Source organism: Triticum aestivum, chromosome 1A (assembly GCF_018294505.1).
Source record: "Triticum aestivum cultivar Chinese Spring chromosome 1A, IWGSC CS RefSeq v2.1, whole genome shotgun sequence".
Lineage (NCBI taxonomy): Eukaryota > Viridiplantae > Streptophyta > Magnoliopsida > Poales > Poaceae > Triticum > Triticum aestivum.
Window position 1 is genome coordinate 352,260,018 of NC_057794.1, and position 72,089 is coordinate 352,332,106.

At 45.7% G+C, this 72,089-nt stretch overlaps 2 protein-coding genes across 7 annotated transcripts; one reads left to right on the forward strand and one right to left on the reverse strand.

The window, feature by feature from the left end:
- The first annotated feature begins 26,505 nt into the window (after window positions 1-26,505).
- Window positions 26,506-29,368, forward strand: LOC123050348 (probable plastid-lipid-associated protein 3, chloroplastic). The gene is made up of 3 exons (XM_044473159.1): window positions 26,506-27,132; window positions 27,981-28,176; window positions 28,762-29,368. The coding sequence occupies exons 1-3, from the start codon at window positions 26,561-26,563 to the stop codon at window positions 29,074-29,076; spliced, it is 1,083 nt and encodes a 360-aa protein (XP_044329094.1). The 5' UTR covers window positions 26,506-26,560; the 3' UTR covers window positions 29,077-29,368.
- Window positions 29,369-29,633: 265 nt separating this feature from the next.
- LOC123050302 (uncharacterized) lies at window positions 29,634-40,134 on the reverse strand. 6 transcript variants are annotated; one of them, XM_044473127.1, is made up of 18 exons: window positions 39,816-40,134; window positions 39,516-39,690; window positions 38,957-39,265; window positions 38,671-38,753; window positions 37,712-38,111; window positions 37,520-37,627; window positions 37,132-37,262; window positions 36,924-37,056; window positions 36,476-36,845; window positions 35,839-36,338; window positions 35,561-35,740; window positions 35,322-35,480; window positions 34,926-35,000; window positions 33,919-34,063; window positions 33,630-33,823; window positions 32,859-33,071; window positions 30,838-31,638; window positions 29,634-30,153 (listed from the first exon to the last, which is right to left on the reverse strand). In XM_044473127.1, exons 1-17 carry the CDS (start codon window positions 40,007-40,009, stop codon window positions 31,000-31,002), a joined length of 4,008 nt encoding a protein of 1,335 aa, XP_044329062.1. In that variant the 5' UTR covers window positions 40,010-40,134; the 3' UTR covers window positions 29,634-30,153; window positions 30,838-30,999. The 6 variants fall into 6 exon arrangements, with proteins under 6 accessions (XP_044329062.1, XP_044329055.1, XP_044329069.1 ...); XM_044473120.1 differs by having other exon boundaries at window positions 37,712-38,158; window positions 38,671-38,760; window positions 39,816-40,133; XM_044473134.1 differs by having other exon boundaries at window positions 37,712-38,158; window positions 38,671-38,760; window positions 39,516-39,652; window positions 39,816-40,101.
- Window positions 40,135-72,089: the final 31,955 nt, after the last annotated feature.

Genomic DNA, 72,089 nt, shown 5'->3' on the forward strand with positions numbered 1-72,089 from the left:
CCTGTCGGTATTGGTGAGGATGTGCCTGTTGTAGTTGCAAACGTTATTATTTTAACGGACTTTGTTATTCTTGATATTCCTGAGGACGATAGTATGTCTATTATTCTTGGAAGACCCTTTTTGAATACTGCAGGGGCTGTTATTGATTGCAACAAAGGCAATGTCACTTTTCATGTTAATGGTAATGAGCATACGGTACACTTTCCGAGGAAACAACCTCAAGTCCACAATATCAATTCTATTGGAAAAATTCCATCGATTATTTTAGGAGGTTTTGAATTTCCTCTTCCTACTATCAAGAAGAAATGTGATATTCTTATTGTTGGGGATGTGCATATCCCCGTTGAGGTAACCTAGTGTTATTCAAAAATTCTCCAGTTCCATGTTATTCGGAATGAGTTTGTTAACAAGACCTGATCAACCTTGTTAGTGGATTCCTTTTGATGATCATGAGATGGATGAATTTAGAAAACACAACTCTTTGTACCCTCTTTTTACTTTCTGTTATTTATATTAAATAAAATAAAAATAAGTATTTTCCGTCTGTTATCTGATTTATCCGTGCAATATAAAAATAAATAAAAGTTCTCCAAATGCCCTGAAATTTAAATATGATTTTTCTCTAGAATATTTGAGAATATTTGGCACTTAGAACACAGCGGGGGGGCATCCACCTGGCCACGAGGGTGGAGGGCGTGCCCCCCTGCCTTGTGGGCCCACGGTGGCCCTCCTCCACTTATTCCTGCACCCACACACTCCTTCTTCCTCCCACAAACACGATTATCCAGTTCAAACCCGAGTCCAAGCTCATTTTGCTGCCATTTTCGATCTCCTTGCTCAAAGCACCTCTCACAGAACTGCTTGGGGGGATTGTTCATTGGTATGTGACTCCTCCATTGGTCCAATTAGTTTTTGTTCTAGTGCTTTATTCATTGCATATTTTTGCTTCTTAGGTGACCTTGTTCTTGAGCTTGCATGTCAAATTTATATGGTCAAAAGTAGTTTTGATGCATGATATAGGCTCTAGGTACTTGTAGGAGTAGTTGCTATCAATTTTGTTGAGTTTGGTTCACTTTTATTTGAAGTTACTAAAAATTTCAGTAATTTTTCAGAGGAAGAAATATGTTTAGGAAAATGTACCAAGGTGGCTCTTCAAGGAAAGAAGAGCCCAGGCTTGCAATGCGTGATGCTGATGATGAGCCACCAAGGGACACTCCAGTGCGGCCCTGTGAATGGCCTTCAGAGGACTTTACGGATCGAGCGGAAATCAAGGAAGAATTTAACGCATATTTGCGTAACACTGATCTTGTGAGCTTAGAGGAGGAAAAGTGCCGCCAGTACCACTATGTCACTAATTCCTTTGTGAGGAGGTTTGAATTTTCATCTTCACGCAATTCTCCAACTGTCCTGTTTGATCTTTATGAAAAATCTTATATGGTGGACTTAGAGGATTTTACCACTGCTTGCAAACTTCCACAATGGGGTAGTGTCAGGGAACCTTGCAAATCTGAATTTATAGATTTTTCTTGCTAGTATAACTGTGGGGGAATCTAGAGATATAACACAAGCTACCATAGGGAGCATTCACTTTCCTGCTATATATTATTTTGCTCTCTTCATAGGTAGATGCATTAATGGTAAAGATGAGGCATGTCACGTGTGTGTCCCTGACCTCAGTATTCTTAGGAGTGCTGTGTTAGGAGATAAATCTTATAATTTGGGAGCCATTGTTGCACGTAGGTTGCATCTTAATAGATTTAATGGAGATTTCTTTGGTGGAATTTATGCAACCCGCATAGCTAATTTTCTTGATATTGAGTTGCCTCCTGCTTATTTGGATTATGAGGCTATGGTTTGTCATTAGTTTGTTGAGAGGAACGATCAGTCCCTCCAGTACCGACTAATCTTTGACAGACGACGCACCTATCACGTCGCTCTCCCTGCTTCTACTTTCTTTGACCTTCAGGCAAAAAGGAGATATTTTATAACCAGAGAGGAAGCGGAAGAGTATAAGAGGAGAGTTGAGGTAGCTCGCCTCCAAGCTGCAGCCCATGATGCAATGACTGTTGCATCGCAGTACAACCCCAACTATTACTATGGATATCCGCCAGGCAAACCATGGCCATAGACCAACTTAGGCCAAAAGCCTAAGCTTGGGGGAGTACGTATTTCTCACCGACATTATATTCATGTCCACACACTCATTACTAGATGTCGGTGCTCATACTTTTTCATTGTATCATCCATGCTAGTTTATTTATTTTTTATGCTTTCTTCTTGTGTGCTTAATAAACCTTAAGAAAAACAAAAAAATAGTTGTAGCTTTTAGCTAGTTTTAATTTCCATGCTCCTAGTAGTAATTAAAAAGAAAACCCAAAAAGATTTCATGTTCTTCTTTTGCTTGTTCGGAGCTTTCCCGTGTAAATAGTTTTATTTCTTTTCTTTTCTTTGGGGGTCGATAGAAGAAGACCATGATTAAATTGTTGAAGTGGCTCTTATATGCATTATTGTTGATCTGACAAAAGAGCCCACATTGCCTTGTCTTCTCCTATCTATTGAATGCTTGCAGATTCTAACTTAGTCCGATGCATGTGCACTCTTAATATTATTCACATCGTTCGGTCGTGCAAGTGAAAGGCAATTATGACGATATATGATGGACTGACTGAGATGAGAAAAGCTGGTATGAACTCGACCTCTCTTGTTTTTGTAAATATGATTAGTTCATCATTCCTGATTCAGCCTATTATGAATAAACATGTTTGCAATGACAACTAGAGATCATAGTTTCTTGTGCCATGCTTAATGAGCTAGGAGCTTATAATGGTTTACCTTGTGTGCCAACATGCTATTAAAATGGTTGTGATGTGGTATGATAGGGTGGTATCCTCCTCTGAATGATTTAAGTGACTTGACTTGGCACATGTTCACGCATGTAGTTGAAACAAAATCAACATAGCCTTCACGATATTTATGTTCATGATGGATTATATCCTACTCATGCTTGCATTCGGTGTTGATTAATTTTAATGCGTGTTCATGACTGTTGTCGCTCTCTAGCTGGTCGCTTCCCAGTCTTTTGCTAGCCTTCACTTGTACTAAGCAGGAATACTGCTTGTGCATCCAATCCCATAAACTCCAAAGTTGTTCCATATGAGTCCACCATACCTACCTATATACGGTATCTACCTACCGTTCCAAGTAAATTTGTATGTGCCAAACTCTAAACCTTCAAATAAATATCCTGTTTTGTATGCTCGAATAGCTCATGTATCAACTAGGGCTGTCTGTATCTTCCATGTTAGGCGGGTTATTCTCAAGAGGAGTGGACTCCGCTCCTCACTCACGAGAAAATGGCTGGTCACCGGGATGCCCAGTCCCATGCTTTATGCAAACTAAATCAAAATAATTGCAAACAAAACTCCCCCTGGGACTCTTGTTAGTTGGAGGCACTCGTTGTTTCGAGCAAGCCATGGATTGATGTTTGTTGGTGGAGTGGGAGTATAAACTTTACCATTCTGTTTGGGAACCGCCTATAATATGCCCAGTCCCATGCCTATAATGTTGACAATGAAAGTATACCGCTCAAAATATTATTCACCTCTATTTCAAAACCGAGCACTGGCACCTCTACAAATCCCTGCTTCCCTCTGCGAAGGGCCTATCTATTTACTTTTATGTTGAGTCATCATCCTCTTAGTAAAAAGCACCAGTTGGAGAGCACCACTGTCATTTGCATTCATTACTATTAGTTTACATTGAGTATGACTTGACTGGATCTCTTTTACCATGAATTAGAATGTCTAGTCAGTCCTTGATCTTTAAAGGTGCTCTGCATTTATGTTTTGCGGTCTCGGAAAGGGCTAGCGAGATACCATCCTGTTATATCATATTATGATTGTTTTGAGAAAGTGTTGTCATCCGAGATTTATTATTATTGCTCGCTAGTTGATTATGCCATTGATATGAGTAAACACGAGACCTATGCGTTATTGTGAATATGGTTAGTTCATAATCTTTGCTAAAAACTTGAATGCTGGCTTTACATATTTACAACAACAAGAGCAAACAGAGTTTGTAAAAGTTTTCTTTATCACTTTCAGTTTATCAATTGAATTGCTTGAGGAAAAGCAAAGGTTTAAGCTTGGGGAGTTGATACATCTCCGTCGTATCTACTTTTCCAAACACTTTTTCCCTTGTTTTGGACTCTAACTTGCATGATCTGAATGAAACTAACCTGGACTGACGCTGTTTTCAGCAGAATTGCCATGGTGTTATTTATGTGCAGAAAGAAAAGTTCTCGGAATGACATGAAACTTCACGGAACATATTTTTGGAAATAATAAAAAATCCTTGCAAAAGATGAAGACCAGGGGGCCCACACCCTAGCCACGAGGGTGGGGGCACGCCTACCCCCCTGGGCGTGCCCCCCTACCTCGTGGGCCCCCTGGAGCTCCTCCGACCTCAACCCCAACTCTATATATTTGCTTTCGGGGATAAAAAAATCAAGGAGAAGGATTCATCGCGTTTTACGATATGGAGCCGCCGCCAAGCCCTAAAACCTCTCGGGAGGGCTGATCTGGAGTCTGTTCGGGGCTTCGGAGAGGGGAATCCATCGCCATCGTCATCATCAACCATCCTCCATCACCAATTTCATGATGCTCACCGCCGTGCGTGAGTAATTCCATCGTAGGCTTGCTGGACGGTGATGGGTTGGATGAGATTTATCATGTAATCGAATTAGTTTTGTTAGGGTTTGACCCCTAGTATCCACTATGTTCTGAGATTGATGTTGCTATGACTTTGCTATGCTTAATGCTTGTCACTAGGGCCCGAGTGCCATGATTTCAGATCTGAACCTATTATGTTTTCATCAATATATGAGAGTTCTTGACCCTATCTTGCAAGTCTATAGTCACCTATTATGTGTTATGATTCGTTAACCCCGAAGTGACAATAATCGGGATACTTACCGGTGATGACCGTAGTTTGAGGAGTTCATGTATTCACTATGTGTTAATGCTTTGGTCCGGTACTCTATTAAAAGGAGGCCTTAATATCCCTTAGTTTCCGCTAGGACCCCGCTGCCACGGGAGGGTAGGGCAAAAGATGTCATGCAAGTTCTTTTCCATAAGCACGTATGACTATATTCGGAATACATGCCTACATTACATTGATGAATTGGAGCTAGTTCTGTGTCACCCTAGGTTATGACTGTTACATGATGAACCGCATCCGACATAATTCTCTATCACCGATCCATTGCCTATGAGCTTTCCATATATTGTTCTTTGCTTATTTACTTTTCCGTTGCTATTGCTATCATCACCACCAAATACCAAAAACATTACTTTTGTTACTGTTACCTTTTGCTATCGTTACCATTACTATAATATTACTTTGCAACTAAATACTTTGATGTAGATATTAAGTTTCCAGGTGTGGTTGAATTGACAACTCAGCTGCTAATACTTGAGAATATTCTTTGGCTCCCCTTGTGTCGAATCAATAAATTTGGGTTGAATACTCTACCCTTGAAAACTGTTGTGATCCCCTATGCTTGTGGGTTATCAACCTCTATGAGGACTGGTTGGACCGCATCGCCGAGCTCGTCAGCGCCGCGGGAGGCTCTCCTGCACCATCCCTCTCACTGCCTCGCCCGCCCCTAGCTGCGGGCGATGTGGCTCACGGAGCGCCTCCGCCTCCTCCGCAACAAGATGGCACCCTTGCGCCAAGGCATGCGGCTCAGGGAGCACCTTAGCCTCCCTCACGTAAAGACGGTGTCCTAGATGTGCGGCCCAGCGGCGTGACCCATCGCGCCACGTGCCCGCGCTCGAAGAAAGAAGCTGCCAAGAGATTCCCCATCCACAAGGGAACGCTCCGCCACTCCCAGCTCCACTGCACCGGTATTGCTTGCTGCGACAGGGCCATGTGTCGCGAGCCGTGGCGGCGCAGGGGCACCACGACCAAGATGTGCCTCCATGACGGGCCGCCGTGGCCACGGCAGGCTGCCGCGCCTTCACTCCTGAGTTGTGTAGCGTCGTCTGGCCGGGCAAGTTCAAGCTAGATCTGCCTCCTCGCTATGACGGCACCCCCGATGATACGTCTCCAATGTATCTATAATTTTTTATTGTTCCTTGCTATTATATTATCAACCTTGGATGTTTTATATGCATTTATATGCTATTTTCTATCATTTTGGGGACTAACTGCTATGTCTTGAGCTTGCGTTGGTTTTCCCCGAAGAGGAAGGGATGATGCGGCAGAGTAGCCTAAGTATTTCCCTCGGTTTTTGAGAACCAAGGTATCAATCCAGTAGGAGGCCACGCTCAAGTCCCTCGTACCTTCACAAAACGATAGCTACTTGCAACCAACACGATTAGGGCTTGTCAATCCCTTCACGGTCACTTACGAGAGTGAGATCTGATAGATATAATATTTTTGGTATTTTTGGTATAAAGATGCAAAGTGAAAAGTAAAGGCAAAGTAAAAAAGCAAAGCAAGATTAAAGTGATGGAGATTGATATGATGAGAATAGACCCGGGGGCCATAGGTTTCACTAGTGGCTTCTCTCAAGAGCATAAGTATTCTATGGTGGGTGAACAAATTACTGTTGAGAAATTGACTGGATTGAGCATAGTTATGAGAATATCTAGGCATGATCATGTATATAGGCATCACGTCCGTGACAAGTAGATCGAAACAATTCTACATCTACTACTATTACTCCACTCATCGACCGCTATCCAGCATGCATCTAGAGTATTAAGTTAAAAACAAAGTAACACCTTAAGCAAGATGACATGATGTAGAGAGATAAATTCATGCAATATGAAATAAACCCCATCTTGTTATCCTCGATGGCAACGATGCAATACGTGCCTTGCTGCCCCTTCTGTCACTAGGTAAGGACACCGCAAGATCAAACCCAAAGCTAAGCACTTCTCCCATGGCAAGAACTATCAATCTAGTTGGCCAAACCAAACGGATAATTCGAAGAGACTTGCAAAGATAACCAATCATACATAAAAGAATTCAGAGAAGATTCAAATATTATTCATAGATAGACTTGATCATAAACCCACAATTCATCGGTCTCAACAAACACACCGCAAAAAGAAGATTACATCGAATAGATCTCCACAAGAGAGGGGGAGAACTTTGTATTGAGATTCAAAGAGAGAGAAGAAGCCATCTAGCTACTAACTATGGACCCGAAGGTCTGAGGTAAACTACTCACACTTCATCGGAGAGGCTATGATGATGTAGAAGCCCTCCATGATGACGGCTGAGGGAGTCCTGGATTAGGGGGTGTTCGGGTAGCCGGACTATACCTTCAGCCGGACTCCTGGACTATGAAGATACAAGATTGAAGACTTCGTCCCGTGTCCGGATGGGACTTTCCTTGGCGTGGAAGGCAAGCTTGGCGATGCGGATATTCAAGATCTCCTACCATTGTAACCGACTTTATGTAACCTTAACCCTATCCGGTGTCTATATAAACCGGAGGGTTGTAGTCCGTAGGCAATCAACTCCATACACAACAATCATACCATAGGCTAGCTTCTAGGGTTTAGCCTCCTTGATCTCGTGGTAGATCTACTCTTGTACTACCCATATCATCAATATTAATCAAGCAGGAGTAGGGTATTACCTCCATCGAGAGGGCCCGAACCTGGGTAAAACAAAGTGTTCCCTACCTCCTGTTACCATCCAGCCTAGACGCACAGTTCGGGACCCTCTACCCGAGATCCGCCGGTTTTGACACCGACATTGGTGCTTCCATTGAGAGTTCCTCTGTGTCATCGCCATTAGGCCCGATGGCTCCTTTGATCATCAATAACGATACGGTCCAGGGTGAGATTTTTCTCCCCGGACAGATCTTCGTCTTCGGCGGCTTCGCTCTGCGGGCCAATTCGCTCGGCCACCTGGAGCAGATCGAAAGCTACGCCCCTGGCCATCAGGTCAGGTTTGGAAGCCTAAACTACACGGCTGACATCCACGGGGACTTGATCTTCGACGGATTCGAGCCATAGCCAAGCATGCCGCACTGTCTCGATGGGCATGATATAGCTCTGCCGCCGAATAGCGCCTGGAAGGCCGCATACGCATCGGTTCCGACCCCTAACTCAGAGCCTATTGCGCCAATCGAGGACCAGCGGTTGGACGCTGCCTTAGGGGCTGTGATCTCAGAGGCGATCGAGCCGAACGCTAGCCCCGCACTCTGCACTACCCGTGACTCTGAGGATCCGAACTCCGAACCCCCCGCGCCCCTGCCAATCGAATCCGATTGGGTGCCGATAATGGAGTTCACCACCGCAGACATCTTTCAGCATTCGCCTTTTGGTGACATCCTAAATTCTCTCAAGTCTCTCTCTTTATCAGGAGAGCCCTGGCCGGACTACGGTCAGCGAGGGTGGAATACGGACGATGAGGAAATTCAAAGCCCACCCACCACCCACTTTGTAGCCACTGTCGACAATCTAACCGACATGCTTGACTTCAGCTCCGAAGACATCGACGGCATGGACGACGATGTAGGAGACGAACAGGAACCAGCACCTGTAGGGCGCTGGAAGGCCACCTCGTCCTATGACATATATATGGTGGATACTCCAAAAGATGGAGATGGCGATGGAACAGTGGGGGATAACGCCCCCCAAGAAACAGCCAAAGCGCCAGCGTCAGCGGCGCCGCTCTAAATCCCGCCAAAGTAAAAATGGTGATTCCGGCACGGGAGACAATACTACCCCGGATAGCACCGAAGAACACCCACCTCAGCAACATTCAGCGCAGGAAGATGGAGAAGCCAGCCCTCATGAGAGAGCGGCAAACTGAGAGGTCGAGGATGATAACTATACGCCTCCCTCCGAAGACGAGGCAAGCCTCGATGACGACGAATTCGTCATACCATCAGACCCCGCCGAACAAGAGCGTTTTAAACGCAGGCTTTTAGCCATGGCAAGCAGCCTCAAGAAAAAGCAGCAACAGCTTAAAGCTGCCCAAGATTTGCTAGCCGACAGATGGACTGAAGTCCTTATGGACGAAGAGTATGAACTCGAATGCCCCTCCAAGAGTTACCCGAAGCGCAGGCCGCTACCCCGATCAGAGGAGGAAGCACCTACATCACCAGCGCATGACATGGCAGACCGGCCACCTCGCGGCCGCGATAGAGAGGCCTCTCGGCCCTCCAGCCAAGCCATGCCCCGACGCCGCTCAATTAAGGCACGGGAAAATGCACCCGACCTGCGAGACATACTGGAGGATAAGGCAAGACAAACAAGATCGATCTACGGATTGCGCAGGCGCCCTACAGCATGTGATAATGATCTTCACGCCGGATACAACAAATCTGGTCGGGCCGAACACAACAGATATAGCTCTTCCGAGCTGCGTCGTGATATAGCCCAGTACAGAGGCGCCGCACACCCGCTATGCTTCACGAATGAAGTAATGGATCATAAAATCCTAGAGGGTTTCAAACCCGTAAACATCGAATCATACGATGGCACAACAGACCCGGCGGTATGGATCGAGGATTATCTCCTTCACATCCACATGGCACGCGGCGATGATCTACACGCCATCAAATACCTCCCGCTCAAACTTAAAGGACCGGCCCAGCATTGGCTTAACAGCTTGCCAGCAGACTCAATCGGTTCTTGGGAGGACCTGGAAGCCGCATTCCTCGACAACTTCCAGGGCACTTACGTGCGACCGCCGGATGCCGACGACTTAAGCCACATAATTCAGCAGCCAGAAGAATCGGCCAGACAATTCTGGACACGGTTCCTAACAAAGAAAAACCAGATAGTCGACTGTCCGGACGCAGAGGCCCTAGCAGCCTTCAAGCAACATCCGCGACGAGTGGCTTGCCCGGCACCTGGGACAGGAAAAGCCGAAATCCATGGCAGCCCTCACGACACTCATAACCCGATTTTGCGCGGGAGAAGACAGCTGGCTAGCTCGCAATAACAACTTATCAAAGAACCCTGGTAATTTGGATACCAAGGACAAAAGTGGCAGGACATGTCGGAATAAGCAAAAACGCCGCGTTAACAGCGACAACAATGAAGACACGGCAGTTAATGCCGGATTCAGAGGCTATAAATCCGGTCAGCCGAAAAAGCCATTCAAAAAGAATACTCAGGGCCTGTCCAGTTTGGACCGAATACTCGATCGCTTGTGCCAGATACATGGCACCCCCGAAAGGCCAGCCAATCACACTAACAGGGATTGTTGGGTGTTCAAGCAGGCAGGCAAGTTAAGGGCCGAAAACAGAGACAAGGGGCTGCACAGCGACGACGAGGAGCCCAAGCCGCCGAACAACAATGGACAGAAGGGCTTTCCCCCACAAGTGCGGACGGTGAACATGATATACGCAACCCACATTCCTAAGCGGGAGCGGGAGCGTGCGCTACGGGACGTATACGCGATAGAGCCAGTCGCCCCAAAGTTCAACCCATGGTCCTCCTGCCCGATCACTTTTGATCGAAGGGACCATCCCACTAGCATCCGTCATGGCGGCCTCGCCGCATTGGTTCTCGACCCAATCATCGACGGATTTCATCTCACAAGAGTCCTCATGGACGGCGGCAGTAGCCTGAACCTGCTTTATCAGGATACAGTGCAGAAAATGGGCATAGATCCCTCGAGGATTAAGCCCACAAGAATGACCTTTAAAGGCGTTATACCAGGTGTAGAAGCCAACTGTACAGGCTCAGTAACACTTGACGTGGTCTTTGGATCCCCGGACAATTTCCGAAGCGAAGAGTTAATCTTCGATATAGTCCCGTTTCGCAGTGGCTATCACGCCCTGCTCGGACAAACCGCATTCGCAAAGTTTAATGCGGTGCCGCACTAGCATATCTCAAGCTCAAGATGCCAGGCCCTCGAGGAGTAATTACGGTCAACGGAAACACCGAACGCTCCCTCCGTACGGAGGAGCATACGGCGGCTCTCGCAGCGGAGGTACATAGTAGCTTCCTCGGGCAATTCTCCAGTCCGGCCATTAAAAAGTCAGACACTGCCAAGCGCGCCCGGAGTAACCCACAGCAGAACAGCCTGGCACACCCAGAGCAAGCGTAGCAATGCGGCCCCAACCCCAGCTTTCGCGACATAACGAAACCAGTACCTCGCGTACATAACTACGCCCTTGAAATACCATGGGCACAGGGGAAGGGGCACAATAACGGCATGCCCAAAATACGGCTTAAAATGTACTAGGGGCTGCCGGATTCTTTTTCTCATTTTTTCTTACTTTCAAGACTCCATACTTCGGACGACCTGTTCGGCAATTCGACTGCCGCACAAACGATGCAAGATCCAGGGAGGCAGACAAGCCATGCCGCATTATGGAACTCCCAGGTGGTCTCTATTACGAGCGGTATACCTGTTTTAAATACAATTCCACGGCCTGCCCCTGGTCAGGACATACTGAATAGTCCAAATATCTTTTTTGCTTATCGCACTCCTTGTATCGTTCGGCTTTGATAAATAGCCTCGCTATAAACAATGCATAGCTTTTGTCTATTTTCTGCATTACTCTCTTTTATATATGTTCATTAATGACATGTTGCACCCATACACTGTGGTACGGGAAGTACGCCAGGGGCTTCAGTACCCTTTAATATGGTGTGAGAAGTCCGTACACTTTCACAAGTGCGGCACCCCGAACTTATAGCACTATATGCATCAGCTCCGAATCATGATTTGGGTCAATAGTTGGGTTTGCCCGGCTCCTATGTTTTGGTGCCTTACGTTCCGCTATATCGGCTAAGGTAGCACTAGGAGAACCACTGCGATTGTGCCCCGGTTGAGTTGGGTTAAGCACCTGAGTGGAGAAAGCTAAAACTGACTGTCATGATGAGGCGAGAGACTGGTCGCTGTTCGAGAGGTTTTTCGAGTCCCTAAAGACTTATGCCGCTTCGAGTGAGGAGCCGGATTTTGTCCGGCCAAGGCATGGATAGCGCCCCGAACTCGGTCTTCCGAACTAGGGGCTTCGCTGAAATTTAAAATTATAAAGTTCTGTGGCTAAGTGAGAGTGTTCAAGCATTATAGTCCGATTGCCTGGTTCGTTGTGCTAAGCGCCTCCCTCGAAGGACCCAACTATGGGAAAAAGAGCGCTCAGGTTTATCCCGAACACCCCAGCACTAGTGGCATGGGGGCAGAAGCCGACGACTGGCCATCTCTCAATATTTTGATAAACGGCCGCACGGAAAATAATATTTTAAATTCAATAAGCATTGCTTAGCGCATATGAACAAGTTTTCAGTGCACAGGATAAAAACGAGCGAGTTTATTCAAAAATTACATCCTTGGTACATTCATCCGCCACAAGGCAGGCACCTGCAAGAACATCCTTGTAATAGTTCTCGGGCTTGCGATGCTCCTTCCCCGGCGGCGGCCCGTCCCTCACAAGCTTTTCACCATCTAGCTTACCCCAGTGCACCTTTGCACGGGCAAGGGCCCTACGGGCACCTTCGATGCAGACGGAGTGATTGATGACCTCAAGCCTTGGACAGGCCTCCACCGGCCGCCGCACCAGCCCGAAGTAGCTCCCAAGCAGGGCCTCTCCGGGCCATAGCCGAACTATGAAGCCTTTCATGGCCTGTTCGGCCACCTTGTGGAGCTCGACCAGCTGTTTCAGCTGGTCGCTCAAGGGCACAGGATGTCCGGCCTCAGCATACTGAGACCAAAACACCTTCTCCGTCGAGCTGCCCTCTTCAGCTCGGTAGAATGCGGCGGCGTCGGATACGCTGCGGGGAAGATCTGCGAATGCCCCTAGAGAACTCCGGATTCGGGTAAGTAAACAGGTAGTTTACTTTTATATTTCTGCTTTGCATAAAGAATGCCTTACCCGCTGCTATCTTCTTCATCTCCTCCAACTCTTGGAGGGCCTTTTGGGCTTCGGCCTTGGCAGACTTGGCAGTCTCAAGGGCCGCCGCGAGCTCGGACGCTTGGGTCTTTGACTCAAGCTCCAAACCCTCATGTTTTTTCATGAGAGCCTGAAGCTCTTGCTGCACCTGCCCGACCTGAGCCCCAAGTTTCTCTCGCTCGGTGCGCTCCGCGGCCGTTTTCTTTTCGGCCTCAGACAGCCCCTGCTTGAGGGTCGCCACCTCAGTCGTGGCCCCTATAATAAGTAGTGCAATCCTGTTATTTTTTGCAATCATGCCTCTCTATAGGCACTTTTTCTGTAAGGTATTTCTTACCATTTTTCTCCTCGAGCTGCCACTTGGCAAGGCCGAGCTCTTGCTCGGTCCGCTCGAGGTCCTGCTTCAGGACACCCACCTCTGCAGTCAGTGCGGCGGTGGATAGCAGCGAAGCCTGCATACGCATATTGACTCTTTTTTGTTAGACTCCTGCGAAATTTAATAGATCCTCTATTCGGCTTTCTTTCCGAACGCCAAACAGAGCATCAGGGGCTACTGTCTATGCTGTAATATTTTTATATATTTTTACTTACCTCGAAGCCTGTTAGGAGGCTAGCGCAAGCTTCACTCAGTCCGCTCTTGGCGGACTGAACCTTCTGGATCACCGTACTCATAACAGTACGGTGCTCCTTGTCGATGGAAGCGCCGTCAAGCACCTCCAGCAGATTGTCCGGCACCTCCGGTTGGATGGAGGTCGCCGGCTCAGAAGACTTGCTCCTCTTGGAAGGAGTTTGCCTACCGCAGTCCGGAACTATTGAAGACTCCGGTGCGGTGTCCGGCATAAAGCCGGACTTGGAGCCCTGGGGGGTCTTGTCCCCTTTACTCCTGGAGTCCGGGAGGTCGCCTTGCGGCTCCTCCAGGACCACCTCCTCCTGCCCCGGAGCTCGTTGCGACGCCACTTCGGCGTCATCCGCAGTGCGGGGGGAGACAGCGGGCGGAACTGAGTTCGCGTCCGATGAATCCAAGGAGCCGCTCGACGACTCGTTGAGTTCGGCCCGGGGCGGGCTGCATGATTATATTCGACATTAGGGAAAGCTGTGCAACAAAAGGAATATCATGAGTTACTCTGGTATCCGAACACTTACGATTTCGCCGGACGCCTGGTCCTGTCCGGCCACTCCTCTTCGTCCTCGTTGGCGTCGGGGGCATAGTCCGGCGGAGGGGTTTTCCTCTTCTTGGACCCTTCGGCCCCCCCTACTGGGGCGGCCTTCCTCTTCTTGCCTCCCCCCGCTGGAGGGGGAGAGGTGTCTTCTTCCTCCTCCTCGTATCCACGGGAGGGGTGCGTCTCGGACTTGTCGGACGACGAGTCCGACACCACCATATGCCGGGAACTCTTTCGAGTCCCCGTGGCCTTATTCTTGGCCTTCTTCTCCGGCACCACATAGGTGCCGGAACCAGCAGCTTCGCTAGTAGAGCGGGGGCTGGGTCTTCGGGCAAGGGAGCCGGACAGTTAATCGATCCAGACTTCGCCCGCCAAGCCTGTCAAAGGTAAGGGAGTTTAGATCCCGCATAGAGTCAAAATATGAAAAAACCTAACATCCTGTAAAAGGTGAAAATAGCCTACCTTGCTAGCGTGACGCTGCAAGCTGTATCCGCGGTCCTCAGAAGCGGATGTGGGAGCCTCGGCGCCTTTGGTTAGCACCCTCCAGACGTCTTCATACATCGTGTCGAAGAGCCTGTTAAGCGTTCGGTGCTGCGCCGGGTCGAACTCCCACAGATTAAAATCCCGTTGTTAACGATGAGCATAACCTAGACTACATCGACGAGCTTGATCGGCTTGCTCACCAAGGACTGGATGCATGTCTGCAGTCCGGTCAGCTCTTTTTCGTCACCCCACGACAGGCCCGTCTCTTTCCAGGACATAAGCCGCGTGGGGGGTCCGGATCGGAACTCGGGGGCTGCGATCCATTTCGGATCGCACGGCTCGGTGATGTAAAACCACCATGATTGCCACCCCTTCAGGGTCTCCACGAAGGAGCCCTCGAGCCATAGGACGTTGGCCATCTTGCCCGCCATGGCGCCTTCGCACTCCGCCTGGCTGCCGCGCACCACCTTGGGCTTGATGTTGAAGGTCTTGAGCCAGAGGCCGAAATGGGAGCGGATGCGGAGGAAAGCCTCACACACGACGATAAACGCCGAGATGTTGAGGATGAAGTTTGGGGCCAGATCGTGGAAATCCAGGCCGTAGTAGAACATGAGCCCCCGGACAAATGGGTGGAGTGGAAAACCCAGTCCGCGGAGGAAGTGGGGAAGGAATACTACCCTCTCATGGGGCCTTAGGGTGGGGAGAAGCTGCCCCTCCTCGGGAAGTCGGTGCGCGATGTCTTTGGACAAGTATCCGGCCTTCCTTAGCTTTTTTACATGGCCCTCCGTGATGGAGGAGACCATCCACTTGCCTCCCGCTCCGGACATTGCTAGAGAAGGTTGAGGTGGGAAGTGCGGGCTTGGGCGCTGGAGCTCGAGTGCGCAGGAGATGGATAGGCAAAAGAGGAAGAAGGCGTAGGTAAAAGGGTAGATCCTTATCCCCTTATATGGGTGGATGCGGTTGTGCGTCCCCACCAGCCTAGTAAAACTCGCTTGCCTCCCAAGCGCCATGATAAATGGCGCGGTTGGGTTATCCACGTCCGTATTGATGAGAATCCCGTAAAGGGGGTACACGATCTCTGCTTTGACAAGACATGCCAAGGAAACCGCCTCGCGAAACATGCTGAGGTGGAAAAGTAAAAACGATTCAAGTAAAGGACTTGGCCGTAGTGTGATGACGCACTGCGGAATACGTCGGCAGATTTGATTTGTGTCAATGTTATTCTCTCTATGGCAATATGTGGAAACTTATTTTGCAGAACCGGACACTACTCTTGGTGTTTACAATCTTCTACGAAGGACTTGGAGGAGGAACCCGCCTTGCAATGCCGAAGACAATTTGTGCACCGGACTCGTCGTCATTGAAGCCTGGTTCAGGGGCTACTGAGGGAGTCCTGGATTAGGGGGTGTTCGGGTAGCCGGACTATACCTTTAGCCAGACTCCTGGACTATGAAGATACAAGATTGAAGACTTCGTCCCGTGTCCGGATGGGACTTTCCTTGGCGTGGAAGGCAAGCTTGGCGATGCGGATATTCAAGATCTCCTACCATTGTAACCGACTTTATGTAACCCTAACCCTATCCGGTGTCTATATAAACCGGAGGGTTGTAGTCCGTAGGCAATCAACTCCATACACAACAATCATACCATAGGCTAGCTTCTAGGGTTTAGCCTCCTTGATCTCGTGGCAGATCTACTCTTGTACTACCCATATCATCAATATTAATCAAGCAGGAGTAGGGTATTACCTCCATCGAGAGGGCCCGAACCTGGGTAAAACAAAGTGTTTCCTGCCTCCTATTACCATCCGGCCTAGACGCACAGTTCGGGACCCCCTACCCGAGATCCGCCGGTTTTGACACCGACAACGGCCCTCTTCCGGCGGAGCTCTGGAACAGGCCCCAAGATGGGATCTCATGGATACAGAAAGTTGCGACGGTGGAATTAGGTTTTTGACTCCTGTTCTGATGGTTTGGGGGTACGTGTGTATATATAGGAGGAAGAAATACGCCGGAGGAGCACCGAGGGGCCCACGAGGCAGGGGGCGCACCCTAGGGGGGCGCCCCCACCCTTGTGACCGCCTCTTTTGTTCCTTGGAGCAGGGTCCAAGTCTCCTGGATCACGTTCGGTGAGAAAATCACGTTCCCGAAGGTTTTATTCCGTTTGGACTCCGTTTGATATTCCGTTTCTTCGAAACACTGAAATAGGCAAAAAACAGCAATTCTGGGTTGGGCCTCCGGTTAATAGGTTAGTCCCAAAAATAATATAAAAGTAGAAAATAAAGCCCAATATAGTCCAAAAAAGTAGATAATATAGCATGGAGCAATCAAAAATTATAGATACATTGGAGATGTATCAATAACCTATTAACCGGAGGCCCGGCCCAAATTGTTGTTTTCTTTCTTATTTCGGTGTTTCGAAGAAAAGGAATATCAAGCAGAGTCCAAACAGAATGAAACCTTCGGGAGAGTTATTTTTGGAACGGAAGCAATCCAGTAGACTTGGAGTAGACGTCAGGGAAGCTTCGAGGAAGCCACGAGGTAGGGAGGCGCGCCCCCCACCCTCGTGGGCCCCTCGTGGCTCCCATGACCGACTTCTTTCGCCTATATATGTCCATATACCCTAAAAACATCGGTGAACAGAATAGATCGGGAATTCCACCGCCAGAAGCCTCCGTAGCCACCGAAAACCAATCTAGACCCATTCCGGCACCCTGCCGGAGGGGGGAATCCCTCTCTGGTGGCCATCTTCATCATCCCGGCGCTCTCCATGACGAGGAGGGAGTAGTTCTCCCTTGGGGCTGAGGGTATGTACCAGTAGCTATGTGTTTGATCTCTCTCTCTCTCTCGTGTTCTTGAGTTGGCACGATCTTGATGTATCGCGAGCTTTGCTATTATAGTTGGATCTTATGATGTTTCTCCCCCTCTACTCTCTTGTGATGAATTGAGTTTTCCCTTTGAAGTTACCTTATCGGATTGAGTCTGTAAGGATTTGAGAACACTTGATGTATGTCTTGCACGTGCTTATCTGTGGTGACAATGGGATATCATGTGATCCACTTGATGTATGTTTTGGTGATCAACTTGCGAGTTACGTGACCTCATGAACTTATGCATAGGGGTTGGCACACGTTTTCGTCTTGACTCTTCAGTAGAAACTTTGGGGCACTCTTTGAAGTTCTTTGTGTTGGTTGAATAGATGAATCTGAGATTGTGTGATGCATATCATATAATCATACCCACGGATACTTGAGGTGACATTGGAGTATCTAGGTGACATTAGGGTTTTGGTTGATTTGTGTCTTAAGGTGTTATTTTAGTATGAACTCTAGGGTAGATTGAATGGAAAGAATAGCTGCATGTTATTTTACTACGTACTCTTGAATAGATCGATGAGAAAGAATAACTTTGAGGTGGTTTCGTACCCTACCATAATCTCTTCATTTGTTCTCCGCTATTAGTGACTTTGGAGTGACTCTTTGTTGCATGTTGAGGGATAGTTATATGATCCAATTATGTTATTATTGTTGAGAGAACTTGCACTAGTGAAAGTATGAACCCTAGGCCTTGTTTCAACTCATTGCAATACCGTTTGTGCTCACTTTTATCATTAGTTACCTTGCTGTTTTTATATTTTCAGATTACAAAAACCTATATCTACCATCATTATTGCACTTGTATCACCATCTCTTCGTTGAACTAGTGCACCTATACAATTTACAATTGTATTGGGTGTGTTGGGGACAGAAGAGACTCTTTGCTATTTGGTTGCAGGGTTGTTTGAGAGAGACCATCTTCATCCTACGCCTCCCACGGATTGATAAACCTTAGGTCATCCACTTGAGGGAAATTTGCTACTATCCTACAAACCTCTGCACTTGGAGGCCCAACAACGTCTACAAGAAGAAGGTTGTGTAGTAGACATCACCCGACCCTGCGGAGTTTCTGTAGCTCTACAACTGAGCATAGAAGCGGCCAACGGCGATGAAAAGGTCATGGCAAACTGGTTTCCCATGGCTCTCAAGGACGGCGCCCGCTCATGGCTCTTGAACCTGCCCCCAGGCTCGATTTCCTCCTGGGACGAGATGCGCGACCGCTTCATCGCCAACTTCCAGGGCACTCGCGACCGCCCCCCGGTCGTGGGTGACCCGCGCCGCATCAAGCAACAACCAGGAGAAACCCTACAAAAATACATCCAACGCTTCAACAGCGCGTGAATCAAGATCCCCAAGGTAACGGATGAGGCCATCATCTCAGCATTCTCCGACGGCGTCTGTGACGTCAAGATGAAGGAGGAGCTCGCCATCAATGAAGAGTTGTACACAACCTTGGAGCTGTTCAACATCGCGACCAAGTGTGCAAGAGCTTAGGAGGGGCGCCTTTCCCTCCTCGAGCTCCCTACTGTGGATCCAGAGGAGAAGAAGGCCAAGGCCAAGGATGTGAAGCGCAAAGGAGTCCCCGTGCTCACGGCGGAACTAGACACCAAGCGCGGCCGAGATCTTCCCAAGTCATCCAAGGACAGCCGCATTTTTTGCGCCTTCCACAATGTGCGCACGCACAACACTAATGACTGTCAGGAGCTCGGGGTCATTCGAGATGGACGCTTCGGTCGATGCCCCGAGTGCAACGACCGGGGCTACGACCGAGGAGGTGGACGTGGTGGAGAACGTTGGGACGACCGTGGGCCCCGCCAGGAGTGGCGCGACCAACCTCGCGAGGATCGTTGGCAGTACCAACCTCGTGAGGGCGCCTGGAGGGACCAGCCTTGTGAGGACCGTCCTCAGGGAAACCCTGGTCTCCCCCCGCTGCCGCCGCCAACAAGGAACGACGACCATCAATAGGACGAGGGGGCTGGGGGCTTCCAAGAGCCGCGAGCTGTCGCCTGCATATTGAGCGGAGCTCAAGCCCCAACCTCTGAACGAGTCTTCAAGCAGTTTGCTCGTGAGGTGAACGTAGTCCTCCCCAGGCTCGAGGCCACACGCCCGCTCAAATGGTCCAAGTACACCATCACCTTTCGCTCGGCAGACTAGCTCAAGTGCGCGGCAACGGCCGGCGTTCTCCCAATGCTCTATTCACTCGTCATCTGCAATGTCCAAGTCACCAAGACCCTCATCGACGGCGGCATAGGGCTCAATGTCCTATCCGTCGAGACTTTCAACGGCCTTCAAGTGCCATAAGATCAGCTCCAGCCTACCAAGCCTTTCTCAGGAGTGACTGACGGCTCTACCACCCCGATAGGGCAAGTTCATCTCCCTGTCACCTTCGGTCAATGCTACAACTACCACACCGAGCTCATCGACTTCGACGTCGCCCACATCCGTCTGCCGTACAATGCCATCCTCGGGTACCCAGCGCTAGTCAAATTCATGGCAGTTACCCACCATGGCTACAATGTCCTCAAGATGCCCGGAAGCGGCGGAATCATCAGCATCCCCTGCGAAGAAAGAGACGCGGTGTGCTCCCTCAAGCGTGCCTTCCAAGCCGCATCACTCGAAGACCCCGACAGCAACGCAGCGTAGTACCCTCCTGAGGCCAACCCCAAGAAGAAGAAGCAGCTGCTCCACACGGGGCCTCAAGGGAGTGGCACCTCCGGCGGCACCACTTCAGGATCTACTCCCGCGCCTGGGGTGCCTCTCTCCCTTGCATAGGGAGGCGCGCCCAGCACCGTCCTCGGGCAGGGCTCGGGGGCTCTCTTCTAGAGGGCCTCAGACCTGGCTAGCATCACGAGGGAGGCGCTCAGGCACCACATGGAGGCGTGCTTCGCGGCACGTTTCCGTTAGGAGGGTGCCAGGCGAAGAGCGCCTAGTGCTCAGGAGTTCATCGACAAGGCATCTCAGGAGCTTCAGGAAGCAAGAGCAATACATGGCGACCACCGCCCACCTGGCATTGCTCCCCACCCAGGCGAGGGTGGTGAACTACGCGTCTGCATCGACATCCCAAGGCTCAACCGGGACGCCTCTCAGGAGGGCTTCTGGCCTTCGTGTGTTGGACAGCTATGTTCACATGCCGTTCGGCCTGCCGAGCGTGGCTGCTGCCTTCCAGCGCAACCTGCGGAGTGTCATGCGGGTCAGGAGGACAGGCATCACGCAGTCCTGGCGGAGATGGAGACGGTCCTCCGGAGGCCGCCCGAGCCTCCAGAGCCTCCCGAGGCTCGAGGCCCCGGCGGCTCGTGAGGGGCGACTTCTTCGCTACGCGTCTTCAGCTACCCCAACACTCCTTTGGCAACCAAACCAGGTGACATCTCTCCAAGTTCATTTTGCTGGGAGCGCCCCTTGGGCTGCATCATCCCCAGGCCGCGTGGGTCCGTCCCTGCGGCATGTATCTGCTTGCATCTTCAGTTCAACTTGCTGGGGCGCCCCTCGGGATGCATCATCCCCAAGCCACTCGGGTCTGACCCAGTGGCATGTATCATTCCTACGTTTACCTGAGCCAGTTTGCTTCTCATGTTATCCAGCCCTAGAAGAAGATACTATGATCAGTATCGCACTACGGCACGCGTGGCTAGAAATTGTTCGGGAGTCGAGCGCTTACCGAGGTATCTGGATGGTTGCGGTCGAGGCCGATGTCCTCGGTGGTGTCCGGCCACTGTTTTCGTTTTCCGAAAAACAACTTCCACATTCCTTTGTGCATAGTACTGAAGAAGTCTTGGAGGGTCCGTGGTCCTTCCAGATTAAACTCCCACATACGGAGAGGTCATCGCTGGCACGGCAGAACCCGGCGGACCAGCATTACTTGGACCACATTGATAAGGCCAACGTCCTTCTCAAGGAGGCTCCGGATGCGGCTCTGTAGAGTCTGCACTTCGTCAATTGATCCCCAATCCATCCCCTTATTAATCCATGACGCAAGCTATAACGGAGAGCAAGATCGAAACACAGGTATAGCCACCCACTTGGTACCGCGGGGTTCAGTGACATAAAACCACTCCCGCTGCCATTGGTTGGGAGTTTCAGTGAAAGAGCCTTTTGGCCAGGGAGCATTGGTAAGCTTGCTCACTGTAGCACCTCCGCGCTCCGCTTGTTCCCCGTCGACTACCTTCAGCTTCACACTAAAGGTCTTGAACCATAAGCCGAAATGTGGGGGAATGCGGAGAAAGGCCTCGCACGTAATAATGAACATCGAGATGTGGAGGAAAGAATATGGGGCTAGATCGTGAAAATCTAGTCCGTAGTAAAACATGAGCCCCGGGACGAAGGGATGAAGAGTGAATCCTAGCCCTCGCAGGAAGTGGGAGATGAATACGACCCTCTCACCGGATCTGGGAGTAGGAATAACCTATCCTCGAGCAGGAAGCCTGTGGGGGATCTCCGCGGTCAGGTATCTGGCTGCACGAAGCTTCGCAATGTCCTCTGTAACAGAGGAAGCCACCCATCGGCCCTGTGGGCTGGGTCCGGACATGATTGGGTAGCTTGAAGCAATGAAGACGAACCTCAGGTGCTAGAACTCGAAGTTGGAAGGGCTGAGGAAAGGGTCGGTGCAAAATAAGACGGCCCTTGGCCCCTTTATAAAGGCAATGGATATCGAGCGCCTCCTCCTAAGCCTGAAAACCTGCCTATTCCGAAGGGATCATTCCAATGGAACGGTTGGGTTACCACGCCCGTATTGATGAGAATCCCGCAATAAGGAGACACGATCTCTGTTTCGACAAGATGTGCCAATAAAAACCACGCCTCAAAACATGTAACGGCAGGACAAGAAACGGTTCGAAATAGTGATAGGGCAAACGTGATGTCACATTACCAAAAGATGTCGGCGAATTGGACTCGTGATATATTATACTCTCCGCGGTTGTGCGTGGAACTTGTGTTGCAGATCCGGACATGTTCGCCACGTCCGAAGACTATCTTGGAGTATTTGGAAAGGGTAACCCGCCTTGCAATGTCAAAGATAGTCTGCGCGTTGGACACCCCATCATTGAAGCCTGGTTCAGGGGCTACTGAGGGAGTCCTGGACTAAGGGGTCCTCGGGCGTCTGACCTATTAGACATGGGCCGGACTGATGGGCTATGAAGATACAAAGACCGAAGACTCTACTCGTGTCCGGATGGTACTCTCCTTGACGTGGAAGGCAAGCTTGGCAACCGAATATGAAGATTCCTTTCTCTGTAACCGACCTTATGTAACCCTAGATCCCTCCGGTGTCTATATAAACCGGAGGGCTAGATCCGTAGACATATATCCTCATAATCATAGTCAGACGGGCTAGACTTTAGGGTTTAGCCATTACGATCTCGTGGTAGATCAACTCTTGTAATACTCATATTCATCAAGATCAATCAAGCAGGAAGTAGGGTACTACCTCCATAGAGAGGGCCCGAATCTGGGTAAACATTGTGTCCCATGTCTCATGTTACCATCGACCTTAGATGCACATTTCAGGACCCCCTACCCGAGATCTGCCGGTTTTGACACCGACACTAACCTCATGGACCGCCAAGGGCCTTGATTGGGGGTCCAAACCGGAGGTGCAGATGCTACAGAAACGCATCTCCAATATGTTGGGCAAAAACACCGGTCTCACAAATGTGATTCAAGTGATGCTCTTTCGCCACACCCTTCCCTGCCAACTCCGGGCCTCCCCCATGTGGGGTTCAATTCGGAGGAGCCGCAGACCCTGAAGCGCTTCTTCGGCACCATGCATGAAGATATATGGAAGCATCTCTTCAAGGCTCAGAAAAAGTGGCCGAAGAAAACTGAAGACATCGGGCTCGACATCGAGAACCCGGCCACGGCGGTAAGCATAAACTTTCTGAAGACCTATCCGGTCAATATTTCAAATATAATAAAGGTTATATTGCCTATTTTCCGTATAGGGCTGGACGACAAAGGTGGAGTGGGTCAACTGTCCGGCACCGCTGCCTGAGAACCTGACCACACCCCAACTGACAGAGATGCTGGTCTCGGCGCCCTATCAGGCGACGGAGAAGAAAACCAAGAAGAAGAAGGGCAAGGAGGCCAAGGGAGGCCCCCACCACAAAGGTCCATCGGAAACAGTGTCCGGAGAGACCGAAGCCCTTTCTTCCCATGAGGGAGATGAGGAAGAAGAGGAGGAGAGCGACTCCCCTCGTAAGGGGAGGAAGAAGAGGGCAACCTCCAAAGACCCGGAGGGGGAGGCGCCCAAGAGAGGGAAGCTGGCCTCTCAGACAGTTCAGACTCAGAGTCCAAACTAGTCCCCAAGAAACCTCTCAGGGTGAAACCCTGGCCGAATCATAAGTATTCAGAAACTTACTGTTTATCTTCGGTCCACTTGCTACCATTGTGTAAGTTATTTTGTTATTTGCCTTTCAGCCCTCCCCGCGAGCTCCCGCATACTCCATTATCGGGGGGTTATTTTGGGATCGAGCTTATTTGCCTTTCAGCCCTCCCCGCGCACGTTGGTCCCTTGGGAACCCCAGGAGCATGATGCGGCACTCGGCTGCATGTGACGGCGACCATGGCCACGGCGGCGAGCTCGTCGACGGCAATGCGCTCAGGCGACGGCGGGCGAGCTAGCTAGGAGGCGCGCGAGAGCAAATGGAGAGGGGGAGGAGGAAAAGCTCACGGCGAGGCTGTAGGGGGCGGCAGCGTGCTCGGGGAGGTCTCGGTGCAGTGAATCGAGGCGGCAGAGGTCGGCGATCGAGAGATGGGGAATACAGCGTCGACGGCGATCCCGAGCCTTCGAGCGCGAACGGTGGCGCATATATGACGCAGAGGACGACGACGATCCACTTGGGCACGGGCGGACGGCGAGGAGGGCACGGTGGCAGCGTGGGCAAGATCGTTCATGGCAGCGCGGCTCGTGTGTGGTCTGTGGGAAGGAGAACGAGAGAGGGGGGAAACTGAGGGGCGTCTAGGGTTAGGGTTCGGTCGGGGGCATCGTCGGGGACTTGAGGTCGCCGCGGAGCCACCGGATGGTTGCCCGTGGCCTATCCGAATTGTGGACGACGGACGGGCGTCCACCGCGCCCCTGTGAACAGGAGGTAGGTGGTGACCCGGTTAGCAGGCTGGGTCGGCCACTTTGTTGGCAGGCCTAAGTGCACAGAGCACTTTGCCCCTTTTCTTTTTCTCCTTTTCCATTTTCTTTTCTGTTTTTTTCCATTTTAAAAGTAAGACTAAATGAGTTTTGTTAGATATAAGACTTCTCACATAAATTAAGTACATTATTTTTAGGAGTCACAAAAAGTTTGAGGCTAAAAGAAATTGTCTAACCATTTTTAAAAATTGGAAAGGCCAATTTTAATTGTTGCTGGACCACTAAATAAATTTTCAGGGGCACTTGGGAATCCAAAAGAGGTAGTTTTTATGTTGGAAAACTTTCATTGTTTGACCCAATTTTAAAATTTGAATTTGAACGGGGTTTGAATCAAGGGCCATTTGCATTTCTGTCCCTAACTCGAACCACCTAATCAGATATACCCCTAATTCGAAAGCCTGCTCAAATTTGCTCCTCCGCCGTTAGGTGTCCTTATAGAAATGCCCTTCTGTGTCGTTACCGTCTGGTCAAACAGCTTTGACCGTCCTGAAAAAAATAGCAAAAAAATCTAAAAAAATGTAAAATTTTGTGAGATCGAAGATACTCATGTGCCCAAGGTGTGTGCAAATTTTTGTGCTATTTGGACATTCCAGGAGCTCGTGGCGAGGAAAAACAATTAATCTGCACGCTTGTGAACAATAAATTTGAAATAAAATAGCAAGAAAATTTAAAAAATATGAATTTTTTTGGCATCAAAGTGGCTTGGGTGCACAAGGTGCTTGCAAGTTTTTGTGATCAAATGACATGCGAGGAGCTCTAGCAAGAAAAAACAAAATAGTCATTTTTTCTTAAGTTTTTTCCTGAGCCAAATTTTGTTTTTTTCTTCACAAACCCCTCCAATGTCCAAACACAACAAAAATTTGCACGCAACTTGCAGACCCGAGCCTCTTTGATGCTAAAAAATTTCATATTTTTTGAATTTTCTTGCTATTTTTTTGAATTTACTGTTCACATACTTACATATTTATTGCTTTTCCTCTGACACGAGCTCCTAGAATGTACAAAGAACATGCTTTGCACGCACCTTGCGAACCTGAGTATCTTTGATCCCACAAATTTTCAAATTTTTTTGCTATTTTTTTAGGACGGTCAAAGCCCTTTAACCGGCTTTGACCTGCTTTGACCGGACGGTAACGGCATAGAAGGGTATTTCTGTAAGTGCACCTAACAGCGGAGGGGCAAATTTGAGCAGACTTTGAAATTAGGGGTAAATATAAGAATGGACGCAAATTAGGGGCATAGATGTAAATGTCCCTTGAATCAACATAAGTTTATCAACAGTAACCGTGGTGATGTGGCATCATCAGTAGAGGGTTACTGTAGCTTAATTATCCGAGCGTCACAATATGCGCTGACTGTAGCGATCACGCGCCTTCGGTCCACCCGTCATCGACCTTCTAGCCGGTTTGCCCGGGGACGAGCCGTCCGGGCAGATCGTACAGCACACCTCGCCACCGAGAGCCTCCCGCCGCAAGCCACCCGGCAACAGACAGATGGGAAGCTCTCTTCGCCCAACTGCAGCGATTGCGCATCCTCGGGCCACTCATGATGGACGCGCACCGACTATAGCGATTCGTACGCCAAGGATCCACCAGTCATTGAGCCGTCCTGGTTGATCGGACGGCTCGCCTCGCCCCCGAGAGTCTCCTGCCGCAAGCCAACCGACAATGGACAGTTAGGAGACTATCTTCACCCTCGACGAGCATAGAAAGGCGGATACTCCACCATCCTTTGCCCCGCCCCGAGAGCCTCCTCCCCAAGCGAACGGGCAACGCACGACTAGGAGACTCTCTTCGCCCTCGACGAGCCCAGAAAGGTGATACTACGACATCCTTTATATAGGAGTATTATATGACTCGTGCGTATTTCATGGAGAAAAAACCAAATAGAAAAACAGCTCGATTTTTAAGGGTTTTCCTGCGGTGATTTCGTAAAAGAAAGAAAATCGCTGTTTGGGCTCTCCCCTCCCCGCCCGCCCACACAAGTGACTAGAGGCCAACAGAAGAGGAGTGGAATCATTCATTCATTCATCCATGGCTCCCCTCTTCGCCTCCTGCCACGCATCCCACGCGTCCCTCCTACTCCTCTCCCCCAACCCCGCCGCCGCCGCGCGTCTGCGCGTCGGTGGCCTCCGAGTCAGGCGGCCCCGCCGCCTCCGCCTCCCCGTACGCACCGCCGCGGGAGGCAGCCCACTCGACGCCGAGATCCCCGACCCTACAGTCGACGACGACGAGTGGGGCCGCGAGCCGCCCGCTTCCGCGCCGGGTTGCTCGCGCCCCGGCGTCACCGACGAGTGGGGCGAGCCGGGGGTGGCCGAGCCTGAGCAGCCCTCCGGCGCCGACACCCCTACCAACGACGACGAGTGGGGCGGGGAGCCCACGCCGACGCCGCCCAAGGCGAAGGAGGCTCCGGTTACGAAGGAGGACGAGGGGCGGGAGGAGCTGAAGCGGTGCTTGGTGGACACGGTGTACGGCTCCGGCCTGGGCCTCAAGGCGTCCTCGGAGGTCAGGGGGGAGGTCGTGGAGCTCGTGGCCCAGCTCGAGGCTGCCAATCCCACGTCCGCGCCCGTCCAGGCGCCAGAGCTCGACGGAAACTGGATACTCCTGTGAGCCTTCCCACTTCTTGCTCTCAATCTGTACTTGCTAGTACTCACTACTTCGATCGTCAGTTCGATACGTCAGTGGAATGCTTTATTTGAATTTTAGCCACTGAATGATTGCGTGCTGTTGCCGTTGTTCTTCTGACCAAAGGGTGTTCTAAGTTGAGGGCTCCTTTGGTTAATAGGATAGGAATGTCATAGGAATAGGAAAATAATAGGAAGTGAGATGACATGTATCCCAATTCATATAGGGAAAGAGATGTCATTTGAAGCATAGGATAGAAATTGTTCCATTGAGTCAGGATAATGTCACTTTTCTTTGAAATCTGAAGGATTGGTTCCTATCCTACATAGGAATGAATCCATTCCTACAAACCAAAGAGCTCCAAAGGAATTTTTCCTTTAAAACCCCTATCCTATACATTCCTACAAAAATCCTATAAGCCAAAGGAGGCCAAACTGTGTAAGCAATCAACTTCTTAGGCCTCTTTTGGTTCATAGGATAGGATTATCGTAGGAATAGGAATTTTATAGGAAATGAGATGGCATGTATCTCAAATCCTACGAGTAGGAATAGAAAACGAGACGTCATTTGGTTGACACCAAAGGAATTTTTCCATTGAGTCTAGGCTGATTTTTATTTTCCTACGAAATGTGGAGGATAGGAACCAATCCTATGTAGGAATAGGAATCTATTCCTATGAACCGAAGGGCTCTAAAGGAAAAAATCCTATCCTCTAGAATTCCTATGAAATTCCTCCAAACCAAAGGAGGCCTAAGAATTCTCATTAGCACTGAGGGGGTCCAGTCAGTTACTTGTACCTACTTAATTGTGCATGGTCGTCAACTTTCAGGTATACAGCATATTCTGAGCTTCTACCGATTCTGCTTGCCGGGGCAACACCATTCACCAGAGTTGATAAGATATCCCAAGAAATCGACTCGAGAAGCATGACAATAATTAATGCTTCAACTATTTCGACTCCATTTGCTTCCTTTTCATTCAGCGCAACTGCTTCTTTTGAAGTCCAAACTCCATCAAGGATAGAGGTACAGACCTGGTTCTCGTCAATGTTATGCTAGTCTCAGCTTATACTGCATTGGTTATTTCAGCTTTCCAGACATGTCATGTGGAAGAGTTAATTTGCTTCTTCAATTACAAATAGAACATTTTGTATCATTTCGCTAGTTACATTTGCTTCTCATCAATGTTATTTTAGAACACTTTGTATTATGAAATCCAGATAGCCCCTTCGTCAAACCATTTCGCTAGTTACATCTACTTGCTATTTTTAAGAAATATGGGATGCAAATTAGTAAATTAGGGAGAGACCCCTTTGTGTTGCGCTAGACTGAGATATATAGTCTAGCATGGCTGCAAGCCTTCAACTCAAGCATTCAACAGACACATTTGATACCGGTATTGCCACCTACCTGTCGTTCTCCTAGTTACTGTGCATATAGGATGATAAGCAAATCTCTCGTACCAAATATTTGAGGTGCACATCATGGTTATTAAAAGATTTCTTGGATGTTTCATCAGTTACAAGAATACAAGTTGCCCTTTACCATGTGTGTAAGCCGTCCTTGATAACATACATATGCCAAACTGACACATTACTTGTTCTCATGAAGGTCCAATTCAAAGAGGGGAGCTTCCAGCCTCCTGAGATATCATCATCGGTAAATCTACCTGAACAGATCGCCATATTCGGACAGAAGTTCAGCCTAGGGCCTGTTAAGGAGCTGCTGGAGCCTTTGCAGCGAGCATTTGCTAGCATTGCAGGGTCCATCTCTGGGCAACCACCCCTCAAGGTACCGATTCCTGGCGACAACAAGGCCAAGTCGTGGCTTTTGACAACCTACCTGGACAAAGACTTGAGGATTTCAAAAGGCGATGGAGGCGGCGTGTTTATTCTTGCCAAAGAGGGGAGCCCTTTACTAGATTAACTGTACATGTGTAATAGGTGTCAATATTCATATCTGCAAGGTTGAAAACCAGAGCTACAAGCCTACAACGGAGCATTCTTCCCCCTCTTTGATACACAATTTTCTGGTGGTTTTCTAGAGTCTGGCAGAATCAACTAAATATTGTCAGTATGGCGTCTCCATACACTTTTTGCTCCTTGGTAACTAGTGTACATTTTTTGTGTTATTAAAAAGGAATGTACACATTACTTTATCGTAAGAGTATTTTCAGCTCCGTAGCTCAGGCGACTAAACCAAAATTACCTGAGCACCATGACATGGATTGCATGCCAGATAACTCTGAATTCAATTATTGCTTCTGAGTCCGGGTTCAAACAGGATCCCTCTGATCCTCTATAGTTCAATCAAACTAAATTTTCAGAAGACATGATTTTTGAAAATTTAGTTCATTTGATTTAACTAAGGAATATGGGAGGGTACCTGAGGTTCACAAATTTGCATCGCTAGATACATTTCACACAACTCTGGGCTGTGCTTGGAACCAGAATTTCAGTACAAAAATGCAAGGGAATCAAACTCAAGCGATCAACTGCTCCTTCCATACGAGAGCTTGCTTAAGGTACATCTACATTAACAATTGAGACCAGTCACGCTTCAAATACAGAACTGAGAAAATGGCAGTACATCTACATTAACTGACACCTGTCATGCTTCAAATACAGAACTGAGAATATGGCAGCAACACAACGCTTCTCAGCAAATAAGATGTGTATCAGGCAGATATAACCATCTCCTAGAGAACATTCTAAAAAAAACAGAAGCCTGTAATCTCCACCTTTTCTCTCTAGTAGACTAGATAATTACAGAGCAGAGGCATTTCCCTGTGAAAAAAACTGTGGACGAAAATGGCGTCGCCTTGTACTGTTGTTATGGTACAACAATTCTAAGTCCTCAAGTGGTTGCCTCCTTTTATCGGTTGACTTGAAGATACAAAAACGGCAGCCCACATCGCATACATAACTCAGATCACATTTTTCGTCTGCTTACACAACAAGAAAGTTTCCTTGTAGTTGAGTTCACTCTTCATCATCATGGTTTCTGCATTAAAAACAAGGTTACCCATCACGTACAGATGCACGGGCTCAAACACATATACTGTGAGGGAAGTGGCCATCCATAATTCATTTCTGTTGTTCATGTCTAGATCACCGGAAAACATAACATCAACACTGTAGATTCAATTATATAGAAAGCATACCATCTCCAACATGATAAGCGTGCCTGTGACTAACCTTAACGGGTACCATTCAGATATGGGGAAAATAACATTGAATTATGTTATATAAATATATCCTCTTTCTCCCAACAACTTTTAGGTGTGTTATTCCTCTAACATTGATGTGTTCATGTTTAGCAAGAAACCACAAGTGCCAGCAGTCCAGCAGCAGAAGTATAAGATGTTTGGAAGTAGCGATGGAACTATTTCACTAAGCACCAATCTGTGACTCCAAATTCGAGTGAAAACACATCGGAAAATATAATCTAGCTCTTAAACAGTTTCCATAATACTTCATTTTAGTTGAAGGAGTTCCCCCCTGATTTATTAAGTAACAGTTTCCATAGTGCTAAGACACATAATGAGTGTTAACCTTTGATATTTTCTGTTCTCTTGTTCAACCAGGTGCTTTCCAAATTTAATCATTTAAGAAACCTTTATTTGCATGCAATTACAGAGAAAAAGGTGAACCTCTGTTAGTGGCGAAGAGAACTTTCATGACTAACCTCAGCATGAGAGAGACACAATGTCCTCTCCAATGCGTAGATAACGCACCATGGATTCAACACACCTAGGATACATGGTAGACCTTTCAAATATATAAATGCACTAACAGTAAATTCACAAGACAAGAATCCAACTGACAAAGCTTTGTGGTTTGCCTGCTATCATTTGAAAACTGTGTCCTGCATCCTTTTGAACACCTCATGCACAGATGAAGGATCTATATCATATCTAACACCCTCACCACCATACTGCACAAAGAGGTACTCTCTAGAGGACATTGGAGGGGGCAAAAGATCACATAACTCCACCAGATCTTGAATAGGTGGTAAGGGCATATCCCTTTGGTTCAGTGAATGATACACATCTGCCAGAAGAAGCCACACGAGGTCAGCATCCATACAGGCAAGTCCAGTCAGTGCCCTTATAGCAGCTTCTCGCAGACCTATCAAACCACTATAAGCAATCCCTACCACAAGGCCACAGATCTTCTTCAACACACTTTCCAATGCAATAGCACTCCTTTTGTGGGAAGATATTTCAGTGATCATGTCCAAGACTGCAATCTGAATCTTTTGGCTGGATATCTCAGCCATAGGTTCCTCTGAGGTAAGTGAGGTATTCCTATATGGTAAAATAATTGCTTTTTCATCCATTGATGACAGTGTTTTCCGTCGGAATGGAGACAAGGCCAGCAACCTCCAAATAATGTATCCATCCTTATGAAACCGGCGTACAAAAAAATTACCACCAGATATTTGAATGGTTCTGCCTAAAACTTCTGTGCATCTTCTGACAATAGGCTGCAAAAACCTTATTCCAGTGAGAGTAGATATCATATATAACTCACATATTTTACAGTAAGACTGGAAACAGAGAAACGGGTAACTGAAATTTATCCAGTCTAGCAGCTCATAGACTCAATATTATCGTGCCAAAAGTAAATTTGAAATCTAAGTAGGTGATCAGAGATTCCATATCCAAGCCAACAAATTCTGTACTACTCCCTCCGTTCCCAAATATAAGTCTTTCTAGAGATTCCAACAAGTGACTACATACGGAGTAAAATGAGTGGATCTACACTCTAAAATATGTCCACATACATCCGTATGTTGTATTCCATTTGAAATGTCTAAAAAGACTTATATTTAGGAACGGAGGGAGTAGGTACTAAACGTACAAACCAATATTGCAGATTATTTCATGCAGTGAATTGGAATTTTATGTTTTGGTCAGTTGGAGAGCATATGTTCCATGACTACCAAATTGTAGATGAACTCTAGCATTCAATGAAGGCAAAAAAAAGAGGTAATGTTGCTCTAAGTTAAATGGGTGCAAGTACAACATCATTCATTGAACTGGGGTGATGTTCGGGCCATATTGTTCACGTATGTAAATAATATGAACTATTCATCTGCATTAAGAATCAACACATATCCTCTGGAGCACAGATAAAAAATCTGGTGGCACATGTTCTTCAGAATATAGTCGTGGTCAGTTTTACTTCAAAAGCAAAGTTGATCTCATAGAGGAGTGGGATTATAGATGGACCAACCAAAATACAGCAGGTCATCAAACAGGATACAAAAAGAGTAGGTGTCACTTCAGAAGAGAGGTTACTGGATGATGACAAGTAACATGTGCAATATTGGAATGAAATTTGGGTTTGATCATATTCACACTTAATATTTGGATTCCAAAGTAGCTGTAGGAAGCCCTTTGGATCCAAGAACGCAAATGGTACAAGAAGATGCTGAACTTAGATGTGACACGGGCAACCACAACGCGCTATATCTGATTCTAGTCAGCAGAATATGTGGCTCATTGATTGGATGATGTGTAGAAGTACACCATGATTTCATGATGGTGAGAAATGAAATATTACCACTGAAGTGTGATATAATTTAGGAAGCTAAAAGGTAAACATTTCATGTAAGCATTTATTCTAGAAAACCAAAGAAGCAAGTACCAAGAGAACAGTAATTTACACGATGCAAAAATATCAGATGTGAAGAAACTGCACCATTGAGATCTTGTTCTTAAGACAGATAACCAGGTATGGCCATAGTTTGTTCATAGCTGGGAGTAGTCTATTCTCGTCAACATCTTCAGCAGTGTCCATATCATCAAGAAGTTCATCCAAGGACAATTGCTGAACTGCCTCCTTGATAACAGCTTTGATTTCAATTTCACACTTATACGCGTCCTCAACCTTGGCAATAGATACAACAGCATTCTGCAGATGGCAAAGAACAATTTTACTGTGACAAGAAATGCCAGAGAACTTAATTGTCAGGATGAAGTAACCGGTGTTTGTCAATGAATGGCTGAAATTTTTACTTTATTCAACATTAAGTCACAACAGAATGATATCTAAGAGCTATGCTGCCAAGTAAAGCAAGGTATCAGGTTTGCTAAAGCTGTTAAATGGGGTGATGTAATAGCTTAGTTAGTACTATTAACACCGAAAGGAAATGAAAACAGCCATATGCGACATACAAGTACACAACCACATTATAGGAAACCTCCTCCCCGGTTTTATACTGTAGAATTTGCATTCCTCGAGATACAGAATAGACAATAGCTAGCTCAAGTTATTGTACCAGACAGAAGACCAGTATGAAGGATGCCAAAAGATGGCCAAAAGCTATTGCCAAAACAAAATGGTCAGCAAAGCAGGTAAAATAAAGAAACCTATAAATGACCCCGCAAGTGAAATATCCTATGAAATGGGATTAGAACTTGCGCTTTATCACAATGCACTGTTGCATAATTAGCAGACAGAAAGAAATACCTCCACGATGTCTAGGGCCACAAGACATGCTGCTTCCTTGGTTGAGGAGAGAAGTGGGGTGGCAGCTGATAAGCAAGACCCAGCCAGAGATGCAACTATTCTCCTGTATTTTCTCATATCATTTAGATTGCAAAGTAAATCCTCCCAATATTCCAAGCTCAGAAAATCAGGCTGGGGATCAACATCCATTGTACCTGATGCAATCACAAAACAGGTTATGAGAAAGCAACTATGTGAATAAGACTTCATGAATAAATGAACTCTAAAACTGGGTCCTGTCGAGCATTACCAGGCATTACGCTGGTTTCTCTTCTCTTCTCTATCAAACTTTCAACTGCTTGATGCTCTGATCTGACCTTCACAGAAAATGATTGCACCTCATCTGGTAAGCTAATAGATTCATGAGTACATGCCTTGGCGATCTCAAAGACTGCCTAGAGAAACCCAAAAAATAAAGAAAGGAAGAACTTGCTCAGTGAAACATGTATTAGTGCACAAGCAAAACATGACCAGAGAAAGAGATGAATAACAGGTAGGTGGTCCAGAATTCTGAATGCACCAATGAGCACAACATTAATACAAGAGAATCAGAGACAAATCAACAATTGGGCTTTAATTGTACAGAGTTCTGTACAAAATGTGTAGACTTCACCAGTTCAAACACATGTGCATATATTTTATCAGAAGAAGAAAAAACATAGAGATGTCGTTTTCCAACTAATTTCACCACTTGGATGCTAATACAGACAAAATAGCACTACTAGTCGCTTTGTACCACACTTTATTTGACCATTGAACCACGATCACCTCATAACAAATTAGATGGTAGGCCAATCAGAACAGACAATGTATCTATCTATGTACTATTGTCACTGCACTCTTAGCTTGCATACTCAATAATCAACATGGCACAAACCATAGGTAGACTATCAAACCCTCATCCAAGATATAAGACAGGCGCGAAAGCTATGTGCCTATGTCTGTTCATTGACCCGCTGGGTCAAAACAGTGCGCAAAACCAGGCCAGTGCCAAAAGACACCATCATCTGCACAGATCAACTGCATGCACTGCGTGCACTGTTTGAACGGGTTTGGAAAACCGTTGATGAATAGCCTTAACAGATATACAATAAAACCTTGCCAATAGCACGTGATAGTTAAAATGGTAAAACCAGTAACTGAAATTTGAAATCCCAGCCAGCACCATGCACACACGCTATAAGTGAATGCCCATTTAGTAGAACAATCGAGCGGCCATCACATGATACCAAATTTTGTAATTGTATATCATAATACCTTCAGAAATGGAACAGTTAGATGGGGATGATCATGCCTACCAAGAACCTCCAGCTCTGAAGAAACTGCCCGCATCTGTAAATATTACATGTATTGCAATAAAAATTAACATATGAAACTGGCTTCAAAACTTCAAAAATAATCATGTTTCGTTTTGGACAAAGGGCATCATTTGTCCTTTACTTCCTCATGCATCATCATATCCTCTTGGTATAATAAAAAAAGGGAAGTGATCTCAGAAGGGTAAGTGCTCGAACTTCGAAAGCCATAAAGTGCAATTGGTTTGACTAATTGGCAACTGATGCTTTACAAGGCAGCTTGTTATATGAGGGTACAAAAGCACTTCACCATGTAAAAAGATGAAATGGGGAAGATTAATAACCATCCCTATCATACCGGTTCTTCCAAAAATGGTAAAATGTCACGAGAAGCACCAATGTAACACAGCATGGAAGCAAGAATATCAGGGACGTGGGGGTTGAGGTCTAGATGGCGCAATTGTCTGCAAAGAGAGTCGACAATGTAATCTGCATTCGCCACAACGAATTGGCCAACCTGCACAGGAAGAAAAACATAAACGCTAATTCCAATTATGACAGTAAAAGAATTTTACATGAACTACAGTCATCAATTACCGTAGAGTAACCACCAGCGGCAGCAAGTGTTCTTAAGACAGCATCTGACGCAATTCTAATTTGTGCACTTGAGCTGATAAGTTTCCGGAGTAGAAGATAAAGTGAAGAGTGCATAAACCCACTCTGTGCAAAATCTTGACCAAGAATAATACCAAAGACCCCAATCCCGTCAAGCATTACCTGATGGAGAAGAACAAAAGTTGAAATACAGTTAAAACTGGAACAAGAAAAAAAATACTTTAAAAAACTATTGAAGAATTGCAGCAATGCATACTTACTTGTTGTAGTGCAGTTGTATCACGGAAGAAATGCATTGGAACATTAAGTTCTGCTAGGCATAGCTCAGAGTTCTGTTCTGTTGGAAGATCCCACACTTCCGGACACATATACTCATGTAGTATACTACCAATACAGTGAATAATATCGTCTTTAGTGTCCATTCGCTCACTTATCTTCCAAACTTCTCTTACTCCGCTATTTAGACCACTTGAAGTTAAGTGGTCATTTTGACCAGGTACCCTTACCACTTGTGCTGAACTCTTGTTGAATAATTGCAAACACACAGAGAGAGACTGATCTGACAGACCATATATGAGCTCATTGAGCATGCAAACAGCAGAGCTTGCCTGGCGCAGTTTTTGTCCAGAATCACTCTTCATGTACCACCTCTGCACACCATATCTGTGAGTGTCTTCAGCGCGCAGCTCAGTGCTTAACCTCCGGAACTGATTGAGTAGAATATCAACAAAAACAGATAAAGATGCACTGGTTCCTTGCCCTATCATCATCACAAGCAACAGAACATAACAGGTCAAAATTTCAGTGTAATAAATTGCATCGCTGTAAAAGGCAACAAACAGGACAGCTCCAAAATCATAAGTATGGCAAAAGCATTCAAAGTAGTTGACAAATTACCTGAAACTGTTGAAAGACCAACCAGCCTTATGATTCCTGCCAGAGCGGAGTATAGCCTCTGGCTACTTGCATGAACAAACCATGAAGGTACATGGGGGAGCTCATATTCAACTGTACCATTTATTGCATTTGGCAAACCATTGTCCCCAATAACAGATATTTTTGGGCCTGCAGATGAAGACGTTGCATACTGAGAGTGAGAACTGTGACTTGCATCATTAACATAGGCTCCATTCTTTAACTCAGCAACTGAATACAGATATCCAACAGATAGTGGCTTTGATACAATCAGCTTGTCCATGGAACCAGAAAACTGTGAGCTATGACTAATGCATAAACCCAAACAATCGAAGAAGCGAGCAGCAACAACCTGCCAGTGCAATAAAAATCAAGTCAAAAGTCAACTGAAGAGTTGTTGATCTAAAGAAAGGAATTGTAAGTTACTTACAGGAGAGCGATGAAGGTGATTTATCAGAAACTGAGGGCCGGCATAGAAAGTTAGAGCCAACAGTTTCCTGGCATGAGAAAGGGCAGTGATCTCCTCGCTTCCAAGTACCACTTGCGGTAACTTTTCAAGCAGCCTGTCTTACATGCAAAAAAGTTGAGAACTTTCTCACAATGTAAACTGTGTTGTTTCAAGAAAAAATAACACAAACCTGGTAAATATATCAGAAACCTCATTTCCTGATAGAAAATGTTGACCCTTCAAGAAAAGATAATCAAGAGAATCTTGTGCAGCCTCAGACACAGTTGCCGCATCATCACATGCTAGAACACATAAGCACTCCTGCAATTAACGATGTGGAGTTAGAAGTTAATAGAGCTTCCAGCCAAGTATGTGGAGATGCTGGCTGAGCCAAAGATTTTCCTCTTTCCTTTTTGCAGGATGGCTGGGCCAAAAGTATGAATGCATAGTGAATGAATTTCAAAGCATAAAAGACATGCTGCATATTGATGGCAAAGTTGTAGACCATGTGAGCAACTGCATAACTAACATTTTCTTCTGCTTTCCACAAGTCGAAAAATAAGAATTTACAAACTTACCACAAGTAACATCTTGCTTCTCATTAATGTGAGGCTGCAACTAGACAACAGCCCCCTTACACCAATAACCACCGACCTCCTTACTTTCTCAGATGAGTGAACAGAAAGCTGCAAGAAGGATAGAGTATTAAAATGACTTAGAAGGATGCTAATTTATAAAATAACGCGCAGTGGGGAGGGAGGTAAATATACATGTGGAAATGTCTCCGTAAACAATTTGCCAACATTAGTTGCTGTTTCCTCGAGCCATTTTCTTGTGCGTTTTACATGCAGTGCTCTTCTATCAGCAGAGTTATTACTGACATCAGAGGTAGTGTCTTCTGTAGTTTCAGAATTGCCTGTCTGTTCAGAAAACGTTTTGGTTGGCAACTGGCGAAGCTTCAGCAATACATGGTCACTAGAACCACTGCCACCAGAACATTGGGCAGAACTACTGTCACTAGGAATATCAAGTGCACTGAAATTTTCCTTGTCACATAGGACTATCATCAAAGCGTCAGTCAATCCAAGAATGGCTTGCTCAATGCTCAAAGCACTCCCAGCAGCGCCGCTAATCATTGTCTTAGATGTGTAGAGAAGCTTTCCAAGACGACTGACGATACCAGGAAGGAAAAAGGCAAGTGCATCAGCAGAACCTACCTAAACAACAAAGACAACTTTTACTAAATTGTGAACATAATTAAGAAAAATCTCACCAGAAGCAACGCTCAAAATAATTAAAGACGATTCAACCATGCTTCTATGCAAAGAGGAATCATGCCTACAGGAAAGATACAGGTATGCCAAACGTAAAGATGACACCAACTTTTATTGTTGCAATCAGAGTACCGCTGGCCGCTCGGTATTTAAATCATCTAGGATATTTAAGTATCTCTTGTATATCCCATTCCTTTTTGCTTCAAATGAGTAAAAATCATTACCTGGAGTAATATGTCAATGCGACAGCTAACCATGTAACATTTCCTCATTTCTTGTAATTTTATCTTTTTATGAAATAATGTTTTTGTCGCGGGTCTTTTTTGGAGGTGAGGGGAGGGGGGTTAAATACTAGCAAGGCAGAGTTTTAGTTAATAAACGATTAAGAATTTTTGACTGAAGATAGTAGAAGCATCTCATCTAGCAAGCTACTGCTGTCACACAGAACATCTCACCTTGGCAATAAGAACACGCAATGCGAGCAATGATTCCTTTCTAACACCTGCGCTGCCACGGTGACCTCTTGATGCCTCAAATTCTGATGACTTCCATATGAAATGAACCAAATTAGTTCCATCTTACTAACACATGGTTATTACATAACATGTGTGCACAAATAATAGAATAGTTTTTGTGGGAAAATAAAGAATAACTGGGTGGCAAAGGCACTATATAAACAAAAAGAAAAGTAACAGCAAAAAGAAGTGTGTCCATACATATGTTCAGGAATAAACACTATACCTGTAGAAGAAGTGAGAGCCAATGTCCGACAGCAGGTGAAGCATTTTCTGATCGGAGGAATGCAAGCAAGCACTCCTCTGGTTTTGCAGAATGCTTTGGGTGAACCACACTACCAATTTCCGAACTTAGAATGATTGGGCTCGTAGGTAATACAGTTGCTTGATTACACGAACAGGACTTATCCGAGCATGATTGCAGCTGCAGAATCATGGCTCTGAAGCATCTTATGATGCCTAGGCGGAATTCTTCAGAAGCCTCCGAAGGTGAAAGTATTGCCCCAGATGTCAACTTTTTCAGCAACGCGACCATCTAGCATGCCAAACAAAACTATATAACATGTGTGAAAAACTTGGTAGATTCACCAACAGAAAATAACCCACATGATCTACTCAATGTGTGCTTAAAAGTGTGGAGATGCTTTGTACCATATGGCTATAGTTAGTAGTTCAGAAATAAATTTCTAAAATCAAGTTCTAGTAAGCAGCTACTTAACACGTTCTAGTTAGGTTGCTAGAGACTAGACTACACTGCAGAATCATGGGTTAGCGGAATTAATCACCTGATTGAGCGAGGTGAGGCGGCACTTGGTGAGGAGCAACTCAAGGCAAGCAAGCCCGCCTTCGGCGATGGCATCGGTGATGACAAGCTCCCCGACACCCTGCCCCGCTGCCTTGCCTTCCTTCCTGCACTGCACCGCTGCATCTAGGAGCATGAGCAATGGAAACGCCGTATAGCTAGATAGAAGGACAGGGCACCGAGATTAGATCACAAATCAAAGACACACGCATACAATATAAGGAGAGCATATTTTCCTCAAGCAGCGGGGCGTACGGGGGAAGAGGAGCGGGCGTATACGTACTCGAAGCAGGGCTGCAAGGCGGGGGCAGGGACGGAGCGGAAGAAGGCGCCCATGGCGCGGAGGGAGGAGGCGGCGGCGGAATTGGAGGCGGGGGAGCGGCTGCGGAGGACGTCCAGGAGGGCGATGGTGTGGGGCTTGAGCTGGGCGAAAACGGCGGCTAGGGTTTCGTCGGAGGCCGCCGCCGCGGCCTCCATCCCGGCGGGCGGCGACGTTGTGGAAGCGCTCCTTGATGGGGTGCACTGGCGGGCGTGTGCGCTTCCGGTCGCTGCTCGGAAAGAGACGGAGAGGGGGGAGGGAGAGGGGGGAGGGAGAGGGTTTGCGAGCCGTCGTCGTGGGGTTTTTCTGGAAGCGGAGCTCGAGAAGACGAGCACCCAGGACGAACAGCTAAATTTTGCCAAATTTCACATGTTTTGGCCACTAATTGTGAGATTAACCCATTTGAATATCATAACACTTTATGTTTTCATATATTTTCTACTACCAAGGGAGGATGGGGCACAGCAGAATCATAGGCATACATAACCTAGACTGCATCGCTGAAGATATTGCGATTTTCTTCAATGTGCGAGAGTGATTCGTTTGAAATTGTTCATGTTATCCTACACCCTGCAGAATACCGAGTTTCGCATGTGAAGTATGGTGAGTTTTTTCTGACAGGATGATTGTTTATAACTATACTATTATATGGTATATGAGTTTTAAGCTTTTGAACTTCAAGGTAACAAAAAAGTGGTCCGTTGTTAGGGTTCATCAAATGATTTAATATTATGGATTTGCACTACTAATTTCTAGAATCATCGCTACGTGTCAATGTTGGAAAAGTTCACTTGTATGTGTATCCATTTATGCGTGTAGCTAGTCACGACACACGCACTGACGGACAGTTTGTGAACATTTGTGGTATGTGCACTGATCTCATCAACTAGAGTTGGAAACTCTTAGTGAAACTTTTTTAAGCTGGCTGTAGAGCAAGATACTCATTCTAAATATGTGAAGCCTTACATACAAAATAGAACAGCTGCAGCAGTAGACTCAATAAAGCCAGACATGCAAAGTATTGTGTTTGAAGGAAGCAAGATTTGCATCCATCAATTGAACCTTGCACGAGTTGTGCACGTACCCGCCTACTAGTAAATCACTGCGTGAAAAGATAACGTAACCGCACATGAGAACATTATATTGACCTCATTATGCTTTTGTATGGAGGACTAGGGTAGTTTGCCTAGAACATCATATTGACTTCATGTTAGTGTCAAGGTAATGGTGTTGTTTTTCAGGCACTATGTGGTGGTGGTGTGGCAAACAGCTAATCACTTCGATGGCGAATGACCAAGCCTCAGGGGTTGGGGTAATGTTCCCCTTGGGTGTTTTCGCAGCAGAGACGAGGTTGTGCCCCCCTTTTCTCCATCTAGGTGTCCCCCTAGCACGACATATTGCAGTATGGTGGTTCATGCTCCCTCTTCTTTGCAACGACACTCTCTCTATCGTCGGTGCGAAGCTGGCGGGAGGTTTTATTTAGGCAATGATATAGTTATGTGCAAATTTGTCTTAAAAGTGACAATGTTGTAATTTGTTTGAAATATGAGTAGGCCCGTGAAATACACTGGAAAAAGCATCTCGTAGGGTGGGAAAACGAAATGGGTCATTCACATTTCAGCCATTAACTCAAATCCGCTACTTAGATATACCCCTATTTTTCAATTGTGCTCAAATATGCCCCTCATTCTTTAGGTGTCCTTGCAGGAATGCCCTTCCGTGTCATTTCCGTCTAGTCAAAGACATTGACTGTGATCTTTGTCCAAAATGCCCCTGGTAACGGCAACCAGCAATCGGGTAAAATTGAAACTCATTAATTTGTGCCACTCATGCGTGGGCCCTTTCGTTAAAAAGAGAAAAGTAAAAAAAAACTATCTCCCTACTCTTTTGTTATAGTTGGTGGGACCCACTCACTTGCACTCCTAGTGAGTGTACGGCTCCCTACAAAAGAAGAGAAGACTCACCTAAAAGGAGAAGCAAAAGAGAGGAATCACCACCAAGAGAGAGAAGGAGTAGAGATGATCGTTATGAATGAAGACCCTCTCGCAGAAACAAGGATTCGGAAAGGAAGGACAAGTCATCAAAGAGCTACACAAGACAAAGACATCAAGCTCATGTTGGTGAATGGGTATCTGGCTCCGACTCCGACAACTACTCCGAGAGAAGTTATCAATCCGACTTCGAATATACTCAAGATGAAGGTGTTGCCGGTCTTGCACTTGTGCCATCCAACTCCTACGACATATTTGACTCACCAAATGAAGGGATTGGAAGATGCTTCATGGCTAAAGGCCCCAAGGTATCACACCCTGAGTATGTTGATTTCAATAGTGACGAAGATGATTTGCTAGGTGATGATGATTTAGTTGTTGACAACTCTAGTGATGAAAACTATGATGACATTTCTATTAATCATGCTAACCAAGATGAAACGAATGACAATGATAAGAAGGAGATTGAGCGTCTAACTAAAGAACTAAACACTCTTAAGTTAGCTCATGAAACTACCTTAGAGGATCATCGAGAGCTCTTAAAGACTCATGAGAAGCTACGCTTTGAGAAGCTCAATCTAGAGCAAGAGCATGGGTTCTTGAAAGCAATCAATGATGATCTTCGTAAGAAAATTTCTTCTTACATTGCCAAGCGTTTACTCTTGTCTACTTACACGCCACAAGTAAAATCTAGCAACAAGAGCAAGAAAGATTCTTCTTCTAGTAGTAACAATAATCATGTTAAATCCAATATTGTTGCTTCTAGTAGTTCTCTTGATTCCACTAATGATTCTATTAGCCAAGTTACACTTGAGTAAGAAAATAGCTTATTGAAGGGAATTATAGAGAAAGGTGTTTACAAGAGCCTTGCTGTAAGTAAGCAATTTGAGGAAATTGTACACAAGCAAGGAAGGCACCGGAAGAATCAAGGTGTTGGTTTTGAATGCAAGTTCAATGCCATTCGAGTTGAGTGGGAAGAAGATCAATACCCCAAGACGAAGTTTGTTACTCAACAAGAGAAGTATGATCCCACTTCTTTCAAGGGAACACAAGCTCAAGATGATCTTCCACCACAAGACCACAAGCTAAAAGGCAAGTACAAGCTTCAAGAAGAGATCGATTCATTTGAAGAAGCTCCAAAGGCCTTGGTCAAGTGGGTTCCCAAGACTACATCAAGTTCTACTTCATCAAGTACGACTACAACTCCAAGGATGCCCATCAAGATGATGTGGATCCCAAAGAAGAAGAACTAGAGAGTTCTTGAGGGTGACTCCGCCAACATACTTCACTCATATTCATTTTGGCAAGGACAAGTGCAATCAACTTTGACATCTTGCACTAGTTCAAGGAGTCACAAACCCTCTTGTTGCTAAGACAAGGAACAAGGCAACCTAATGCTTTCATGGACAACATCATATGTGTATTTCACTATATGTCTATGGATATCCTTGTATGTTCCTTGTGGGACTAACCCATGTAGGTATTGAAAGTGCAATTCACTCCAATGGATTTCTCCAAATGATCTACATCAACATTGAGTATCTACATCTTCAACACCTACATGAAGTCATCATCGACAAAACCCAAGTTTAGTTCATCCCTCTTAGGGGGGATATCACATCTAGGGGGAGCTTTGCTCGAAGAATTGAGCTAAAGCAACTATAAAGGTGTGAACACAACAATGCTTTATGTAAAAGTGGTAACCCCACTTGTGCTTAAACGATGACCTACAATCAAATGTTCTCATTTGACTCCTCAGTCAATATACTCATATATAGATGACCTAGTAATCACCAATTGCTTGATAGATGATGGAGTGTTTGTGCATGCTTTTCCACATATTTCATTTGCTATCTTATTGTGTGATCATGTTGGTTGCATATTTTTTCCCATTCAAGGACATCCATTTGTTGCTTTGATTGTTTGGCTTTTCTTTTTGCCAAATGGATGGACAAGAATGCCTAAGTACTCCCTCTAGCTATCTATGCTTTTCTCGTCTCAAACTCTATTCATGCTACATCACAAAGTTTGATCAAGTTGATTTCGGACCCTTCGGGTGAGGAGCACTCGGAGCCACCGATCCGTCAAGGGCTTAAACTTCCAAAACCTCTTAATGGTTCGCGGTCTGACCGATTTATTCCTTTCGATCCCACCGAAATCATTGATTTGATCTAGGTTTTCACCTCAGTGCAATCGATTATAACAGTTCGGTCTCACCGAGTTGCAGTAACCGCTTGCAATTCTGCATCTCGGTGCCACCGAGTCTTTCCACTCGGTCACACTGACAGTGACTGGGTATATATATGCCGAGGGTTGAATTTTGGAAATCCCTTCAAACTCCCAACCGCGCCTACCCAGCTCTGTCGCTCCTCCTGGTCTCCAGATCGTCTCCGTCGTCGCCAACGCCCCCTGCCGCTGGTCTTCGCCTCCGTCAATGGGAATCTACTCCGCCATTGTCGCCGTAGCAAGTTCGTCATCGAGTTAGGGTACAGACTCGATCTCTTTGTGTATTCTTTAACTCCGATTCCTGCACAAAGATTAATGTCATGTTTCTAGCCACGATTGAGATCAATCTATCCACCTAAAACTTCCTCTAGAATAGATTTGATACTAAAACTTAGAGGTTTCCGCCGAACTCATCTCGGACCAACTGATCTGAAGATACCGGTCTCACCGATTGCACATGTACTACTCGGTCTGACTGAAGTGTACAAATCGGTGTGACCAAGTTCACATTCTCTGTGAAACCCTAGCATCTCGGAGTCACCAAACTGCATTTGGGTCTGACCGGAACTGTATGTTTAGACTCTAAAGCTGCTACGGTGTCACCGAGTTTGTCATATCGGTACCTCCAAAATGCTTTCCGTAGAAATCTAAAATTAAGTTTTTGTCTCAACTTTTTGAAAAATCAGTTGTGCTCTCTGATGCTCATCCACTCTACCTATACCTATCTATTCAGAGGGACAGTTTCAACCATGTCATACAACAGTGATAGTCAAAAAAGGTCAGAGGAGTAGGTGAATCTCAATGAGGGCACTAGTCCCTCAAGCAGCTATGATGATGGAAGCAGAAACACACCAAGCAATTTGCCTAAGGCTGCTACTAGGCAAAGGAAGAAGAGAACCTCAAATTCTGAAGACGATGACTATGTTGCATATGAGGAAGTGACCTCAAAGAAGAAAGTGCTCAAGAAAGAGCAAGCTACTGCTGCTACCATCAAGCCTGGTATGCACAAGAAGGCACCTTCCCAGAGGAAGCACATGTCTAAAGCCAGAGCCTCCACTCTAGAAACCATGCAACCTGGAGAGGAAGAGCTACTGAAGGAAAGAAAAGAAAGGAAAGGGTCAAGAAGACTATGGCTGCTTCATCTAAGCCCAAGACAACTCCCAAGCCATCTGCTCAAGCTCCAAAACCAACTGCACCCAAGAGATCCACCAGAAACATCTCAGTTGCAGAGAAGAACAAGGCCCCAGTGCCTGAGATACAAGAGGATGGAGAGCCCCAAGTGCTCAAAAAGTTGAAGCCAAAGATTCCAGATCATGATGACAATCATCCAGTGGCTGAGAATATGAAGTTGAGAAAGGATCCAGGTCTCAGACTTTGGAGACAGTTTGATCCATATGCTGCAAGAAGAAGGACTGATGTGGACTATAGATTTCACACCAAGAAGCATCAAGATTTCTATGAGACAGTTCTATTGTACAAGAAGCCCATAATAAGTGACATGAGATGGGTTGATTGGGAATTCATTGATGACAATGAGGATTACTTTTCAGGAGTTCATGAGAGTTTCAGAATGAACAGAGTTGACACTTTTGTTGGTCAAAAGCTGACAAAGTGGAATGATGAAATGGTCATGTAATTCTATTCAACCGCCCATTTCTACCCACATGGCAAGATAGTCTGGATGACTGGAAGCACAAGATATCAATCATCAATTATGGAGTGGGCCAAGTTGATCAATGCCCCTGAAGAAGGTAAAGATGACACAGATGTGTATGCCAAGCCAAGAAAGGGACACAACTCCATGGCTCACATGTACAAGGAAATTCCTGATGATGCCTTAGAGACTCACAAGTTCGGATCAATCTATTATCTGCTGTCAGGACTGACCACTATAAACACTATATTGAGGCACACTCTGCTTCCCAAGTCAGGAGATCATAGGATGATCCATGGTCATTATATCAACCTACTTCACATGTTTGATGTGCCATATAAGTTCAAGGTGATGCCCTTGATTGTTGAAACTATCAAGAGAACTGCTGATGACCAAAAGAGATCATGTGGATATGCCCCCCACATTCAGATGCTCATCAACTCCAAGATGGGGACAAGGACATATCTACTAGACAAAGAGCATCTTCCCTTGAGGCTAGACTTTGAGGGCAACATGGTTGTCATGGATGCATCACATCCTACTTCTGTAGATGCTCATGAGAAGCGAGAGAAAGCAAAGGCAGCAAAGACTTCCACAATGCCAGATGCTTCAATTGTCAATCTCAAGACCAAGCAAGATCAGCTCACTATCTGCTTGAGGCAACAGTGAGAATATAGAAAAGACTAACCACCCTGACTCGAAATCAAGAGAGCCTTGAGAGGATCTTTGAGACAAAGCTTCATGATCTAGATGTGAAGGTCACCGTCAGCCCACGGTTGAGAAGCTACAGGAAGAGATTGAGGACATGAGTGACAGACCAACTACCAACACTTTTCAGCGTGTGCCAAGGGCACAAAGGTCTGTAGTTGTGCCAGTTGTCAGTGATACGAGGACTACCACTTCAGCACCTGCAGCAACTGCCCCAGTTATTCCTCCAGTTGCAACTCCTCCAGCTCCTTAGACATCATCAGAAGGTTTTGTAGACAGACTCCTCTCCACGCCATGTTCGCACACCGGAGCTCCTGAAGATCATTCCTAAAGTGTCGCGTAGCACTATGCATTTTCAAGCTTTTTGGTAACTTGTTGCCAAAGGGGGAGAAAGTGTATAGATCATTAGGCTTCAAGAGAGAGAGAGAGAGAGCGTTTTGCCCTTTTGTTGCTTCTCTTGCTACTTGTTGTTTGACCGTTTGCTTGCTACAATATTTGTGTTTGTGCTTGTGTATGAGATACTCTTATGATCATGTGTTTGATCATTATGCTTTAATGCATGCTTGAAAGATGTTATCTTAATACTTGTGTATAATCAATCATGTTTCCCTTGGTGATGAGTGCATGTTCTTTATATTCTATCATTTTGAGTGCTCCACGAAGATGTATGTGACATGGAAGAGTTGACCTATGATCCTAATCGATTGTGCATTTGCATTCGAAAGCAAATTTTAAATAATGCACAAATTTAGGGGGAGCTCTTGCTTATCACATACTTATCAAAGCGATGATGTATTTCATTCATATTATTGTTTGTCGAAGCTTTGATCTATATCTTGTCATTAATTACCAAAAAGGGGGAGATTGAAAGTGCAACTAATCCCCGGGTGGTTTTGGTAATTCATAACAACATATAGATCATTAAATTAATATCCATTTAAGTTAAATATTTCAGAAAGTTCAATGATTGGCATGGCATGGACTAGAGATGTGAACCCCTCAAAATGCTAAGGACAAAGATTGGCAAAGGCTCAAGACTCTTCATTTCTATTTCAGTGATCCAAGATCACATTGAGTCCATAGGAAAAGCCAATACTATTAAAAGGGGATGAGGTGTTGCTTAATGGTCTACTTGCTCAAAATGCTTAGTGATATGCTCGAAAGCCCTCAACCACTTTCTCAAATCCAAATATGTCCTAAACCTAAAGTCAAACTCGGCCCCACCGATTTGATCTATCCGGCGCCATCGAGTTCCTTTGACATAGCCACTGCCAGAAACCCTAATCGGTTCGATCTCACTGATAGGTATCTCCATCTCACCGAGATGGCAATGCAAACTCTCTATTTCCCTTCGTAACGTTTCGGTCTCACCAGAATGAGCGGTCGGTCCCACCAAGTTCGCAATGCAAACTCTTTGTTTCCCTTCGTAACGTTTCAGTCTTACTGAAATGAGCGATCGGTCCCATCGAGTTTGCCTGACAAACTCTCTGTTTGCTCATTGCTGAAATCGGTCTACCGAGTTCATGCAATTGGTCATACCGAGATGAGGTTTTGCCCTAACCCTAGCACACCGGTCCCACCAAGTTGATCATGTCGGTCCCACCGAGATTCCTAATGTTCACATTTTGAATTGAACCGGTCTCACCCAGTTTACCTATTCAGTCTGACCGAGTTGGTTCAAATGTGTGTAACGGTTGGATTTTGTAGAGGCTATATATACCCCTCCACCCCTTCTCTATTCAAGAGAGAACCATCAGAACGTGCCTCTACCTCCACTACACATTTTCTGAGAAAGAACCACCTACTCATGTGTTGAGACCAAGACATTCCAATCCAACCACAAGAATCTTGATCTCTAGCCTTCCCCAAGCTGCTTTCCACTCAAATCATCTTTCCACCATAGCCAAATCTGTGTGAGAGAGTTGAGTGTTGGGTAGACTATCATTTGAAGCACAAGAGCAAGGAGTTCATCATCATCACACCATCTATTACCTTTTGGAGAGTGGTGTCTCCTAGATTGGTTAGGTGTCACTTGGGAGCCTCCGACAGGATTTTGGAGTTAAACCAATGAGTTTGTAAGGGCAAGGAGATCGCCTACTTCGTGAAGATCTACCCAAGTGAGGTAAGTCCTTTGTGGGCGATGGCATGGTGGGATAGACAAGGTTGCTTCTTTGTGGACCCTTCGTGGGTGGAGCCCTCCATGGACTCACGCAACCGTTACCCTTCGTGGGTTGAAGTCTCCATCAACGTGGACGTACGGTAGCACCACCTATCGGAACCACGCCAAAAATCTCCGTGTCTACATTGTGTTTGCCTTCTCCAAACCCTTCCCTTTACCTTCATATGCAATGTTTTACTTTCCGCTGCTACACTCTTAGAATTGCATGTGTAGGTTGATTGCTTGACTTGTGCTAAGTTGCTAAAATCTGCCAAGACTTAAAATTGGGAAAAGGCTAGATTTTTATTTGGTCAAGTAGTCTAATCACCCCCTCTAGACCTACTTTCGATCCTACAATTATCTTAATTATCGAGGCAACCCCACGCGATAGATAGGTCCTGCGGTAGGACAACTGATTCTTGATGTAGGACTCGTGATGCTCAAGATGTTATTTCAACACATCCCCCACTTCGATCCTAACAAGCACATCTCTATGGGTGACTTCCAGTGCACAATTAATATCTTATTTGATCCTAGTGCAAATACAATGTTGTAATCATAAGACCTCGTACCTGTACGTCTTTTTATTATAAGTGTTTGAATTACTATTTGCTTGCTGATTCGGTTAAAAGCTGGGTTTGACACTTTGACAAAAGCTTGCTAAAGACCATTGCTACTTGTAATCTGCGTTGGTATTTCCCCGAAGAGGAGGGGATGATGCAGCACAACAGAGGTAAGTATTTCCCTCGGTTATGAAACCAAGGTTATCAATCCAGTAGGAGAACCAAGCAACACTATAACAACACCTACACACAAACAACAAATACTTGCAACCCAACGCGTAAAGGGGTTGTCAATCCCTCAACGGTATTGAGATAGATTAAATTGTATGAGAGTTGATAAATAGATCTACCTAAAACACAAAAGAAAATTGTAGCAAGGTATTTTTGGTTTTAATATGATATGAATAGACCCGGGGCCCTAGTTTACACTATAGGCTTCTCTCAAGAAAATAGCATACGGTGGGTAAACAAATTACTGTTGGGCAATTGATAGAAAAGCAAATAATTATGACGATATCCAAGGCAATGATCATGTATATAGGCATCACGTCCCAGATTAGTGGACTGCACTACTGCAGGATGCTGCTAACGCGACACTACGATCAGAGACCCTTCGACAAAACTGTGTGCGATACAATAATCTCAAACGATGGTGTAAAAAAACCCGTCAAAAAAGGTGCAAAATGTTTGCAATGGCGGATCCATCAAACACGGTTCAGATTTTAGTTGTGTGTGCGATGCATGGCATACGGTTGATCCAGATGAACTGTTTGCGATTAGACAGAACAATAGAAACGGGCAGCCATATCAATGTGTGTGCGATATACGGCATACAGTTCGCTCCAATGAACGGTTTGCTATTAGGGAAAGCAATAGAAACGGTCAGCCAGATCAAGGTGTGTGTGATATACGGCATACGGTTCAGTCAAATGAACTATTTTCAATTAGGGAAGAGAACATAAATGGTTCAACTTAACAAGATGTGTGTGATACACGACAAAAGGCCCAGAGGTTAATTCGAGAACAACTACACAGAGGTTAATTTGACATACATGACTTATAAGTTTCACAGAAATCATATCACTTTTTTTGGAAAACATTTAATTGCATTGAATGTATATAGGCAAGCTGGTCCTTGCTGTTGTAGGATCCCTCTTTGCATCCTTTATTGGGCACCCGGATGACCGACTGTTGTCGCCCAATGGTCAATGGCACGTCCCCCACATGGCAGTTTTTGCAGTGGGTAACTACATCGTCGCGCCGCGCCCGGCGCAACTGCATGCACACGAACATGCGTGATCGTGCGCCGGCCCCAAACACTGGCAGCACAACTTATAAATTGACAGATGGAGTAATAGTTATAGTGATGCATATAATTAAGCAAAGGGATCGCACATGTCTATATTGAGTGGAACGAGAATGCAATAGCATAATAAGAATTAAGGCCACGATGATGCAATCGCAGTGGTGGTTACAGGAGGCAAGAAGAAAGATGCATCCATCAACGTACGACCTCCTCCTCCTCAACTCAGTGCGCCGGGCCACCGATCGGCGGCTAAGGAGTGGTGGCTTTTGTGGCGAGGTCAAGGTGCTTCTCAACAAAGGCATCCAAGGCTTCCAGCTGGTTGAAGAAGGCCAACGTCATAGCGTCCTCACTGGCCTTGTAGATACCTATGTACACGATTTGCTCATACACGTGGATGTGTAGGTTGACGAATTCTTGCAGGGTGAGGCGCCTCGCGGCGAGCGCGACCTCCAGGTGGACATTCTTCGTGGCGTCGGTGGGCAGTCGCAGGTCCACCAGTGCTTGAAAGAGGTTCCGACCATGGAGGCCGATTAGGGTGGCAGGCAATGAGGATCCGGGCGTGCGGGATGGAGGAGTACAGCGATGTCGTCCACGAGCTTCTTGACGACGGTGAACTTGTTGGTGGTGGCAACGATCATCTGGTCCAACTGAGAGTCGTAGCTGGCGTCGACTTCGACCATCCACCAGCTGGTCACCAACACCGTCTAGAGACGATCCTCGGTGGCATGCCGCAGGCCGACGTCGTGGACCATCTGTATAACACCTCGAGACTGATGCTCCAGATGCCTTCCTTTATTTTAGTTGTTGTCATGTGTTTATTGTGTCTGTTGCATTATCATAATTGTTTTGCATATTTCTTTTTCCTATGTTGTTGCCATGATTGTCGGTGTCAAAACCGGCGAATCTCGGGTAGGGGGTCCCGAACTGTGCGTCTAAGGTCGATGGTAACAGGAGACAGGGGACACGATGTTTATCCAGGTTCCGGCCCTCTCTATGGAGGTAATACCCTATGTCCTGCTTGATTGATCTGGATGAATATGAGTATTACAAGAGTTGATCTACCATGAGATCGTAATGACTAAACCCTAAAAGTCTAGTCTGGCTATGATTATCAGGATTCGGCCTCTCTACGGACCTAGCCCTCCAGTTTATATAGACACATGAGGGATCTAGGGTTACACATGGTCGGTTACAAAGAAAGGAATCTTCATAGTTGGTCGCCAAGCTTGCCCTCCACGCCAAGGAGAGTCCTATCCAGACACGGGTGCAGTCTTCGGTCTTCGTGTTCTTCATAGCCCATCAGTCCGGCCCATGGCTAACAGGCCGGACGTCCGAGGACCCCTTAGTCCAGGACTCCCTCAGCAGCCCTTGAACCTGGCTTCAATGACAAGGTATCCGACGCGTAGATCTGTCTTCGGCATTGCAAGGCGGGTTCCTCCTTCCGAACTCCAAGATAGTCTTCAGACGTAATGATCGTGTCCGGACCTGTAACATAAGTACCACAACCGTAGAGCATAGTATTTTACGAGTCCAATCTGCTGATAACTTTTATAACATGACATCACGCTCGCCCGGTTATTTATTTCGAACCGTTTCCTATCCCACCGTTCCACGTTTCGAGGCATGGTTGTTATTGGCACGTCTTGTCGAAGCAGAGATTGTGTCCCCTTATTGCGAGATTCTCATCAATACGAGCGTGGGTAACCCAACCGTTCTGTTGGAAAGATTCCTTAGGAATAGGCAAGTCTTCAGGCTCAGGAGGAGGCGTTCAATACCCTGTGCCTTTATAAAGGAACCAAGGGCCGTCTTTTTACGCCAAACCCCTCCTCAACCTTTCGAACCTCAAGTTCTAGCACCCAAGGTTCGACTCCATCGCTCCAAGCTTCCCCATCATGTCCGGACCTAGCCCTCAAGGTCGATGGTTGGCCTCCTCCGTTATAGAGGATGATATCGCAAAGCTTCGGGCGGCCAGATACCTGACCGCGGAGATCCCCCACAGGCTTCCTGCTCAAGGACAGGTTATTCTGACCCCCAGATCCGGCGAGCGGGTCGTATTCATCTCTCACTTCCTTCAAGGGCTAGGGTTCTCTCTCCACCCCTTTGTCCGGGGGCTAATGTTTTATTACGGACTAGATTTTCACGATCTAGCTCCATATTCTTTCCTCCACGTCTCGGTGTTTATCATCACGTGCGAGGACTTCCTCCGAATCCCCCCACACTTTGGCCTATGGCTCAAGACCTTCAGTGTGAAGCCGAAGGTAGTCGACGGGGAACAAGCGGAGTGCGGCGGCACTGTAGTAAGCAAGCTTTCCAACACTCTTTGGCCGAAAGGCTCTTTCACCGAAACTTCCAACCAATGGCAGCGAGAGTGGTTTTACGTCACGGAACCCCGCAGTACCAAGTGGGTAGCTATACCTGCATTCCGTGCCGGGCCCCCGTTACAGCTGGCATCATGGGTTAATAAGGGGCTGGACTGGGGATCAGTTGATGAAGTGCAAACTCTACAGAGCCGCATCCGAATCCTCCTTGAGAAAGACATCGATCTTGTCGATGTGATTCAAGTAATGCTAGTCTGCCGAATTCTGCCATGCCAGCGTAGGCCCCTCTGCATGTGGGAGTTTAACCCGGAAGGACCACGAACCCTCCAACACTTCTTCGACATTACGCACAAGGGGATGTGGACGTTGTTTTTTGGGAAACGAAAACATAGGCCGGACACCACTGAGGACGCCGGCCTCGACTGCAACCGTCCAGATACCCCGGTAAGCACTTGACTTCCGAACACTTTGTATTTAAGTATGTCGTAATACGTTACTGAGCAAACTGTCTTCTTTCAAGTCTGGATAAAGAAAGCGGAACTAATTAGGTGTTCGCCCCCCTTCCCGAAGGCTCAGCGGATCCCGTGTTAACAAGGATGCTGGCCCCGGCACCGTACCTGATGCCTGTGAAGGAGAGCAAAGCGGAGAGTGGGAGGACCAAAGATGGCCTCCATCCCGCAGGTATACCAGACATTGTGTCCGGGGGAATCAAGATTCCATCATCCGAAGACAAAAATGAAGGGGAAGTCAACATCTCTTCCCCCCACGAAAAGAAAAGGGCCGCCTCCGAAGATTGGGAGGAAAAGGCTCCTAAGCGAGGCAAAATGCCTCTGACGGATGGCCCGGGCTTGGAGGACGATGTCATCGCACAGTCCCACGATGAGGGGCCTCAGGCCAAATTGTAAGTGAACAAGGGTGTTTTAAACATGTCCTGTTCCTTTCTTGCAACGTCTAGAATATATGTTTTTTGCAGTTCGGCACACAATCTTCTTCAACAGTCCTCTTTCTCGTGGGACCTTCTCCCGGAGATGATGGAAAGCGAGACGCCTCCGCCGGTCTCCTCGCCCAATAGGGCGGACGAATTTGAGGTATCATAGCAGAGGGCCTCCCCCGATCAACAAGTGGTGCAAGGGATGAGGACACCATTTGAAGGTGATACTTCGGAGGCCCAGGGTCCGGGGGCCAATAATGGAGGTCCCGAGCGGTCCGATCTATAGCCAGATATGAATAAACAGATTCCTTCAAGGGGAGGCCGTACTCCTTCAGCAGCTTCCGGGGACCCGGAGGCGCTGGATACATTGACGAACATGCTGCGGCAGGCATCCGTCTCAGAGGAACATCGTACCTTGATGGGCACCGTGGTTGAAAAGGTCTTGTCCGCGAAAAGTGGATTAAATGAGGCCTTCGTGAGTCTGCTAAGAGGCGTCGAGGTTCGTATTGTAATATGTTCGATTGTGTTTTATTCACAAAATACACCTGTGTATAGATAGTAGCCCCTGAGATCAAAAGATATGCCCAAGAAATAATCTGATCAATTGGAACATAGGCTGTGACCTCCCCGGTAACTGCCCGGACTACAGAAGTTGCGGATTTGCAACATAAGATTGATGAGGAGGATAAGGATATCGCGCTTATCAACAGGCGACTTGACGAGGCGCAAGGTATGTTTTTTGGGGCAGCCATACTATGCATGTGTTTACGGTATAAGCATGATGCAAAGAATTGTGCAATAAGATGTCCATATCTGCAGATGGTGCTGCCGCAGTCGAGGTCCTTCGGGCTGAGCTAGCCCGGGCCAAGGAGCAGGCCCGGATTAGTAGTGCGGCTGCCGAAAAGGCATCTGCCGAGCTAAAGGCTGAACAAGCTGCTCGGCACCTATGCGAGGAGAAAATATCCTCGATGACCCTTGAACTAAAGGAGGCCGTTAGCCGCTGCGGATTTCTCGAGAGGGATAATAAAGCCAAAACCGCTGATCTTGACAAGGCCTTACAAGAGGCAAGAGAGGCCCGGTCCGAATCTAGAGCGGCCCGGGAGGAGATCCGGCAAGCTGGGGAGATCGCGGCTGGTAAGCCCTTTTTAATGCAAACTAAGTTCGGCGATCCGAATTATGCCCCGCTTAATCAAATTTGGAGTTCTCCGGATGCTTTATTGGATTTGCCGAAGAATGCTTCCGATGCGGCATAGTTTTACCAAGCACAAGAAGGGTATGCAACGGAGAAGCTTTTCTGGTCGCAATTTGGTGCGTCAAAGCGCCCACTGTTGTTGAACGAGCAGATGACCCAATGGGCAGAACTGTACCGGATATCCAACACTGCCATGAAAGACGTTGTAGTCCAGCTGTGGCCGACCGAGCCAATTCCAGATAGTTATTTTGGTTTGGTGTGGCGACTTGCTGCCGCGGTGCCGCGCATCGACGCTGTTAAGCGATCAACGTGCATTGAAGGTGCACGGATGGCCCTTGCCCGTGTGAAAGCATACTGGACGAAGATGAAGGCTATCGATGTTGCAACGAAGAGTCCACCCAAGGGCAAGGACCATTACGCACCAGAGCATTACTTCGAAGATGTTTTAGCGGCTGCCCGATTGATAGAGGGTCAGTGCTCGAAAGATATAATATCCGAGTGAGATGTATTGACATTGTGAAAGACAATATTATGAAATAATAAAGTTTATTTTAGAGTTGCTTAAAAGCTTTGAATCCTCTTGTGCGGCCGTTTTTATATAATCTGAAAGATTTCCAGTCGTCGGCTTCAGCCCCCTCGCAGGAAATACGAGGGTGTTCGGAAAAGCAATTGATCACTCTTAACCCAACGTCTTGGTCCAAAAAGGAGGTGTCAATGCGGTGAACTAGGCAATCGGACTATGGGGCATTAACGCTTTCACTTAGCCATAGGAGTTTTATGGTGGATCTACGATATAGATCATGTTATGTACGCAACTACCCCAATGCGGTGCGTTACATGTATGACCCGAAAGAAGGTCCTTCATATAATATGGGGGAATCTTGAAGGATCCCATTAAATCATCGAGCGGTTGACCAGCTCTCGCCGCATCATGACAGTCAGTTTTCGGCTTTCTCTACTAAGGTGTTTGACCAGGTGAACCAGAAACACAATCGCAGTAGTTCTTCCTTTACTACCCTAGCCGATAGAGCGGAACGTAAGGTAGCAAGCAAAGGAGCCGGGCCGCCCAACTATTGACCCAAGACATGATTCGGAGGTGATGCATGTAAGGCCAAACTCGCGACGCTGAAGTATGCTATGAAGCTGTTCGAACTTTGTTGGCAACTCAGTTTGTTCCAATGTCAAGCCCATGGCAAGGTATGCCAGGGTGGGTGTGTGAAACAACAAAAAGGAGAAAAATTGGTTCTTTATATAAAAGTGAATACCGGATACGGAGTATGTTCACTAGAACCTAACTCACATGCCAATTGTCATTTTATGGATAATAACGCCACGACCCCGGCTATTTGACATGCCAGGGGTCGGCGGCTGAGGAAACAGGCACTTTATAGGCTCTCAAAATAGGGAGTGCGGTCTACAAAAAGTTATTTTGGACCTCCTGTCGCACGCCTGCGCCACCTTTCCTCGGTGAAGGGGCTCCTTAACAGGAGTAGCCTTTGGGTGAATTTATGAACCCGGACTCTAATACAATCCATGAGATGACCAGCCTTTGCGCTACTGCTACCTCTTGAGCACTGCGTTGGTTTTCCCCGAAGAGGAAGGGATGATGCAGCAAAGTAGCGTAAGTATTTCCCTCAGTTTTTGAGAACCAAGGTATCAATCTAGTAGGAGGTTACGCGCGAGTCCCTCGTACCTGCACAAAACAAATAAATCCTCTCAACCAACGCGAATAGGGGTTGTCAATCCCTACACGGCCACTTACGAGAGTGAGATCTGATAGATATGATAAGATGATATTTTTGATATTTTTGTGATAAAGATGCAAAGTAAAATAAAGGCAAAGTAAAAAAGCAAAAGAAATAACTAAGTAGTAGGAGATTAATATGATAAATATAGACCCGGGGGCCATAGGTTTCACTAGTGGCTTCTCTCGAGAGCATAAGTATTCTACGGTGGGTGAACAAATTACGGTTGAGCAATTGACAGAATTGAGCATAGTTATGAGAATATCTAGGTATGATCATGTATATAGGCATCGCGTCCGAGACAAGTAGACCAACTCCTGCCTGCATCTACTACTATTACTCCACTCATCTGTTGGAAATATGCCCTAAAGGCAATAATAAATAGTTATTATTATATTTCCTTGTTCATGATAAATCGTTTATTATCCATGCTAGAATTGTATTGATAGGAAACTCAGATACATGTGTGGATACATAGACAACACCATGTCCCTAGTAAGCCTCTAGTTGACTAGCTCGTTGATCAATAGATGGTTACGGTTTCCTAACCATGGACATTGGATGTCATTGATAACGGGATCACATCATTAGGAGAATGATGTGATGGACAAGACCCAATCCTAAGCATAGCACAAGATCGTGTAGTTCGTATGCTAAAGCTTTTCTAATGTCAAGTATCATTTCCTTAGACCATGAGATTGTGCAACTACCGGATACCGTAGGAGTGCTTTGGGTGTACCAAACGTCACAACGTAACTGGGTGACTATAAAGGTGCACTACGGGTATCTCCGAAAGTGTCTGTTGGGTTGGCACGAATCGAGACTGGGATTTGTCACTCCGTGTAAACGGAGAGGTATCTCTGGGCCCACTCGGTAGGACATCATCATAATGTGCACAATGTGATCAAGGAGTTGATCACGGGATGATGTGTTACGGAACGAGTAAAGAGACTTGCCGGTAACGAGATTGAACAAGGTATCGGGATACCAACGATCGAATCTCGGGCAAGTATCGTACCGCTAGACAAAGGGAATTGTATACAGGATTGATTAAGTCCTTGACATCGTGGTTCATCCGATGAGATCATCGTGGAACATGTGGGAGCCAACATGGGTATCCAGATCCCACTGTTGGTTATTAACCGGAGAGTCATCTCGGTCATGTCTGCATGTCTCCCGAACCCGTAGGGTCTACACACTTAAGGTTCGGTGACGCTAGGGTTATAGAGATATTAGTATGCGGTAACCCGAAAGTTGTTCGGAGTCCCGGATGAGATCCCGGACGTCACGAGGAGTTCCGGAATGGTCCGGAGGTAAAGAATTATATATAGGAAGTGCTATTTCGGCCATCGGGACAAGTTTCGGGGTCACCGGTATTGTACCGGGACCATCGGAAGGGTCCCGGGGGTCCACCGGGTGGGGCCACCTGCCCCGGGGGCCACATGGGCTGTAGGGGGTGCGCCTTGGCCTATATGGGCCAAGGGCACCAGCCCCAAGAGGCCCATGCGCCAAGAATCAAGGGAAAGGAAGAGTCCTAAAGGGGGAAGGCACCTCCGAGGTGCCTTGGGGAGGAGGGATTCCTCCCTTGGCCGCACCCTTCCTTGGAGGAAGGGCCAAGGCTGCGCCCCCCTCTCCCTTGGCCCTATATATAGTGGGGGGAAGGGAGGGCAACTACACCTAAGCCCTGGCGCCTCCCTCTCCCTCCCACGACACATCTTCCTCCTCCCGCAGCGCTTGGCGAAGCCCTGTTGGAATCCCGCTACTTCCACCACCACGCCGTCGTGCTGTTGGATCTCCATCAACCTCTCCCCCCCTTGCTAGATCAAGAAGGAGGAGACGTCACTGCTCCGTACGTGCGTTGAACGCGGAGGTGCTGTCCGTTCGGCGCTAGGATCATCGGTGATTTGGATCACGACGAGTACGACTCCATCAACCCCGTTCTCTTGAACGCTTCCGCGCGCGATCTACAAGGGTATGTAGATGCACTCCTCCCTCGTTGCTAGATGACTCCATAGATAGATCTTGGTGACACATAGGAAAAATTTGAATTTCTGCTACGTTCCCCAACAGTGGCATCATGAGCTAGGTCTATGCGTAGTTTCTATGCACGAGTAGAACACAAAGTAGTTGTGGGCGTTGATTTTGTTCAATATGCTTGCCATTACTAGTCTTATCTTGATTCGGCGGCATCGTGGGATGAAGCGGCTCGGACCGACCTTACACGTACTCTTACGTGAGACTGGTACCACCGACTGACATGCACTAGTTGCATAAGGTGGCTAGCGGGTGTCTGTCTCTCCCACTTTAGTCGGATCGGATTCGATGAAAAGGGTCCTTATGAAGGGTAAATAGCAATTGGCATATCACATTGTGGTTTTGCGTAGGTAAGAAACGTTCTTGCTAGAAACCCATAGCAGCCACGTAAAACGTGCAAACAACAATTAGAGGACGTCTAACTTGTTTTTGCAGGGTATGCTATGTGATGTGATATGGCCAAAGGATGTGATGAATGATATATGTGATGTATGAGATTGATCATGTTCTTGTAATAGGAATCACGACTTGCATGTCGATGAGTATGACAACCGGCAGGAGCCATAGGAGTTGTCTTTATTTATTTATGACCTGCATGTCAACATAAACGTCATGTAATTACTTTACTTTATTGCTAACCGTTAGCCATAGAAGTAGAATTAATAGTTGGCGAGACAACTTCATGGAGACACGATGATGGAGATCATGATGATGGAGATCATGGTATCATGCCGGTGATGATGATGATCATGGAGCCCCAAGATGGAGATCAAAGGAGCTATATGATATTGGCCATATCATGTCACTATTATTTGATTGCATGTGATGTTTATCATGTTTTTGCATCTTGTTTACTTAGAACGACGGTAGTAAATAAGATGATCCCTCATAATAATTTCAAGAAGGTGTTCCCCCTAACTATGCACCGTTGTGACAGTTTGTTGTTTTGAAGCACCACGTGATGATCGGATGTGATAGATTCTAACGTTCACATACAACGGGTGTAAGACAGATTTACACACGCGAAACACTTAGGTTGACTTGACGAGCCTAGCATGTGTACAGACATGGCCTCGGAACACAAGAGACCGAAAGGTCGAGCATGAGTCGTATGGTAGATACGATCAACATGAAGATGTTCACCGATGATGACTAGTCCGTCTCACGTGATGATCGGACACGGCCTAGTTGACTCGGATCATGTAATCACTTAGATGACTAGAGGGATGTCTATCTGAGTGGGAGTTCATAAGATGAACTTAATTATCCTGAACATGGTCAAAAGGTCTTCGCAAATTATGTCGTAGCTCGCGCTTTAGTTCTACTGTTTAGATATGTTCCTAGAGAAAATTTAGTTGAAAGTTGATAGTAGCAATTATGCGGACTGGGTCCGTAAACTGAGGATTGTCCTCATTTGCTTCATAGAAGGCTTATGTCCTTAATGCACCGCTCAGTGTGCTGAACTTCGAACGTTGTCTGTGGATGTTGTGAACATCTGACATACACATTTTGATAACTACGTGATAGTTCAGAATTGAGGCACCGAAGACGGTTTTGAAACGTCGCAAAACATATGAGATGTTTTGAGGGCTGAAATTGGGATTTCAGGCTCGTGCCCACGTCAAAAGGTATAAGACCTCCGACGATTTTCTTAGCCTACAAACTAAGGAGAAAAGCTCAATTGTTGAGCTTGTGCTCAGATTGTCTAAGTACAACAATCGCTTGAATCGAGTGGGAGTTGATCTTCCAAATGAAATAGTGATGGTTCTCCGAAGTCATTACCACCAAGCTGCTAGAGCTTCGTGATGAACTATGATATATCAGGGACATATATGATGATCATTGAGATATTCGCGATGTTTGACACCACGAAAGTAGAAATCAAGAAGGAGCATCAATTGTTGATGGTTGGTGAAACCACTAGTTTCAAGAAGGGCAAGGGAACAAAGGGATACTTCATGAATCGGCAATTCAGCTGCTGCTCTAGTGAAGAAACCCAAGGTTGAACCCAAACCCAAGACTGAGTGCTTCTGTAATAAGGGGAACAGCCACTGGAGCAGAATTACCCTAGATACTTGGTAGATGAGAAGGCTGGCAAGGTCGATAGAAGTATATTGGATATACATTGTGTTGATGTGTACTTTACTAGTACTCCTAGTAGCACCAGGGTATTAGATACCGGTTCAGTTGCTAAGTGTTAGTAACTCGAAATAAAAGCTACGGAATAAATGGAGACTAGCTAAAGGTGAGCTGACGATATGTGTTGGAAGTGTTTCCAATGTTGATATGATCAAGCATCGCACGCTCCCTCTACCAACGAGATTGGTGTTTGCGTCGAGCATAGACATGATTGGATTATGTCTATCGCAATACGGTTATTCATTTAAAGAGAATAATGGTTACTCGGTTTATTTGAATAATGCCGTCAATGGTCTTACACCTGAAATGAATGGTTTATTGAATCTCGATCGTAGTGATAACATGTTCATGCCAAAAGATAGTAATGATAGTACCACCTACTTGTGGCACTGCCACGTAAGTCATATCGGTATAAAACGCATGAAGAAGCTCCATGTTGATGGATCTTTGGACTCACTCATTTTTGAAAAGTTTGAGACATGCGAGCCATGTCTATTATTGTATATGCATGAAGAAACTCCATGCAAATGGACCATTTGGACTCACTTGATTTTGAATCACTTGAGACATGCAAATCATACCACATGGGCAAGATGACTGAAAGCCTCGTTTTCAGTAAAATGGAATTAGAAAGCAACTTGTTGGAAGTAATACATTTTGATGTGTGCAGTCCAATGAGTGCTGAGGCGTGTAGTGGATATCGTTATGTTCTTACTTCACAGGTGATTTGAGTAGATGTTGAGTACATTTACTTGATGAATCACGAGTCTGAATTATTGAAAGGTTCAAGTAATTTCAGGGTGAAGTTGAAAGATCGTCGTGACAAGAGGATAAAATATCTATGATATGATCATAGAGATGAATATCTGAATTACGAGTTTGGCACAGAATTAATACATTGTGGAAATTGTTTCACAACTAATACAGCCTGGAACACCATAGTGTGATGGTGTGTCCGAACATCATAACTGCACCCTATTGGATATGATGCATACCATGATGTCTCTTATCGAATTACCACGATAGTTTATGGGTTAGGCATTAAAGACAACCACATTCACTTTAAATAGGGCACCACGTAATTCCGATGAGATGACACCGTATGAACTATGGTTTAGAGAAACCTAAGCTGTCATTTCTTAGAAGTTTGGGGCTGCGACGCTTATGTGAAAAAGTTTCAGGCTGATAAGCTCGAACCCAAAGCGGATAAATGCATCTTCATAGGACACCCAAAATAGTTGGGTATACCTCCTGTCTCAGATCCGAAAGCAATAAGGGATTATTTCTAGAATCGGGTCCTTTCTCGAGGAAAAGTTTCTCTCGAAAGAATTGAGTGGGAGGATGGTGGAGACTTGATGAGGTTATTGAACCGTCTCTTCAACTAGTGTGTGGCAGGGCACAGGAAATTGTTCCTGTGGCACCTACACCAATTGAAGTAGAAGCTTATGATAGTGATCATGAAACTTCAGATCAAGTCACTACCAAACCTCGTGGGATGACAAGGATGCGTACTACTTCAGAGTGGTACGTAATCCTGTCTTGGAAGTCGTGCTGCTAGACAACAATGAACCTACAAGCTATGGAGAAGCGATGGTGGGCCCGGATTCCGATGAATGGCTCGAGGCCATAAAATCCGAGATAGGATCCATGTATGAAAACAAAGTGTAGACTTTGGAAGAACTACTTGATGGTCGTAAGGCTGTTAGGTACATATGGATTTTAAAAGGAAGACGGACAATGATGGTAAGTATCACCATTAAGAAAGCTCGACTTGTCATTAAGATTTTTTTCCGACAAGTTCAAGGAGTTGACTATGATGAGACTTTCTCACTCGTAGCGATGCTAAGAGTCTGTTGGAATTATATTAGCGATTATTTATGAAATCTTGCAGATAGGATGTCAAAAACATTGTTTCCTCGACGATTTTCTTGAGGAAAGGTTGTATGTGATACAACCGGAAGGTTTTGTTAATCCTGAAAGATGCTAATAAGTATGCAAAGCTCCAGCAATCCTTCTAAGGACTGGAGTAAGCATCTCGAAGTTGGAATGTATGCTTTGATAAGATGATCAAAGTTTTGGGTTTATACAAAGTTTATGAGAAACTTGTATTTCCAAAGAAGTGAGTGGGAGCACTATAGAATTTCTGATGAGTATATGTTGTTGACATATTATGGATCAGAAATGATGTAGAATTTCTAGAAAGCATATAGGGTTATTTGGAAAGTGTTTTTCAATGGAAAGCCTGGATTAAGCTACTTGAACATTGAGCATCAAGATCTACAAGGATAGATCAAAATGCTTAATGGTACTTTCAAATGAGCACATACCTTGACATGATCTTGAAGGTGTTCAAGTTGGATCAGTCAAAGAAGGAGTTCTTGCCTGAGTTGTAAGGTATGAAGTTAAGACTTAAAGCTCGACCACGGTAGAATAGAGAGAAAGGACGAAGGTCGTCCCCTATGCTTTAGACATAGGCTCTACAGTATGCTATGCTGTGTACCGCACCTGAAGTGTGCCTTGCCATGAGTCAGTCAAGGGGTACAAGAGTGATCCAAGAATGGATCACAAGACAGCGGTCAAAGTTATCCTTAGTAACTAGTGGACTAAGGAATTTTCTCGATTATGGAGGTGGTAAAAGAGTTCGTCGTAAAGGGTTACGCCGATGCAAACTTTGACACTAATCCAGATTATTCTGAGTAGTAAACTGGATTCGTATAGTAGAACAGTTATTTGAAATGGCTCCAAATATAGCGTAGTAGCTGCATCTACAATATGACATAGAGATTTTCGAAGTACACACGGATCTGAAAGGTTCAGACCCGTTGACTATAACATCTCTCACAAGCATAACATGATCAAACCCAGAACTCATCGAGTGTTAATCACATGGTAATGTGAACTAGATTATTGACTCTAGTAAACTCTTTGGGTGTTAGTCACATGGGGATGTGACCTTGAGTGTTAATCACATATCGATGTGAACTGGATTATTGACTCTAGTGCAAGTGGGAGACTATTGGAAATATGCCCTAGAGGCAATAATAAATAGTTATTATTATATTTCCTTATTCATGATAAATCGTTTATTATCCATGCTAGAATTGTATTGATAGGAAACTCAGATACATGTGTGGATACATAGACAACACCATGTCCCTAGTAAGCCTCTAGTTGACTAGCTCGTTGATCAATAGATGGTTACGGTTTCCTGACCATGGACATTGGATGTCATTGATAACGGGATCACATCATTAGGAGAATGATGTGATGGACAAGACCCAATCCTAAGCATAGCACAAGATCATGTAATTCGTATGCTAAATCTTTTCTAATGTCAAGTATCATTTCCTTAGACCATGAGATTGTGCAACTCTCGGATACCGTAGGAGTGCTTTGGGTGTACCAAACATCACAACATAACTGGGTGACTATAAAGGTGCACTACGGGTATCTCCGAAAGTGTTTGTTGGGTTGGCACGAATCGAGACTGGGATTTGTCACTCCGTGTAAATGGAGAGGTATCTCTGGGCCCACTCGGTAGGACATCATCATAATGTGCACAATGTGATCAAGGAGTTGATCACGGGATGATGTGTTACGGAACGAGTAAAGAGACTTGCCGGTAACGAGATTGAACAAGGTATCGGGATACCAACGATCGAATCTCGGGCAAGTATCGTACCGCTAGACAAAGGGAATTGTATGCGGGATTGATTAAGTCCTTGACATCATGGTTCATCCGATGAGATCAGCATGGAACATGTGGGAGCCAACATGGGTATCCAGATCCCGCTGTTGGTTATTGACCGGAGAGTCATCTCGGTCATGTCTGCATGTCTCCCGAACCCGTAGGGTCTACACACTTAAGGTTCGGTGACGCTAGGGTTATAGAGATATTAGTATGCGGTAACCCGAAAGTTGTTCGGAGTCCCGGATGAGATCCCGGACGTCACGAGGAGTTCCGGAATGGTCCGGAGGTAAAGAAGTATATATAGGAAGTGCTATTTCGGCCATCGGGACAAGTTTCGGGGTCACCGGTATTGTACCGGGACCATCGGAAGGGTCCCGGGGGTCCACCGGGTGGGGCCACCTGCCCCGGGGGCCACATGGGCTGTAGGGGGTGCGCCTTGGCCTATATGGGCCAAGGGCACCAGCCCCAAGAGGCCCATGCGCCAAGAATCAAGGGAAAGGAAGAGTCCTAAAGGGGGAAGGCACCTCCGAGGTGCCTTGGGGAGGAGGGATTCCTCCCTTGGCCGCACCCTTCCTTGGAGGAAGGGCCAAGGCTGCGCCCCCCTCTCCCTTGGCCCTATATATAGTGGGGGGAAGGGAGGGCAACTACACCTAAGCCCTGGCGCCTCCCTCTCCCTCCCACGACACATCTTCCTCCTCCCGCAGCGCTTGGCGAAGCCCTGTTGGAATCCCGCTACTTCCACCACCACGCCGTCGTGCTGTTGGATCTTCATCAACCTCTCCCCCCCCTTGCTGGATCAAGAAGGAGGAGACATCGCTGCTCCGTACGTGTGTTGAACGCGGAGGCGCCATCCGTTCGGCGCTAGGATCATCGGTGATTTGGATCACGACGAGTACGACTCCATCAACCCCGTTCTCTTGAACGCTTCCGTGCGCGATCTACAAGGGTATGTAGATGCACTCCTCCCTCGTTGCTAGATGACTCCACAGATAGATCTTGGTGACACATAGGAAAATTTTGAATTTCTGCTACGTTCCCCAACATCATCGACCGCTATCCAACATGCATCTAGAGTATTAAGTTAAAAACAGAGTAACGCCTTAAGCAAGATGACATTATGTAGAGGGATAAACTCATGCAATATGATGAAAACCCCATCTTGTTATCCTCGATGGCAACAATACAATACGTGCCTTGCTTCCCCTACTGTCACTGGGAAAGGACACCGCAAGATTGAACCCAAAGCTAAGCACTTCTCCCATTGCAAGAAAGATCAATCTAGTAGGCCAAACCAAACTGATAATTCGAAGAGACTTGCAAAGATAACCAATCATACATAAAAGAATTCAAAGAAGATTCAAATATTGTTCATAGATAGACTTGATCATAAACCCACAATTCATCGATCTCAACAAACACACCGCAAAAAGAAGATTACATCAAATAGTTCTCCACAAGAGAGGGGGAGAACATTGTATTGAGATCCAAAAAGAGAGAAGAAGCCATCTAGCTAATAACTATGGACCCGTAGGTCTGAGGTAAACTACTCACACTTCATCGGAGGGGCTATGGTGTTGATGTAGAAGCCCTCCGTGATCGATGCCCCCTCCGGCGGAGCTCCGAAATAGGCCCCAAGATGGGATCTCGTGGATACAGAAAGTTGTGGTGGTGGAATTAGGTTTTTGGCTCCGTCTCTGATCGTTTGGGGGTATGTAGGTATATATAGGAGGAAGGAGTATGTCGGTGGAGCAATAGGGGGCCCACGAGGGTGGAGGGCGTGCCTGGGGGGGGGGGGGTAGGCGCGCCCCCTACCTCGTGGCCTCCTCTTTTGTGTCTTGACGTAGGGTCCAAGTCTCCTGGGTCTTGTTCGTTGAGAAAATCATGTTCCCGAATGTTTCATTCCGTTTGGACTCCGTTTGATATTCCTTTTCTTCGAAACCCTAAAACAGGCAAAAAACGGCAATTCTGGGCTGGGCCTCCGGTTAATAGGTTAGTCCCAAAAATAATATAAGATAATAAATCCCAATAAAGTCCAAAACAGTAGATAATATAGCATGGAGCAATCAAAATTTATAGATACGTTGGAGACGTATCAAACATCCCCAAGCTTAATTCCTACTCGTCCTCGAGTAGGTAAATGATAAAAAACAGATTTTTTGATGAGGAGTGCTACTTGGCATACTTTTAATGTAATTCTTCTTAATTGTGGTATGAATATTCAGATATGAAAGATTCAAGACAAAAGTTCATATTGACATAGAAATAATAATACTTCAAGCATACTAACAAAGCAATTATGTCTTCTCAAAATAACATGGCCAAAGAAAGTTCATCCCTACAAAATCATATAGTTTAGTCATGCTCCATTTTCGTCATACAAGAATGCTCTCATCATGCATAACCCCGATGACAAGCCAAGCAATTGTTTCATAGTTTAGTAATCTCAAACCTATAAACTTTCACGCAATATATGAGCGCGAGCCATGGACATAGCACTATGGGTGGAATAGAATATAATGAGGGGGGTTATGTGGAGAAGACAAAAAGGAGAAAGTCTCACATCAACGAGGCTAATCAATGGGCTATGGAGATGCCCATTGATTGATGTTGATGCAAGGAGTAGGGATTGTCATGCAACTGATGCACTAGAGCTATAAATGTATGAGAGCTCAACAAAAGAAACTAAGTGGGTGTGCATCCAACTTGCTTGCTCACGAAGACCTAGGGCACTTGAGGAGGCCCATTGTTGGAATATACAAGCCAAGTTCTATAATGAAAATTCCCACTAGTATATGAAAGTGACAAAACAAGAGACTCTCTATCATGAAGATTATGATGCTACTTTGAAGCACAAGTGTGGCAAAGGATAGTAACATTGTCCCTTCTCTCTTTTTCTCTCATTTTTTGGGCCTTCTCTTTTTTATGGCCTTTCTCTTTTTTATGGCCTTTTTTTATAATTCCTCACTTGGGACAATGCTCTAGAAAATGATGATCATCACACTTCTATTTATTTACAACTCAATGATTACAACTCGATACTAGAACAAAAGATGACTATATGAATGCCTCCGGCGGTGTACCGGGATATGCAATGGACCAAGAGTGACATGTATGAAAGAATTATGAACGGTGGCTTTGCCACAAATACTATGTCAACTACATGATCATGCTAAGCAATATGATAATAATGAATGTGTCATGATAAACGGAACGGTGGAAAGTTGCATGGCAATATATCTCGGAATGGCTATGGAAATGCCATAATAGGTAGGTATGGTGGCTGTGTTGAGGAAGATATAAGGAGGTTTATGTGTGAAAGAGCGTATCATATCATGGGGTTTGGATGCACCGGCGAAGTTTGCGCCCATTCTCAATGTGAGAAAGGGCAATGCACGGTACCGACGAGGCTAGCAAGGATGGAAGGGTGAAAGTGCGTATAATCCATGGACTCAACATTAGTCATAAAGAAATCACATACTTATTGCAAAAATCTACAAGTCATCAAAAACCTCGGCACTACGTGCATGCTCCTAGGGGGATAGATTGGTAGGAAAAGACCATCGCTCGTCCCCGACCGCCACTCATAAGGAGGACAATCAAATAACACCTCATGTTTCAAATTTGTTACATAACGTTTACCATACGTGCATGCTACGGGACTTGCAAACTTCAACACAAGCATTTCTCAATTTCACAACTACTCAACTAGCACGACTTTGATATTATTACCTCCATATCTCAAAACAATCATCAAGCATCAAACTTTTCTTAGTATTCAAAACACTCATAAGAAAATTTTACTAATCTTGAATACCTAGCATATTAGGATTTTAAGCAAATTACCATGCTATTTAAGACTCTCAAAATAATCTAAGTGAAGCATGAGAGATCAATAGTTTCTATAAAACAAATCCACCACCGTGCTCTAAAAGATATAAGTGAAGTACTAGAGCAAAACTATATAACTCAAAAGATATAAGCGAAGCACATAGAGTATTCTAGCAAATTCCAAATCATGTATGGATCTATCAAAAGGTGTGTACAGCAAGAATGATTGTGGTATACTAAAAATTAAAGACTCAAATCATACAAGACGCTCCAAGCAAAACACACATCATGTGGCGAATAAAAATATAGCTCTAAGTAAAGTTACCGATAGAAGTAGACGAAAGAGGGGATGCCTTCCGGGGCATCCCCAAGCTTTGGATTTTAGGTGTCCTTAGATTATATTGGGGGTGACATGGGCATCCCCAAGCTTAGGCTCTTGCCACCCCTTGTTCCATAATCCATCAAATCTTTACCCAAAACTTGAAAACTTCACAACACAAAACTTAAAGTAGAAAATCTCGTGAGCTCCGTTAGCGAAAGAAAACAAAAGACCACTTCAAGGTACTGTAATTAACTCATTATTTATTTATATTGGTGTTATACCTACTGTATTCCAACTTATCTATGGTTTATAAACTATTTTACTAGCCATAGATTCATCAAAATAATCAAACAACACACAAAAAACAGAATCTGTCAAAAACAGAACAGTATGTAGTAATCTGTAGCTAGAGCAAGATCTGAAACCCCAAAAATTATAAAATAAATTTCTGGACGTGAGGAATTTATATATTAATAATCTGCAAAAATAATTAACTAAATATCACTTTCCAAATAAAAATGGCAGCAGTTCTCGTGAGCGCTAAAGTTTCTGTTTTTTACAACAAGTGTAACAAGACTTTCCCCAAGTCTTCCCAACGGTTCTACTTGGCACAAACACTAATTAAACACAAAAACACAACCAAAACAGAGGCTATATAAATTATTTATTACTAAACGGGAGAAAAAAAGCAAGTAATAAAAATAAAATTGGTTTGCCTCCCAACAAGCGCTATCGTTTAACGCCCCTAGCTAGGCATACGATTTCAACGATGCTCACATGAAAGACAAGAATTGAAGCACAAAGAGAGCATCATAAAGCACGTGACAAACACATATAAGTCTAACATATTTCCTATGCATAGGCATCTTATAGGCAAACAAGTTAGCAATGCAAGCAAAAACTAGCATATGCAAGGAAGCGGAAAGAAACAATAGCAATCTCAACATAACGAGAGGTAATTTAGTAACATGAAAATTTCTACCACCATATTTTCCTCTCTCATAATAATTACATGTAGGATCAAAATCAAATTCAACCAAATAGCTATCACATAAAATATTTTCATCATGATCCATATGCATGCAAAGTTGACACTCTCCCAAAATAGTGGGATTAACATTAACTAAAGTCATGACCTCTCCAAACCCACTTTCAATGTTATAGCAAACACTATTATCAATCTCATATTCATCATGGGGCTTAAATAAATTTTCAAGATCATAAGAAGAATCACCCCAATCATGATCATTGCAACAAGTAGTAGACATAGCAAAACTAGCATCCCAAGCCTAGGGTTTTGCATATTATTAGCACAATTGACATCAATAGAATTTATGATAACATCATTGCAATCGTGCTTTTCATCGAAGGAACTACCAAGTATGGGCACAATAGCAACGATCTCATGTTTAACATAAGGAACTATAGCAAATCCATCTTCACAAATATTGGCATCATGGCCACAAGAATAGCAAGCATCGTGTTCATCAAGGGATATTTCAATCAAATCATCGGAATCATCATTATCTATATATTCATGCATATCATTATTTTCTTCCAAAGCAATGGTCATTCTCTCAATTAATTCTTTGACATAGAAATTATGAGCATAGTTTTCATAGCAATATTTAAGTATGTCAAAATTTTCACATTCATAGAGAGTAATAGCATACTTTTCAATCAAAGAAGCAACTTCATAAGCACCCTTAAAAGCAACAAATTCTTCAATTTGTTAGACATCATAGTAACTATAAACACCCTTTGCATAAGAAGATAAGATTTCATTACCATTAAACTCACATAGGTAGGGGAGGTGTTATTTAGGGTTCTTAGAGCAACAAGTAAAATCATGAATTTCACAAAGATTCCAAGCATAACAGAACAATTTGTTTATTTGATTCCATAAGAGTTTCCCTTTTTCAGACAAATGGTGACGCACAAAATGAGCATGCTCATCTAAAGATTTCCCATCAACTAGGCCAGTTGGGGTTTCAGCACGAGCGCATAAGGATCAAAGATGATCTAAGTAGAACACTTTAAGTGGATCCATATCAATAGCTTTTTAGCAAGCAAAGATGCAAGCAAATAGAAGGCACATGGGAACACAAACAAGGATACATATGAGAAGAAGGCAAATAGAGAAAGAGAGGGAGGATAGAGAGAGAGGGCGAATAAAACGGCAAGGGTGAAGTGGCAGAGAGGAAAACGAGAGGCAAATGGCAAATAATGTAATGCGGGAGATAAGGGTATGTGATGGGTACTTGGTATGTTGACTTTTGCGTAGACCTCCCCGGCAGTGGCGCCAGAAATCCTTCTTGCTACCTCTTGATCACTGCGTTGGTTTTCCCCGAAGAGGAAGGGATGATGCAACAAAGTAGCGTAAGTATTTTCCTCAGTTTTTGAGAACCAAGGTATCAATCCAGTAGGAGGCTACGCGCAAGTCCCTCGTACCTGCACAAAACAAATAAATCCTCGCAACCAATGCGAATAGGGGTTGTCAATCCCTACACGGCCACTGAGGGAGTCCTGGATTAGGGGGTCTCCGAACAGCCAGACTATATCCTTTGCCGGACTATTGGACTATGAAGATACAAGATTGAAGACTTCGTCTCATGTCCCGACGGGACTTTACTTGGCGTGAAAGGCAAGCTAGGCAATACGGATATGTATATCTCCTCCTTTGTAACCGACCTTGTGTAACCCTAGCCCCCTCCAGTGTCTATATAAACCGGAGGGTTTTAGTCCATAGGACAATATACAATCATACCATAGGCTAGCTTCTAGGGTTTAGCCTCTCTGATCTCGTGGTAGATCTACTCTTGTAATACTCATATCATCAAGAACAATCAAGCAGGACGTAGGGTTTTACCTCTATCAAGAGGGCCCGAACCTGGGTAAAACATCATGTCCCCTGCCTCCTGTTACCATCCGCCTTAGACACACAGTTCGGGACCCCCTACCAGAGATTCGCCAGTTTTGACACCGACATTGGTGCTTTCATTGAGAGTTCCACTGTGTCGTCATCATAAGGAAGATGGCTCGCCTTGTTGTCAAGGACAACATCACCTCTGGGGAGCCCTGGCTGTAGGCCAAACTCTCTAACTTGGCGGCTTCGTCATGACCGCCTGCTCGGCCGCTGCGCCGACGATGACCTCTCGGGTCATCAAAAATAGCCCCCACATCGGCTCAAAATTTGCCGAGCAGATGGATCCAATGGAGCTCTCCTCTTTGAACGAGCTCTTGGATCGCATCGTCGCTCTGGGAGTCACTACGGACTACGATCGGATCGGGCTTAAACCCGGCCAAAGGGAGATTAACTCTCCGCCGGTCACCCATCAAATAGCGGTGGTGGAGGAGCAATGCGGCGATTCTCCCTCTATCCTAAGGACAAACTATGTCCGGATTCCCAAGCTCTCTGAACAGGATACGCGC

Excerpts from the sequence above, each read along its gene's own strand:
- LOC123050348 (XM_044473159.1), top strand. The coding sequence starts at position 26,561 with ATGGCTCCCCTCTTCGCCTCCTGCCACGCATCCCACGCGTCCCTCCTA. Across the intron at positions 27,133-27,980 it reads GACGGAAACTGGATACTCCT|GTATACAGCATATTCTGAGC; the intron begins GTGAGCCTTCCC and ends GTCAACTTTCAG. Across the intron at positions 28,177-28,761 it reads AAACTCCATCAAGGATAGAG|GTCCAATTCAAAGAGGGGAG; the intron begins GTACAGACCTGG and ends GTTCTCATGAAG.
- LOC123050302 (XM_044473120.1), bottom strand. The coding sequence starts at position 40,009 with ATGGAGGCCGCGGCGGCGGCCTCCGACGAAACCCTAGCCGCCGTTTTC. Across the intron at positions 35,001-35,321 it reads TACCATTTTTGGAAGAACCG|ATGCGGGCAGTTTCTTCAGA; the intron begins GTATGATAGGGA and ends TAATATTTACAG. Across the intron at positions 33,072-33,629 it reads TGGCCCTAGACATCGTGGAG|AATGCTGTTGTATCTATTGC; the intron begins GTATTTCTTTCT and ends TGCCATCTGCAG.